Source organism: Stenella coeruleoalba (genome assembly GCF_951394435.1).
Source record: "Stenella coeruleoalba genome assembly, chromosome: 4".
NCBI classification, from domain to species: domain Eukaryota; kingdom Metazoa; phylum Chordata; class Mammalia; order Artiodactyla; family Delphinidae; genus Stenella; species Stenella coeruleoalba.
Window position 1 is genome coordinate 54,866,085 of NC_137149.1, and position 72,089 is coordinate 54,938,173.

The window sequence follows — 72,089 nt, forward strand, 5'->3', positions numbered from 1 at the left end:
ACCCTAATTAAACTTAAAAGCTTTTGCATATCAAAGGAAACCATAAACAAGATGAAAAGACAACACTCAGAATGGGAGAAAATGTTTGCAAATGAAGAAACGGACAAAGGATTCATCTCCAAAATATACAAACAGCTCATACAGCTCAATAAAAAAAAAAAGAAACACAATCCAATCAAAAAATAGGCAGAAGATCTAAATAGACATTCTCCAAAGAAGACATACAGAGGTCCAAGAGGCACATTAAAAGATGCTCAACATCACTAATTATTAGAGAAATGCAAATCAAAACTACAATGAGATACTACTTCACACCGTTCAGAATGGCCATCATCAAAAAAATCTACAAACAGTAAATGCTGGAGAGGGTGTGGAGAAAAGGCAATGCTCTTACTCTGTTGGTGAGACTGTAAATTGATACAGCCACTATGGAGAACAGTATGGAGGTTCATTAAAAAACTAAAAATAGAACTACCATATGGCCCAGCAATCCCACTCCTGGGCACATACCCAGAGAAAACCATAATTACAAAAGATACATGCACCCCAATATTCATTGAAGCTCTATTTACAATAGCCAGTACATGAAAGCAACCTATATGTCCATCAACAGAGGAATGCATGAGGAAGATGTGTTACGTATATACAATGGAATATTATTCAGCTATAAAAGGGAACAAAATTGTGCCATTTGCAGAGATGTGGATGGACCTTAGGGACTCTCATACAGAGTGAAGTAAGTTGGAAAGAGGAAAACAAATATCGTATATTAATGTATATATGTGGAATTTAGAAAAATGGTACAGATGAACCTATTTGCAAAGCAGAAATAGAGACACAGATGTAGAGAACAAACGTATGGACACCAAATGGGGAGGGGTGTGTGAGTGGTTTGAGAAATTGGGATTAACGTATGTACCCTTCTGTATATGAAGTAGATGGCTGGTGAGGCCCTACTGTATAGCACAGGGGAAAAAAATTAAAATAAAAAGAAGGTACAGTCTGTTTGCAGGACATATATAAAGTTAACCTTAAACATGCATTCTGATATACATTAGGAGCAGAAAAATACTGTTTGATTCCACTTATACAAGGTACTTAGAATAGTCAAATTCATGGAGTCAGAAAGTATATTGGCAGATACCAGGGGCTGGGGAATGGGGAGCTAGTGTTAATTGGGGGCAGAGTTTCAGTTTAGGAAGGTGAAATATTTGTGAGATGGATGATGGTGAGTGTTGTACAGCAATGTGAATGTATTTAGTGTCACTGAACTGTACAATTAAGTATGGTTAAAATTGTGTGTTTTATATTATGCAACTTTTACCACAATAAAAAAAAATTAAATCTGCAAAGTGGATAATAGATTTCTATTATTTGCTTGGCAACATTGTTTTATGTTCCACAGATGAATTTCATATTGATGATTTATTTTTAAACTTACCTGCATGAAGTTTTTGGAAACTTGAACAGGTATAGTTAAGATCACTGAAATTTCTATGCACCTGGAGTTTATTGTTTCAAAGAAAATGATTAATACAATTAGCATATGGTGTGCAATAAATCATTGCCAATTTGTTTCTTCCCAGTTATATTTTATATGCTCAACAATTTAAATTGTATTAACTTATTACTTTAAATTATAGTAGTGAAAATTTTATTCCAGTACTGAAATTAATTCTGTATTTAAAAATTTGGGTTCATCATACATATCTACATACACATATATAATATTAATATAAATATATATATAATCTTAAGATATATATATATACATTTACATACACACATGAATACATGTTTGTATGCATATATAAAAACAGAAACATTTATGTATGTAACAAGAGTAGTATTTTCTTTTACTGGTATAATTTTAGGGATTCTAAAAATGATCTCTTTCCCTATAAAATCTCTTGGTAACATGCCTGAATTTCTACTATCAAAGTCTCACTTCTTTCTATTTCAAATATTTCATGTTTTGAAGACAAGTGCTCTAAAGCAATAACAGCAACCTATAGAGATACCACTAATTGTTTAAACAGAATTCACCAGGTTACTTCTCTATAAAAAGAGACAAGAATCAAGAAGAAAGAGTGTAAGGATTGGGTTCATATTATGTTTGAAGTGTGGAGATATAGGCCTAATTAAGGTACCAGAATCAAGGGACTCAACATTTTGGCTATAATTTGATATAAACTGGGCTTCTTTGTAGGGAAATCCAAAACTTGGAAAAAAAAAATGAATTGATAAGGGAAGTGCAAAAGCTCTAAGGTTTTTGAGCTGTAATTTTCCTTTTCCATGTATTGGAATTAATATTTTACCACTTTCTGATTTAAGCCTATTCTTTGATTCTGTGTTTTCCTGTTAAGAATACTTTGGGTAATTTTTTAATATCAACAACCTAAAGTCCCATCTCTTTTCATGGCATTCAGTCCTATTCTTCCTCTGGTCCTTAATTAGCATACCAGTCTGTTGCTACCTGTGAGCGTTCAGCCAGAAGCCAAATGACATATATGCCCCAGGTATTTTCACAATAATATTTGGCTTTGATATTGCTGAGCATGACATCCTTTTAATTTTTTTTTTAAGAGGAAAGACTTTCTGCCATTTCCTCAACCTGAAATAACCATGTCTTTATTTTTTTCCCTTCTTAGCGGAATATTTAGAATATTTTCAGTCCTACATCACATTTCATATCTTTCCAAAGCATTAGTGTTTCCTTTTTCTTATTATACTATTTCCCATTATTACGCCATTTCTCACTGTATGGCAGTAAAATGTTTATATATCTACTTCTGCTACTCATTATATATGCCACTATGGCAGGGATGTTGTCTTAGTTTTAGTGACCTTAATACAAAAAAGAGAATAAATACATACTACTTTTAAATTTAAGAATCATATTTAGGCCACCATGATTTCTTAAAATGCACTTTCTTCCTAAGACACATTTATTCTTTATCTATGTAAGCTGTCAATCTTTGCCAAAACATGAATTGTCACTCATCTGTATTAATGTAATTGGATCCTTGACAACTTTGTTCAAACTTTCTTTTTTCCTATATGCAGGGAAGTTCAAGTAATTATTGCTGTGCTACAAGAATGTTCTAAATTTACATTTAAAAAAATTAAGCATGTAATCAGTAGTGATTATATGCTACATATCACAGAAAACAAAATAAATAAATTGCAAAACAATTATTTTTGAAAATATTACTGTCCTGATTAGATCCAGCCCGAGGACAGGATATGCTTTCTTGTTGCTGTCTAGTGTCTTTTTGTTTCACCTTGAAAGACTCCCATTAGATTTCTTATAAGGCAAGTCTAGTGTCAAGGAAATCCCTCAGCTTTTGTTTATCCGAGAAAGTCCTTATTTTTCCTTCAATTCTCAAGAACCCTTTTTTCTGGATGTAGTATTCTTTGTTAACAGGTGTTTGTTTTGTTTTGTTTTAATTTTCAGCACTTTTGAATATTTCATCCCACTTCCTTCTGGCCTGTATGTTTTACCTGGAATAACCACTGATAACCTTATGAGAGCTCCCTTACATATGATGAGTCATTATTCTCTTGCTGCTTTCACGATTCTCTCTTTGTTGTTGAATTTAGCAGTTCTGTGATAATGTGTCTTAGTGTGGGCCTTCTTGAATTTGTTCTAATTGGGATCTTTCCAGCTTATTTTGAATTCTTTGTCAGGTAATTTGTAGACCTCTATTTCCTTAAAGTCAGTTTATGGAGATTGTTTTCCTTCGATTGGGTCACATTTTCTTATTTCTTTGTGTGCCTTACAATATTTTGTTGTGATCTGACCATTTGAAAAAAAAACAGTCATTCTCTCAGTCTTTTCTGACAGGCTTCATACAAAGAAAGACCACCAATCAGCCTGGCTAGAGGTTCTTGGGGCCTCTCAAACTTTTCCTGTGATTACATTTTCTCTCGGCTTCTGTATATAATTTCTCATTTAGAGAGGTTTGTCAGTAGCTTTATTAAAAGCTTGTAGTCTCTTTCTCTCTCTGATGTCTGTCTGCATTGCTGCAGGTTTTTTGGTACTTCTTTAAACCACTGCGCTCTCCTTTGTTCTCACCCACCCCCGGTAGCCAAAGAATGTTGTCACCCATCAACATTAGGAGTCAAGTGAAACACAAACCAATCCTCAAGGAGGCCTCTGAAGAGCCAGAATGTTGCATGATTGTTCCACTCTTCCTTTACCCTCCCATGGGAGAAGCCACACGTTGGGTTTCTCAGCCTAACTGTGAGCTGTGCCAGCTTGGTAGAAAAACTGACATAGTTGAAATAAAACAGGTTTCTTACTCATTCTCATGCAGATGTTCTTGGCTTTGAGCTTGTCTGGGTCACTGCAATTTCCTAACTGCATCTAGACTTCTCATAAAGGTTTTGTAGACCTTATATTGTTAAATCAGTGTTTCCAAGGAGGAACAAAGTCTGGGGCTTCCTATTTAATGGTCTTGCAAATACCTGGACTGATTTGGATTTTTGTTCTAAGTGAACATGTTTGGGATAGAAGGAAAATAATAAAGGTTGCTTTTAGTTGCTAAGTTTGTGATGATTTGTTATACAGCAAAAGAAAGCTATTATGAAGTGTTTTAGCTAAATAGATTCTATTTTCTGTGTATAACCAGATAAAATACTTTGCTTATATTTGATTAAGATTTTATCTTTTACAGGCATTCCGTATATATTTGCAACATTAATATTTTGCCTGTTATATATGATGTAAATTACTTCTCCACTTGTCTTATTTTAATAATGGTAATTTTACACATATTTTCATTCATTCATGTTGATATAATTGAGCAATTGATTTTATATCATTTCTTTTCCTTGATTTATCTTAAGAAACCACAAGGCCAAAATATAATCTCTATGAAAGAATCTCACAAACGTAATGTTTATCAACAAAACAAAATACAAAGCATCATGTACTGATTGACTCAGCATACATAAAGTTCAAAGAGAGGGTGCACTATTCTGTGTTAGAAATAAAAATAGTGGTGTCCTTTGGAGGGATAGTGCCTGGGATAGGATATAAGGGAAAAATACCTTTTATGCCATTATACACTAAGGCTTGATCCAATGTTTGTTTCCCAGGTGTGTTCACATGGCAAAACTTCAGCAAGCTGTACTCCAACAATCTGTGCACTTTTCTGCATGTTTGTTTCTAACAGTAATAATGTATACCTTCCTATTGACATGCAGTATACAATTGTATGACTATAACACAAAATATTTCCGTATTTAAGTTGTTTTATTAAAAGTAGTGCTGCTATTAACATTTTTGTATGTTTTAAGTCAAGCTATGAACGCTTTTCTCTTTTTTATGTGTCTAGTAGTTTAACTTCTGGGTCACAGGGTTTGCATTTGTTCATCTTTGAGTGATACTGGTAAAGAATTATCCAAAATGGAAATGTACACCCCAAGCAGCAGTACATGAACACTTCAGATATTCGACATTTAACAAATAGTGTCAATCATTTTCAGTTTAGCTATTGGGAAAAGGTGTACATAGTAACATCCCATTGTGTTTTAATTTACATTTCCCTGATGAAATGTGAAGTTGAGTACATTTTAATTTTTGTGAAGTGCCTGTTCTTATCCACTGTCATAATCTGTTGGATATTGTTGTCATTGTCATTGTTGTTGATTTGTGGAAGCTCTTTATTATAAATATGAGTCTTTGTAAGATACATTCATTGTAAACAACTTCTGTCACCCTGGAAATTCCCTTTTTCACTCTCTTCATGGTGACTTTTGATGAATAGTAGTTCTTACTTAAGTACAATGAAAAATTATTTTTCCTTTTGTGTCTTATGTAATACATTTATTTCACTTTGAATAGTGCTATATTTTTACTGTTTAATAAGGTCTTTGAAAACAAGCATAATAATATTGTTTCTGAGACCAAGGGCTCAGGGTTTTTGACCATCTAGATTTGAATCCTACTTTTACTACTTGTTAGCTGTATTACTTTGGGGAAATTGTTTAACCTTTCAACATTTGAGTTTTTTTTAATCTTAATAAAGACCCTGAAATATCTCAAAGAATAGTTTTGAGAATTAAATGAAATAATCTATGTGAAAAACATAAAACAATGCTTGGCACATAGGAAAACTGCACAATAAGTTTAAACTGTTATGTATAACTTTAATTTCATATCTACAAAGTAATACAAAAACATATGAAAATTAGTATTAGTTGTCAAAAGAAGTAAATCTGACTTTCTGACTTAGTTTTCAACAGTCATATTATGTTAAAACTCTTGTTTATTGGAGAAAGAATAGATGATGACTGAGGAAAATAAATATATTCATCAGAGCACTTAGCTGCCATCAACAGAGCCTGACTCTGGATAATTTAAGCAGACATGGAATTCATTAAATGGATTTTAGTGAGTTTGTGTCATTGTTGGTATAGCTAAAAAAAAACTGGTAAAGAACTACAGTGTCAGAAACAACAGCCAACATCATCCTGCAGAATGTTCTGGTGAGGGCTCTACCAACCACAGTCCTACCTCCAAACATAAGATGTGCATCTTGCTCCCTGTCAGTGTCTTGGAAAACTGATTCTTTCTGCACCTGCTGCTATTTTTGGAGAAAAAATCTTCTTCCACAGGACCTGCTTCTTTGGATTACTTACTTCTAACTACCTGTTACTCTCTCTCTCTCTTCTCTCTTTCTCTCTCTCTCTCTCTCTCTGGCTGTTCTCACTTTGGTGTGATAAAGCCAGCTGATGTATTGTAAGCTACCCCATGGAGAGTCCCATGTGGCAAAGAACTAAGGACAGCTTCTGCCCAGAGGGTTTAGAGTCCTCAGTCCAACAACCAGTGAGGAACTGAATCCTGCCAAAGCCACATAAGCCCATGAGAAGTGGATTGTTCTCCAGTTGAGCCTTGATATGACTGTAGTCCCAGCTTACCATTTGACTTCAATCTCATAAAAGATAATAAGCCAGAGGAACCAAGTCTTCAATGACAAGATTCTCAATCTACAGAAACTTTGAAACCATTATTTTTTTAAGCCTCTAAGCTTTGTGTTAATATTTATGCAGTGACAGATTACCAATACAACACCTATGGATCTTTGGCATATATTTTCTGCCCATTAGTATTAAAGTTATTAAAAATAATAAAACCCAATTTTAATCAGAGTCCAATTAGCCAGAATACTCAGATAAGTAAATTTTTTTCCAGAACTTTATAATGTCCTATAATGAAACTATACTGAAAAAAAAATCAAGATAAACATTCTTGTATTAGTGCTAAGGCTTCTGTATTTATGTATATAAACATAATTTGATATAAGAAAAATGAACTTTGGATCTTAAGAGTCTCAAACCAAGTAAAGAGTAAATTTATGGTAACAGAGTCACACATTTCTTGGGTAATAAATGTTAATAAATGCATACTAAATTAATGGAAGACTCATTTCCCTCAGAGTAATAATTTTTAAGACAAAAAGAGATATAAAATAATGATCAAAATTTGGGATCAAGTAAAGTAGTTTTTGTTTTTAAATGAAATGTATTCTTCCCTCAACTATTCTAATAAATCCCATCAAAATTCACATATGTAATCCAGACAAAATAATTTGGTTACTGAAATTAATCCATAAAGTCTTCTGTTATGGAATTCTAAATTTTTGTGTTATTTTTTGAATTAGTACATTTTCATATTAGCATTTGGAAGAACTAAACTTAACCAAACGGGATAAAAGCATTCACCAAAATGACTACAGTGTTTTTTTTTTTTTTTTTTTTTTTTTTTTTGCGATACGCGGGCCTCTCAGTGCTGTGGCCTCTCCCGTTGCGGAGCACAGGCCCTGGACGCGCAGGCTCAGCGGCCATGGCTCACGGGCCCAGCCACTCCGCGGCATGTGGGATCTTCCCAGACCAGGGCACGAACCCGTGTCCCCTGCATCGGCAGGCGGACTCTCAACCACTGCGCCACCAGGGAATCCCCTACAGTGTTTTATGTTTTAAAAAACTTCAACAGTCAGTGAGTTCTTTTTTTCTTTTGTGATTTTCTTTCAATATAAAAATATCACTTTAGACAAGAGATTGAGAGAATAAAGGCAATTACTGTTCAAAAGTAACATTCTCTACCTCTAATACTAAAAAAATGACATTTATGAAATTTTAGAGTTAAACTCTCAAAAATAATAAAATCCCAATAACAGCACCAGAACAATGCTAACTGTATATACTGATATGCAGGATAAGCTGGTATAAAGTCTACAGTATTAAGACATGGCTTTCTAAGTGAAAAGCTATTGATTAGTATTAAAGTACTTTTAACCTTACCTCTGCAAATCAGAAAATATTTCTCCAGTGTTTTTATTCTGTAGAAAAGTTTAGCTATTTCAAGTTGATGGTCTTTTGTATCTTTCAGATAGAAGGTCATTGATAACTAAACAATATCTCAAAAAACTAACAGACATCATAATAAATCAATGCATTTTAGGCTGGGATAGCCAAAAATCCAGTACCTTTTACAAAATAACCATTTAAAATGCATCCTATTTAACATGATACTTATGTTTGATATTGAGATAGTTAATTTTGTTATTAACTTATAGAATGAAGAGGTGTAGAGGGATATACATTGGTATAATAACTGAGAGTAATTTATTTACTATGAGCTCCTCATTTATATGATGTTATTTGGTGATACATGCTGAGGTAGAGAAAGAAAGAATGCATGGCTTCCAGACTTAAAGATCTCACTATAAGTACATACAGTTCAGCATTGTGGAGTCAGCCTCCAAGCTGGCCTACAGTGATTCCCAACTGCTGGTATTCATGCTTCTATACAATCCCCTCCTGCACTGAATAGGTCTGTCAATAAGCTACTGTGAATATGGCAATGCTAGGTCATAACAGATAGTACAACTTTCTCCTTGCTCTTTGGGATTGCTTGCTCTAGAAGAAACTAGCTGCCATGGTGGAGGCCACTAAAGCTAGATCTATGTGGCAAAGTTCTGAGACCTTTTGACAACTTCCAGTAAGAAACAGAAGCCCCCTACTAACAATCATGTGAATGAGCCACCTTAGAAGATCATCCAGCCAAGGTTAATCCTTCAGATAATTATCACCCCAGCAGGCATCTTAGTTTGAACCTCATGAGAGATCCCCCAGCCAGGACTAATCAGTTATGCTGTTCTTGAATTTCTGACCTACAGAAAATGTGTGACATAATACAAAGTATAGTTGGGTTAAGCCTCTACATTTTGAGAGTAATTTGTTATGCAGCAATAAATAACTAATATGCACAGAACAGCCTGTATAAAAAAAAAAAAGAGAGAGAGAGAGAGACCCTAGTATTCCAGTACTAACTTAAATGAGTTTATATGTATGCCTGTGGATACATGGGAAAGAATATATACATATTCAAAACAATTCCAAGAGAGCATACATAAGAAAAATGTGTGAAGTGAGCACATCTTATTTCCAAAAAAGAAAGCAATGTGTGTTATGAATTTTCAAAGAAATAATGGACACAATAAATTCCTCTCACACACACCATCATGCCAAAGACTGTTAAACATGGATTCTTGCCCACTGATGCACAGCAGGATAAAAATTAGAGGATGTTTAACCAGGTGTCTCCAGGGCTGTCCACCACTGCTGTCAACCAAAACAGTTCAAACGGCTCCTCTCAGACTGTTTGCATTAATGAATAGATGATGTCTAAAACCATATGGGATTCTGTACTCTCCTTAATTAAAATTAATTGCCCCATGAATGATTAATGTTTAGTCTGAATTTTTCATAATTTCTATATTACTGAGATACCAAACAATGCAACTCATCTACATCTTATGTTACTCTTTCAATCTCCATTAAAAAAGTAATTAATTAATACATCTGTTTTCTTTTACTAAATATGACTAATTGCTCATTTTTAAGCATTAAGTATTTACTGCAGAAATTTACTGGAAGAAATTTCTGGCATTTCTAGTAATTTAAACTTTGCTTGGAACCATAAGTAATAACTATCTGATACTAGAGACAGTTCTAGAATAGATTGGCTTGCTTTAACTGTCAATAAGAAGGCATATGCAATTCTTCAATCAATTTTGGAAATTAAAAAATAAAAGATATAAAGTACACTTAATATTTTTGCAAAACAATGCTTTTCAAAAATATTTAAATTTTTCTTCTGCTACATAACCTTGGAAGACTATCATTTATATGTTTTCCTTATAAAATAATCATTTTCAAAAAATGTTTACTTCCATACTCAAGAGATAATGCCTTCCAAATTAGTAAATTTATTTTTAAAAAAAATCTCATTCTGGGAAAGCTACCATAACAATCATCTACTCTTACAAAACAATGTTCAGGACTACAAAGGAGTTTTCTGATAGAGCCTGGACTGGGTTTTATGTTCCTTGAGAGACATGGCCTCCTTATCATGGAGCTGTAGTGGCTATTAACACTTACAAAATAGTAATTGGTTCTAGGACTTAAATTTTGGGTCAATTAGTGGTAAATGTCTTTTCAAACATATTTTAAGCAAATTGTATTATTTAAGTAAACTAGTCAAATATATCACTTTGGCTCATTATTTCGGTACTCTCAGTCAACCAGTTTCGATTATAGCTCATTTATAAGAAAGCTAATGAGACCAAGATTTAAGTCTTTATTTGAGCTTGTTTATTTTGTACCCATACAAACTCAGCCCCCATCACCCAGTTTTGCTAATGTGTACCAATTTTTATGAGCAAAATGGATATCTGAGAAGAGATAAAACATGGCCCATAATCTTTAAAGAGAAACCCACATATCATGCTTTAAAAGGATGGGTCAGTAACTTAAAAAAGAATTGATACAATTTCTAATGTATCTTTCTGTTTTTTATTTTAATTTTTGTTAAATAATAACAATTTATGAAATGAAATAATTTACAAAACTAAAATAGTCTTGTATAGTTTATAATTATAAAAAGTAGCCTCCTGTCCCCTAACCTTCACCATTACTGTCCAACTCTTAAGAATCATACACTTTTAACTCATTTAGCTAATTTGTCTTAGTATTTACCTCCATTTTTCTAAATGATTTGCTTCTTTTCAAAATGTTCTTAAATTTAGTTATTTCTTATATGAGAGTACTTTGTTTCCTACACTTCCCCCACCCCCCAAATTACAAATCTACACAAAAATATGCCTCCTTCTCATCCTTTCAAGACTTTTACATATGAACTTCAGTCAAATCAATAGCCAGTGTTTACATTATTATGATGATTCAACAACTATTCACTGTGGCAAGCAGAATCAATTCTAAATATGTTCCCCCAAGTTTCCTTTCCTTTGGTTTTTCAATCAAACACTAATCTAGCTACTGCTGTGAAGTGATTTAGCAGACAAAATCTAAAGTTGCTCATCAGTTGACATTAAAGCAGGGAGATTATACTGCATTATTTGAATAGCCACAAATAATTACAAGATTTTAAAACCAGAAGAAGAAGGCATAAAACTGACTCAAACAGATGTAGCAGAAAGGAAGACAGAAAACATGAGGCAGAAGTAGAAGACAGAGAAATTTGAAGTATGAGAAGGATTCAATACACCTTTATTGGCTTGACCCCAAAGAGGATCAGGAACCAAGGAATGAAGGTGGCCTCAAGAAGATGAGAATGTAATCTATCAAAAGGAAAAAAAGCACCTCAGTCCTACAAACAGCATAGAACTAAATTCTACCAACAACCTGAGAACCTGGAAGCTGATTCTCCCTCAAGTCCTCCAGACTGAGAATTTAGACAAGCCAGCCACCTAGATTTAGCCCAGGGAGATATTAAACAGATTCTTAGGACCCTATCCTAGTCCAAGCATTTCTATCTACAGAACTGTGGGATAATAAATGGGTGTTGTTTTGAGTTGGTAAGATTGTGGTGATTTGCTACAGCAGCAATAGAAATCTGATACATTCACCATGGAAACACATAATACAATATGATTACTTTTCACCTCTAAACCATCTAAACTCAGATCACTCTTTACACCTGCCATAGAATAATTACCATGGCCATTTCCTTTATATGTTCCCATGCTGGATATATTGTTTCCCTGGATCTCAGAACTTCCTCCTTTTCTTTCATTTTTGTGGAGAGCACCCTTCAATAGCTTTCTGAAAGGGAAACTTAAAATAACTTTGTTTTCAAAACTTTGTATGAAAATAATTTTGATCAACCCATGAACATAAGCTGGTTGAAAATTGTCTGGATATAGAATTCTAGCGTGGAAATAATTTCTCTTCAGGATTTTGAAAGGCAGTGTCTCTAGCCTTGTTGAAAAGTTCAGTGACATTCTGATGCTGCCACCTTTATAAAAAAACTTTTTTTTTTCTCTATCTCTCTACAGAAGCTTTCCTTTCTTCAGTAAGCCATTATATTCATCCCTAGTGCTTGGAAATTTCCTAAACTGTTCTTACTATGTTTACATTTTCCATCTAGTATGAATACTATTTTGTTAGCCCTTTCAATATGGATATTTATATTCATCCACTTGGGAAAATTTTTTTGAATTATTTTATACTTCTCTCATTTTCTCTGTTCTCTCTAAATTAATGAATAATTGGATAGTTTGGTTTAATACATTAAATATGTAAAATATTTCTCTTCTATTATGTATATAAATATTTTTGTTCTGTTTTCTTGAATATTTTTCTCAAACGTATCTAAAAACCCTCCTTTGCCATTTCTATTTCTGCTTTCATGTTTAAGATCTCCAGAAGTTCCTACTCCATGCATATTTCTAAGATTTCTTTTTTTCCTAATGCTTCCTTTCTATAAAATCTGATTCTTGTTTGATTGTGGAAATATGTTCTCCTATATCTCTAAGGAGATGTTATAATTTACCATATTGGTTTTTTCTTTTGTTATCTTTGATTTTCCCTTCTTATGGCAATAATTGCAATTTTCTATAGAAATAATGGAAAGTATTTCAGTCTTATTTTGCTTTAATTGTTGATAGAAATGTATTTTTTGTGTATTCATAGTTGCAATGCATAAAACATGTGCCCTTAGTCATTTTTGAAGTTTATAGAAAAAACATAGGAAGTTTGATTAATTTATTTGCACAGTTTATATTTTAAAACAGAAAATACATGATGTAATTATAATTGACTTTTCCTCATTATCAGGTATTTTACTGACATGAGAAAACTTCAATTCTGAATAGACAGTGATAAGAGGAGAATCTTCCTTGTCTAATAATTGGATTGTCAACACTGGTTATGTGTTCTATATATCTGAATCTGTTACTCCTTTATTACCTACATGCTTCTGGTACTGATATCATTGGAAGCATCTGAATTATATTACCTCTGTCTCTGTACTTTGTTACCATGCCTGGTGAGTCAGCTCCATGGGCAGTACCAGCAATCCTGGAAGTCACTTCTATACCAGGGCAGCTAGCAGTAATTTAACACTACATAAACATTACCATAAACCGTATACCTGTAATCTCTCTAAACTTATGGTAAATGTATTCAAAAATTGTCTTCTTTGTACTTAGATCCAAGAAATACCTGCAGATCATTAAATACTACCTAACAGGAGGGAACCTAGGATGAAAGTAAGTCAAAGTGAAAAGAGACAATGGTCTTACCTGATTTTAGGCTACATATTTAATGTTGAAAATCTTGCCAAAATATGTCTATGTGAATACATTGCTGGGTTCCTCCCAAGGCCTTGAAAGGAGGCCATGCAAGTGAAGGGCCCTTAAGATTAAGCTTTATAAGCTTCATGACAAATCTACTTCTGCAACAAATTTGCTTTGGGTACCCATCCAGGAAACTGATTGGAAGTATAGATTTTGCCCTTGAAAGCCTATGAAATAGATCAGAATTGTATCTTAAATAAATCAACTTCAAATCAACCCTGTACCTAAATCTGAAAATTCACTCTGCTGTGCAGACCAGATTGAATCCAACTGCATGATCCAATACAGCCTATTAGAAGTTAAGCAATGAGATAAATCTTCAGCATTACAGAGATTCTTTAAACTTGAATGCTAACCTATTCCCATTGTAGAATATCTGGAAAAATTTAAATTGTAAAAAATAAATCCTCTTACAAATTAAAGTCCAAATAAGTAAATTCCCCTGAAATTAAATCCTAAATTATATTACCTCGAGTTTAAGAACTGAACATCAATAAATAAATAAATAAATAAGGCTAAGTGCTATCATTCCCAACTTCTATTTCTACTGAATCTCATTTAAAATGGATTCAAATCCTCAGGTAGAAATTGGCTGCCTCTGGGACGTGTAACCTGGACCATGTTTCAACAAAAAGGGCAGTTAATTCAAGGAACCCAATGTTGTGTTAAATCAAGGCATAGTCTTTTACAAATTTTACTTATAAGTAGAAACAGTTAATAGTTCACATGATGTTATTAAGCACTGACCTTATATACAACCCATTTAGAAAAATTAATTCCTTGTTCTTGGAGCAGTCATTCAGGTAAAATTATGTTCTCTGAACACAATATTTACAGTTGCCAAAATGCAAAACAATGATTCTGTCATATTGGAGTGTAAAAAGACGGATGAAAAGATGTAGTTTTCAGCTTCAGCAGATATCAATCAATGTGTGCCAGTTGCTGAGAGCCCATGACTTTAGATTTAACTCAGTGTGGAACATACTCATTGAGAGATTATTAAAGGTATTTTGTATTTACTCTATCATTCTGGGGAAGTGTGGAATGGAGTGAGGAATCTACAAGTAAAAACCAGCTTCAGAGTTAGAGGGTGATATTCTACTTGTTGGTACATCTTTGCAAAGTTTAGAATGCATTATAGACTGCAACCCCAGATCCCAGATCTTACTACAGCCGCCTTTTTTTTCCCATAGGGCCTATTTAAAACTCATAATGCATTTTCCCTATGAGGTCCATCGTTTTGGCACTCCAGTGCTGCTTTTCCATTGTTGTTGTTGTTAGAAGGGTCTAGTAACATAGCATCTACACTCTACGCTGAGAAGACATTTTCAATAGTGTGTCACAGTGGCTATTTCGACCACCTTTTGCCATAGAATGACTTGGGCTGAAGAAAACTGCCTGTTGGAAGATGTAATTAATTTTCAGAAGCTGTTATAGGGCTGATTATGAGGCTTAACACTAATAACCCATACTGTTTCATAGCACACATGAAAATCAGCAGCTTTGCAAATTAAAAACTAGCAAATACAATTCTGTACATTGAAATTTTAAAGTAATCTTGTTTCAACCCAGGCTAAAATTCCAGAGAATAATACAAGTTTTCTTTCCCAAGAAATGAGGAGAAAAAAATATTTTCATTGACAATTTCTTTCCAACTCATCACTTATGAAAGCCACCTCTCCTATCCTGGAGAGAAGTGAGAATAAGGGTGCAGAAATACAAAGTGTTTTTCTAGTGAAACTCTCCACCGAGAAGGAAGTATAAGGAATGGTGAAGAAACAAAAGTTCTCCTATTAGTTGCTGTCTAATCCCTGGTAATTTATTCATATTTAAGAAGGCATCCAAAAGTTAAATGGTTGCTCTATGACAATGTTGTTTCTTTTATACAGGGTCTCAGTCATTTTATTGTAGTATGCACAAATTACCTGATTGGGGGTGGGGACATTTTTTTAGGTCAATCCATTGTTTCAGAATGTATACTACTAGTTTCCTACCTTGGGTATAATTCTGTATGTCAGTGTTCCGGTATATGAGAAGGATAACTAAAATGGGGATTATTATTATTCAGAAAAGAATATTAAGGTCTAGTCTCATGCATTAATGCCATCCTTGGTGATGATATGTGTCTTTAAGTCTGAAATTTCTCTAGTTTTAATTAACCAAAGAGCAAATTTTTCCCCACCTTGTCAGAAGAGTGGTAGGAGTTTGACGTCATGGAGAAAGAATACTGTTTTGAACATTTAATTATATACTTTCTTGTATAGTGAACCTTACTCTTTTCAACCTCCCTACATCCATAATTTCCACCTTCAGAAATACTGGTGCCTCCAAATCCGGAGGCTTTGAGGCTTCTATAGCAAATTTCCTTGTGTCCTATTGCCTCCTGACTTAACAGGCAGTTGAAGTTGATCATTTTATGCTCTATTAAGTCTATTATTATACATCTGTTCACTTTCCAACTTTTATAGTTTTGCTGACACTGCTCATTCACTACACCTCCATATTCTTCTGTTCTTTTTGGATGTATACATTTGCTTTTATTATATTACCATTCTTTTTAAAGTTTTTTTTTTTTTCTTTTTGGAGGGGCTGGAGACAAGTTAAACACTTTCATTCAAACTACTATGGGCCTTATGGAATAAATTATGTCTTCCCAAAATGTGTAGGTCAGATCCCTAACCCCAATGTGACTGTATTTTGAGATAAGACTGTTAAGGTGGAAATTAAGTTTAAATGAAATCCTAAGGTGAGATGCTAATCCAATAGGACTGGTGTTCTCATAAAAAAGAGGAAAATATAGAAAAGAGGTCATGTGGGGATACAGGGAAGAGGTGGCTGTCTGCAAGGAGCAGACATTATCAAAAGGCTTTATTAAAAATCAACGCTGCTGGCACCTTGGTCTTGGATATGTGGCCTATAGAACTCTGGGAAGATAAATATCTCTTGTGTAAGTCACCCGGTCTGTGGTATTTTGTTAAGGCAACCCTAGCAAAGTAATACAATTGCTCATTAGATAGCATACAATTTTTTAACAAAACAAGTAACTCACAATTCTTCTCAATCATAATTGGAGAATTCCTCCATCTCATTCAGAATATCATAATGAATTTGAGACACTAGACAATTTATAAAGGACGTTCTCGAATTTTGTCAACATTCATCATTTCTTTACGCTTATTTATCATATCTGCATCCTCCCTTGAAAGCATGCTGTCCTGTGACTTTATAACTTATGGATCTTTGACAGAGCAGCCTTAAAACTTATGGCTCAATTTTCCAAAGTTTGTCATGCAGGCATCCCCCTCAGATGTCCTACTCCATTCCAGAAATCCAGTAAAGTCATGGGTTAGAGCTTTCTTCTTGAGATCAGATTCCTCATCTCACATTCAGTAACGGGGTTCTAAACCTTCTCATTTAACATTTTACCTCTTTTGCTCCCCTCCCTCAAAGTTATTCACCACCTCTTTATATCAACTTGTGTCAGGTAGAACAATATCAGAAAAATGATTGGGTCAGAGGTTTCAAACTCAAAGTGTATATTTTGAATTTCTTCTGTAGATTTTATTTTATAGGTATTTTATTTTGACCAACACAGTATTTTATTAATTGTATTTATACAATGTATTTAATTAATTTATTAATTAATTATTAATCTTTAAAAAGATAGATTTTTGTACTCCCTTGAGAAATGTGTAGCTCTAGCAACATGGACTAGTAATATATCTATTGGAGATAAGTAGTACTGCCAAATTTTATGTAAACTACAAGTATTTCCTTCATATAATAATTGTGAGTATACTTACAGTTAGTCTGCTTCAATCACATAGTTTTCTGTGTCATCCTTATATACCTCTTGGTTTATAAAATAAAATTTTTATCAAAAAAAAAAATTAAGAGGTAGCAGGGCTACCACAGAGTTGCACAGATCAGGCACCAAACAACCCTAGATGATGTAACACACTGAGATTATTAAGTGGATTACATTGCCTAGGTTAGTGCACTGACAACTAGTACAACTATACGTTGTCACCCTTGGGCCTATTTTTCCTCTGTCAAAACCTGCTTTTGCCCTTGAAACACAAATATTCTTAAGGCAAAGGGACACAAAGTCCTCTTTACTTCCTTGGAAATGAAGAGGGAAAGAGTACAAGAAAACAAAACATAAATTAATATCTCAATAAATATTCTGTCACAGTTATATAAAAGGAAGAACATAATATATTATCCACGAGAGTAAAATATTTAAACTTTACAAAAAAATGAAAATACTTGTTAAATTACATGAAGCAATTATAGAATTATCTAGACAGAGAAGTAGTCTAAAACATTGAAAAATTAGGATAGTCAATACAGTGAAGTGTACAGGGTTGAGAGCTGGGAGCTCATATTCCTACCCTTAATCCTCCTAGGTTGCATCACTCTTATCTGTTAAAAAGAGATTATACTAAATGATTTTAAGAACTCATTTTATGTTTAGATTCTTTGACTATAATAAGTAGTACAAACTCTTTCAATTCCTAACTCCCAAAGAATGTAGCATTGACCAGTGAATGTTCTCTTATGGTTGTTTTAAAAGAAGCTTTCAACGGAATGATGTTTGTGCTCAGAGCAATCTTATACTGACTTATTTCACTTGTATTCTCATTTGTGATAGAAGAGTCTTGGTTTGCTTTCTTTTCTGGAAGCCACTGCAGATTTAATTTCCCTTAAGCAGTAGAGTAATAACACATTCTCCTTCACCCCACAGCTTGAACAGATTGAGAATTTTAATAGGGAAAACATCAGTGCAGGTAGGGAAAGCCCAGGAGGCTCCAGGAAAGGAGCCTTGAATTTAGTAAGAGAGATATAACAATAGTATGAGTTCTACTGTTTGGTTTCCAGGAAAAACCCATTCTTTCTAACATTCTCACTTCTCTCTCCAACCTTTTATTTTCAATCTTGTTTTCATTTCCCTGAATCCTTATCCATTCAACACTCAGGGGACAATGAACAGACTGCCACTTGCTGCCTCTAAGCCTCTCTTTTACAGATTCATTATCTTTCTTAAAAACAGATTCTAAATACATTGTTCGAGAGAACTTTGCATTTATAGGAGTTTTTACAAGTAAATTATAATTGTCCAACATCTTAAAAGGGGCAATTAAAACACATTTTGATGCTCTGTATTTGACAATCACCATTAAATTCTTCAATGCTTTAGTGAGTACTCACTGTAAAATTTACAGCAACAGGAAAAGAGGAAAAAAATCACTATAAAGCCTAAGGTCAACCAAGATAAAATGTTGTCAGGAAAAGACATTCTTTTGATGAGATGCCAATAATATCTCTGTGTTTGGACAGTGTGTTCTAGTGGAACTAAAAAGAGAAATGAAACCAGATATGGCAGAGATTCTATTCAAGAACCATGAGTTCAGGGAAGCATTGAACTGGATGAGAACAGAATGCACACCACCCCAAAATATGTCTCTTTGACATAAGAATTATTTTAGGGGGATTATTTTTAAGAAACAGCAGGCAAAGAAGAAGATCTGAAGCCAAGTAGATGTTACCTTTTTGTAACAGACATTTATGTATAGAAGGGAAATCTCCATTTGTAAGGCTGTCTACCTCTCTGTACAAGGAAGAGGAGGATGTCTAAGTCTCTAGAAATTCTTATCAATGGAGAAAGGCATAGGCTTAAATCTACATAACAACCATGTCTTTGATTACTGTGTTTTGCCTAGTAACTTCCCATAACTGGCCTCCTCCTTCCCCCAGCATCTTCTTTTGTCTTTAGCTAGAGTTGGTATTTAAGGTGGTGGCTTGGACCATTTCTAGAAGTTGCTCAGAACTCACAGTTTATCTTACTAGAATCCAAATGAAAGTACAGTTGACAATATTTTTTCTACTACAAATGCTAAAGTTCTCATGAATGAAAAGGACTGTGTAATTTAAAGATTAATGGAACCACTCAAGTTGATATTTCAATTTTTTTTTCTTTAACTTCAATTCTTAATTTTAAATACAGCATAATTACGTGGCATTCTTTGGAATGCCAATTGGTTACATCTACTGAAATAAAAAATGCACAACATGAGAACTCTGAGTTTCAGTTTTATTTGGGGACCTTACTGAGGACTATAGCCCAGGAGACAGCCTCTCAGATAGCTCTGAGGAATTGCTCCAAAGAGGTAGGGTAGGACCCAATAAATATAAATTTTGGGGCTAGGAAATACATGTAATCAAGCATACATCTTGGTAAAAGATTACTGCTAATCAGACACACACACACACACATACACACAAAAATCAAGAAACATATCTCAAGTTAATGATTTTAGTGGTTATCTATGTATGGGAAAATTCTAGAATCTCTAGTCATTGAAATTCTTCCTTAGCTATGCATCTTAACTATCTAGGGGGCCATATATCCAAAACACAAAATGGTTCATTCTGTTTTTCATCCTCAGCTCCTTTCAAGGTGTACTGTATGTAAGTGACTGCAGTGGCTAATGACTTGATCCTATGGAACTGGGTAGCAGGCAACATTCTTTGTTTTACAGTTATCAATTTAATAGAAAAGGAAAAAAAAATCCTACATTTTAGTAGCCATAATAAGACCTTAATTTCTGTGAAAAAAAATAATAGGACACAGTGCACTCTATACTTAGTAATGATGAAATAAAATTCATATTTTATGGAAAGACAAGAAAAAGTAAAACATAAAATTTTTCTCTGCTCATTTGCACATCCTCCTTCACCCTTAGTGTGTGTTGTGCAACTGCATTAACCAGACCTCCTTAGGAGATAACATTCCTTTTTAATCTCATAAATGGTCACAGCACCTTAGGTGATAACTTTTCTTAATCTTCTAAGGGGTCACAATGACCCCTGACCCACTACTCTTTGTACATGTATATCTGGATTGTGTAAACTGTCAATAATATGTCATTTGGTGTATAACTCTTTGTCTCAAATACTTATATAACTGCACTTTGACCTCTAATGGTTAGAACAGTACTCAGAGGTCTATGAAAGTCTGTCTCCTAGGTTATAATACTCAGGCTGGCTCAAATAAAATTTTCTATTTCTTTCTTAGACTATTGATTACTTTTCTATTGATGGTGGTTAATCAATTTTGTTTTATTTTCTGTAGATTAAATGCTGCTGCTTTTAAATCTTTTTCATCCTATTTCTCCAACCTAAAGCTTTCCCTCTTCCCCATTCTTTTTTTCTCCTTCTATGTAATTTCTATCTGTTTTCCTGATGCCTGATTTATGATTCCTTCTTCTTCCAAGAAGCTTTCCATGAATACCAGTGCCCACTGTAGTAAGTAGCTCTTTACTATCATACCATCTATGTTCTCTACTGCTTGGCAAAGGCACTCTATTGTATAAAGTTCCAGAAGAGATGTCTTGGTATGTGGGTTCAAATTTCTACACAACCATCAAAATTTCTGGTTTTCTACACTACCATCAAAATTTCTGGTTTTCAGTCTCTAAAATTAATTGAAAAATTCTTCAATTTTCAAGTATGTTGAAAGTTGAATGAGAAAAATATATTAACGTACAACATGTTAGGTGTGTGTGACTTGCATTAAAATAGAATGTGAGGATAGGGACTAAATTCCATGAATCCTTACTATTGTTGGGCCTAAATTTTTGACAAATATAAGTGCTCAATAATTATATGTTGTTGGGTTTAGTCCAAAAACAACTCTCAATCTGTTAATACTTAATATATTTTGTTTTTAATACATGTAATAAATAGTAGATGTGCATAGCCATTATATGAAGCCGTATATTATGCTACTATCTTACCTTCCAGACTTCCTTTAGTAAGAACTTACCTCTGTAAAAATAGGGAGAAATATTTATGAAATGTTATTTGTTGTACTTTCTATAAACTAACAATTTTCTATATGAAAGGAAAATCAAAATTAACTTGGTATTGCAAAGAAACCTCTCTAAAATAGAGCAAGGAGGCCATTTAGGAAGTGGAAACCATGCATGTCTCCTTCTGGATGGAATCTGAACTTTGACCACTTATTTTCTCAATGAAGGACTCCAGAACATCCACATGATGTTCTAAAACCTCAAGATACTTATCAAACACTTACCTTAAATAACTCATGACAACTTATGCCTTAAAGACAAATTTTTCCTTTTTGGGTCAGAGCCAATCAGCATTGTTGAAAGACAACTTTAATTAACAACATTGTGGTTTTTATTTTTATAGGCCCCTGACACTTTCTTTTCCCAGGAACATTCTTTCAGTTTTACTTGAATCTGTGTCTCCTGAATTGCAATTCCCAAGACCCCAAATAAAGCACTTCATTCTTTGCAGCTTCGAAACTGATTATTGTTCTACATCTTTTTGATCATTATTTTGGAAAGGTAACTTGAGGGAAAAAAAATCTTTCTTAAGGCCATAGTGTTGCAGGAAGGGGGACCCCTTCCAGGGCCTGAGAGTGGGCTCTTGCCTAACACTTAGAAATGAATTGTCCGAGGATACACACATGCTGACAAAGCAAGAGACTTTATTGGGAAGGGGCGCCCGGGCGGAGAGCAGCAAAGTAAGGGAACCCAGGAGAACTGCTCTGCCTCGTGGCTCCAGTCTCAGGTTTTATGGTGATGGGATTACTTTTGGGGTTTTCTCTGGCCAATCATTCTGACTCAGGGTCCTTCCCAGGGTTGTGCGCAACCGCTCAGCCAAGATGGATTCCAGCGAGGAGGATTCTCGGAGGTTGGTAGGACATGTGGATTGGCATCTCCTCTCTCCTTTTGACGTTTCCCTTATTCCTGGTTGGTGGTGGCTTGTTACTTCCATGTTCCTTACCAGGAACTCCTATCATAAAATAACTCATTAATATTGTTACTGGCTTTGCCTGGCCACGGTGGGTGGCTTCAGTCCGTCTTTCCCCTAACAGTAGGAAATACTTAACTGAAATATTTTTTCACGCATTTAGATGAAATTCCTAGATGATATTGCAAATACCACCTCTACAAATACTAACCTTAATAATCATATAAAATATAGTTATTTTTTTAAATTGGATTGTGGTAAACTACACATAACAAAATATAACATCTTAAGTATTTTTAAGTGTACAATGCATGGTATTACATACATTTACAATGTCTGCAACCATCACTACCATCCATCTCCATAACTCTTTTCATTTTGTAAAAACTGAAACTTTATACCCATTAAACAATAGCTCCCCTTTCTCCCACTTCCCCCATCCCCTAGCAATCACCATTCTACTACTGTCTCTATAATTTTCATTCCTCCACATCCCTCATGTAATTGGAATCACATAGCATTTGTCATTTTGTGACTGGATTATTTCCTTTAGCATAATACCCTCGAAGTTGATCTATTTTGTAGCATATTGCAGAATTCTTTTCTTTTTAAAATCTGAATAGTGTTCCATTGTATGTATGCACCAAATTTTATTCATCCATTGATGGACTCTTGGGTTGCTTTCATGGCTTATCTATTGGGAATAATGCTACTATGAGTATGGGTGTACAAATATCTCTTCAAGAGTTTGCTTTCATTTTTTTGTATATATTCAAAAATGAATTGATAGATCATATAGTAATTTTATTTTTAATTTTCTAAGGGCCCTTCATAATGTTTTCCACAGTGACTGTACCATTTTATATTCCCACCAATACTGCCTAAGGATTCCAATTTCTCCACATATTTGCCAACACTTGTTTGTCTTTCTTTCTTTTTTCCTTCTTTCTTTCTCCTTCCTTCCTTCCTTCTTTCCTCTCTTCCTTCCTTTCTCCCTCCCTCCCTTCCTTCCCCCACTTTTTTTTTTCTGATAGTGGCATCCTAACAATTCTAAGGTGGTATTTCACTGCAGTCTTGATTTACATTTCCCTAATGATTAATGATTTTGAGCATCTTTTCATATACTTATTGGCTATTTATATGTCTTCTTTGGAGAAATGTCTATATGTGGGTGTTTGTTTTTTTGGTTGCTGAATTCTAGTTGTTCTCTGTGTTTTCTGATTATGAATCCCTTATCAGATATATGATTTGAAAACATTTTCTCTGAATCTGTGGGTTGCTTTTTTAGTCCATTGAGAGTATATTTTGATCCACAAATAAATTTTTTATGATGCCTATTGGGTTTTTTGTTTGTTTTGATTTTTGTTACCCATGCCTTTGGTATTATAGCCAAAAAATCATTTCAAAATACAATGTGATAAACTTTCTGTCCAAAATTTTCTTCTAAGAGTTTTATTGTTTTAGATCTTGCATTTAGATATTTGAACCATTTTTATTTTTGTATATGGTATTAATTAAGGGTCTAACTTCATTCTTTGCATGTGGATAACCTGTTTTCCCAACATATGCTGAAAGAAACATTTCCTTCTCCTATTGGATGGTCTTGGCACCTTTGTCAAAAAATATTTGCACATATATGAAAGTGGTTACTTCTGGGCTGTTTATTCTTTCCATTGGACTATGTCTGTCTTTACGCCAATATCACACTTTTTTGATAATGGTAACTTTTTGATAAGTTTGGAAATCCAAGTATGAGTCCTATAATTTTGTTGTTTTTCAAGATTTTTTGGCTATTCCAGGACTCTTGAGATTCCATATAAATTTTAGAATGATTTTTTTCTATTTCTGCAAAATATGTTATTACAATTTTCATAGGGACTTTAATGAATCTGTATATCACTTTGGGTAGTATTGACATTGTAAAATTGTTTACACTTCCAGTCCATGAACATGAGATATGTTCCATTTATCTGCATTTTTAATTTCTTTCAACAATGTTTTGTAGTTTTTATTATACAGCCTTTTAATTCCTTGGTTAATTCCTAAGTATTTCATTATTGTTGATGACATTGTAAATTGAATTATTTTCTAAATTTCCTTTTTAGACTGTTCATTTTTCATGAAGAAACATGAAAATGATTTTTTAATGTCTTTATTGGAGTATAATTGCTTTACATAGCTGTATGAGTTGCTGCTGTATAAAAAAGTGAATTAGCTATAAGTATACATATATCCCCATATACCCACCTTCTTGTGTCTCCCTCTCACCCTCCATATCCCACGCCTCTAGGTGGTCACAAAGCACTGAGCTGATCTGCTATGCTATGCAGCTGCTTCTCCCTGGCTTTCTATTTTACATTTGAAAATGTATATATGTGGAAGCCACTCTCTCACTTAGTCTCAGTTTACCCTTCCCCTTCCCTGTTTGCTCACGTCCATTCTCTATGTCTGCCTTTTAATTCCTGTCCTGCCACTAGGTTATTCAGAAACGATTTTTTTGTTTGTTTTTGGTTCCAAATATATGTGTTAGCATACAATATTGGTTTTTCTCTTTCTGACTCATTTCACATGTATTACAGGCTCTAGGTCCATCCAACTCACTAAAAATAATTCAATTTCATTTCTCTTAATGGCTGAGTAATATTCCATTGTATATAAGTGCTACATCTTCTTTATCCATTCATCTGTTGATGGCCACTCAGGTTGATTCCATATCATGACTATGGCAAATAGTGCTGCAATGAACATTGTGTTACATGTGTCTTTTTGAATTATGGTTTTCTCAAGGTATATGCCCAGTAGTGGGATTGCTGGGTCATATGGTAGTTCTATTTTTAGATTTGTAAGGAACCTCCAAACTGTCCTCCATAGTGGCTGTATCAGTTTACATTCCCACCAACAGGGCAAGAGGGTTCCCTTTTCTCCACACCCACTCCAGCAGTTATGGTTTGTAGATTTTTGATAATGGCCCTTCTGACCAGTGTGAGGTGGATACCTCATTGTAGTTTTGATTTGCATTTCTCTAATGATTAATGATGTTGAGCATTCTTTCATGCATTTGTTGGCAATCTGTATATCTTCTTTGGAGAAATGTCTATTTATGTTTTCTGAACATTTTTGGATTGGGTTGTCTGATTTTTGCTATTGACCTGCATGAGCTGCTGGTATTTTGGAGATTAACCCTTTGTTGGTTGTTTTCTTTGCAAATATTGTCTCCCATTCTTAGGGTTCTCTTTTCATCTTGTTTATGGTTTCCTTTGCTATGCAAAAGCTTTTAAGTTTCATTAGGTCTCATTTGTTTATTTCTGTTTTTCTTTCCATTTCTCTAGGAGGTGGATTAAAAAGGATCTTCCTATGATTTATGTCATACAGTGTTCTAAGTTTTCCTCTAAGAGTTTTATAGTGTCTGGCCTTACATTTAGGTCTTTAATCCATTTTGAGTTTATTTTTGTGTATGATGTTAGGGAGTGTTTTAATTTCATTCTTTTACATGTAGCTGTCCAGTTTTCTCAGCACCACTTATTGAAGAGGCTGCCTTTTCTCCATTGTGCGTTCTTGCCTATTTTATCAAAGATAAGGTGACCATATGTGTATGGGTTTATCTTTGGGCTTTCTATCCTGTTCCATTGATCTATATTTCTGTTTTTGTGCCAGTACCATACTGTCTTGATGACTGTAGCTTGGAAGTATAGTCTGAAGTCAAGGAGCCTGATTCCTCCAGCTCCGTTTTTCTTTCTCAAGATTGCTTTGGCTATTTGGGCGTTTTGTGTTTCCATAACAACTGTGCATTTTTTTTTCTAGTTCTGTGAAAAATGCCATTGGTAGTTTGATAGGGATTGCATGGAATCTGTAGATTGCTTTGGGTTGTATAATGATTTTCACAATGTTGATTCTTCCAATCCAAGAACATGGTATATCTCTCTATCTGTTTGTATCATCTTTAATTTCTTTCATCAGTGTCTTATAGTTTTCTGCATACAGGTCTTTTGTCTCCTTAGGTAGGATTATTTCTAAATATTTTATTCTTTTTGTTGCAGTGGTAAATGGGAGTGTTTCCTTAATTTCTCTTTCAGATTACACATCATTAGTATTTAGGAATGCAAGTGATTTCTGTGCATTAATTTTGTATCCCGCTACTTTACAAAATTCATTGTTTAGCACTAGTAGTATTCTGGTAGCATCTTTAGGATTCTCTATGTATAGCATCATGTATTCTGCAAAGAGTGATAGTTTTACTTCTTTTCTGATTTGGATTCCTTTTATTTCTTTTTCTTCTTTGATTTCTGTGGCTAAAACTTCCAAAACTCTTTTGAATAATAGTGGTGAGAGTGGGCAACCTTGTCTTGTTCCTGATCTTAGTGGAAATGGTTTCAGTTTTTCACCATTGACAATAATGTTGACTGTGGCTTTGTCATATTTGGCCTTTATTTTGTTGAGGTAAGTTCCCTATATGCCTACTTTCTGGAGAGTTTTTATCATAAATTTGTGTTGAATTTTGTCAAAAGCTTTTTCTGCATCTATTGAGATTATAATATGGTTTTTATCGTGAATTTGTTAATATGGTGTATCAAATTGATTAACTTGCCTATATTGAAGAATCTTTGCATTCCTGGGATAAACCCCACTTGATCATGGTGTATGATCCTTTTAATGTGCTGCTGGATTCTGTTTGGTAGTATTTTGTTGACGATTTTTGCATCAATGTTCATCAGTGGTACTGGCCTCTAGTTTTCTTTTTTTGTAACATCATTTTCTGGTTTTGGTATTAGGGTGATGATGGCCTTGTAGAATAAGTTTGGGAGTGTTCCTCCCTCTGCTCTATTTTGGAAGAGTTTGAGAAGGATAGGTGTTAGCTCTTCTCTAAATGTTTGATAGAATTCACCTTTGAACCCATCTGGTCCTGGGCTTTTGTTTGTTGGAAGTTTTTTTTTTCTTTTTTTTTTTTTTTTTTGCAGTACGTGTGCCTCTCACTGTTGTCACCTCTCCCTTGTGGAGCACAGACTCCAGATGCACAGGCTCAGTGACCATGGCTCACAGGCCCAGCCGCTCCGCGGCATCTGGGATCTTCCCTGACCGGGGCACAAACATGTGTCCCCTGCATTGACAGGTGGACTCTCAACCACTGCGCCACCAGGGAAGCCCTGTTGGAAGATTTTTAATCACAGTTTTAATTTCAGTGTTTGTGATTGGTCTCTTTATATTCTCTATTTATTCCTGGTTCAGTCTCAGAAGGTTGTGCTTTTGTAAGAGTTTGTCCATTTCTTCCAGGTTGTCCATTTTATTGTCATATAGTTGCTTGTAGAAGTCTCTCATGATCCTTTGTATTTCTGCAGTGTCAGTTGTTATTTCTCCTTTTTCATTTCTAATTCTGTTGATTCAAGTCTTCTCCCCTTTTTTCTTGATGAGTCTGGCTAGTGGTTTATCAATTTTGTTTATCTCCTCAAAGAAGCAGTTTTTACTTTTAGTTATCTTTGCTATCATTTCCTTCATTTCTTTTTTCATTTATTTCTGATCTGATCTTTATGATTTCTTTCCTTCTGCTAACTTTGAGGGTTTTTTGTTCTTCTTTCTCTGATTGCTTTAGGTGTAAGGTTAGGTTGTTTATTTGAGATTTTTCCTTTTCCTTGAGGAAGGATTGTATTGCACTAACTTCCCTCTTAGAACTGCTTTTGCTGCATCCCATAGGTTTTGGTTTGTCATGTTTTTACTGCCATTTGTTTCTAGGTTTTTTTTTTTTTTTTTTGATTTTCTCTTTGATTTCTTCAGTGATCTCTTGGTCATTTAGTAGTGTATGGTTTAGCTTCCATTTGTATTTTTTACAGATTTTTTTCCTGTAATTAATAACTAGTCTCATAGCGTTGTCATCAGAAAAGATATTTGATATTATTTCATTTTTTTAAAATATTCCATGGCTTGATTTGTGACCCAGTACATGGCTTATCCTGGAGAATGTTCCATGAGCACTTGAGAAGAAAGTGTATTCTTTTGTGTTTGGATGGAATGTCCTATAAATATCAATTAAGTATACCTTTTTTAGTGTATCATTTAAAGCTTGTGTTTCCTTATTTTTTTTCATTTCAGATGAAATGTCCATTTGTGAAAGTAGAGTGTTGAAATCCCCCATGTTACTATGTTTCTGTCAATTTCCCCTTTTATGGCTGTTAGCATTGCCTTATGTATTGAGGTCCTCCTATATTGGGTGCATAAATATTTACAATTCTTACACATTTTTGTTGGATTGATCCCTTGATCATTAGGTAGTGTCCTTCTTTGTCTCTTGTAATAGTCTTTATCTTAAAGTCTACTTTGTCTGTTATGAGAATTGCTACTCCAGCTCTGTTTTGATTTCCACTTGCATCGAACATCTTTTTCCATCCCCTCACTTTCAGTCTGTATGTTTCCCTTGGTGTGAAATGGGTTTTTTGTAGACAGCATATATACAGGTCTTGTTTTTGTAACCATTAATCCAGTCTATGTCTTTTGGTTGGAACATTTAATCCATTTACATTTAAGGTAATTATTTATATGTATGTTCCTATTATCATTTTCTTAATTGTTTTTGGTTTGTTATTGTAGGTCTTTCCCTTCTCTTGTGTCTCCTGCTGAGAGAAGTTCCTTTAGCATTTGTTGTAAAGCTGGATGGTGATGCTGAATTCTCTTAACTTTTGCTTGTTTGTAAAGTTTTTAATTTCTCTGTCAAATCTGAATGAGATCCTTGCTCGATAGATTAATCCTGGTTGTAGGTTTTTCTCTTTCATCACTTTAATTATGTCCTGCCCCTCCCTTCTGGCCTGCAGAGTTTTGGCTGGAAGACCAGCTGTTAACCTTATGGGGATTCCCTTGTATGTTATTTGTTGTCTTTCCCTTGCTGTTTTTAATATTGTTTCTTTGTAATTAATTTATGTTAGTTTTATCAATTTGTGTCTTGGTGTGTTTCTCTTTGGATTTATCCTGTATGGGACTCTCGGTGCTTCCTGGACTTGATTGACTATTTCCTTTCTCATATTAGGGAATTTTTCAACTTTAATCTCCTCAAGTATTTCTCAGTCCCTTTCATTTTCTCTTCTTATTCTGGGACCCCTATAATTCAAATGTTGGTGCCTTTAATGTTGTCCCAGAAGTCTCTGAGACTGTCCCAATTCTTTTCATTCTTTTTTCTTTATTTTGTTCTATGGTAATTATTTACACTATTTTATCTTCCTGGTCACTTATCTGTTCTTCTTACTCAGTTATTCTGCTACTTATTCCTTCTATAGAATTTTTAATTTCATTTATTGTGTTGTTTATCATTTTTTGTTTGCTCTTTAGTTATTCTATGTCCTTGTTAAACATTTCTTGTATTTTCTCCATTCTGTTTCCAAGATTTTGGACCATCTTTACTCTGAATTCTTTTTCAGATAGACTGCCTATTTCCTCTTCATTTGTTGGGTCTGGTGGGGTTTTACCTTGAACCTTCATCTGCTGTATATTTCTCTGTCTTCTCATTTTGCTTAACTTACTGTGTCTGGGGTCTCCTTTTCTCTGGCTGAAGGTTTGTTGTTTCTATTGTTTTTGGTGTCTGCTCCCAGTGGATAAGGTTGGTTCAGTTGGATGTGTAGGCTTCCTCATTGTGGTGACTGGTGCCTCTGTTCTGGTGGATGATGCTAGATCTTGTCTTTCTGTTGGGCAAGACCGTGTCTAATGGTGTGTTTTGGGGTGTCTGTTTACTTATTATGATTTTAGGCAGCCTCTCTGCTAATGGGTGGGACTGTATTCCTGTCTTGCTAGTTGTTTGTCATGGAGGGTCCACAACTGGAACTTGCTGGTCATTGGGTGAAGCTGGGTTTTAGCTGTGAGATGGAGATCTCTGGGAGATCTCTTGCTGATTGAGATTACATGGGACCAGGATGTCTCTGGTGGTACAATGTCCTGAACTCAGCTTTCCCTCCTCAGAGGCTGAGGCCTGATACCCGGTGAGAGCTCTAAGACACTATCAGGCACACAGCTCAGAAGAAAAGGGAGACAAAAAAGAAACATAGAAAAAGAAAAAAAATAAAGTAAAATAAATTTATTCAAGTAGAAAAAAATTTAAATATTAGTAAAATAAAAAAAATTAAAAAGTAATTTGAAAAAATAGGAGAGCAACCAAACCAATACAAATTCACCAATGATAACAAATGTTAAAACCTAAACTAAGATAACCATGTAAATGAGAACCTAGTCAGTCGCCTACAGCAAACCCCAAGTCTGCAGTTGCTCCCAAAGTCCATCTCCTCAATTTTGGGATGATTCATTGTCTATTCAGGTATTCCACAGATGCAGGGTACATCAAGTTGATTGTGGGGATTTAATCTGCTGCTTCTGAGGCTGCACGGAGAAATTTCCCTCTCTCTACTCTGTTTCACAGCTCCTGGGTTTCAGCTTGGATTTGGTCTCACCTCTCCATGTAGGTTGCCCTCTGGCATCTCCTCTTTGCCCAAACAGGAGGGGGTTAAAGGAGTGTCTGATTAGGGGGTTCTGGCTCACTTAGGCTGGTAGTAGGGAGGGGTACAGAGTCTGTGATGGCAGAGGCCGGCATGATGTTGCAGCAGGCTGAGGTATGTCATGTTTTCTTCTGGGGAAGTGGTCCCTGAATCACAGGACCCAGGCATTGGCAGGCTGCACAGGCTCCCGGGAGCAGAAGTGTGGATAGTGACCCGTGCTTGCACACAGGATTCTTGGTGGCTGCAGCACTAGTGTTAGCATTTCACGTCTGTCTCTGGTGTCCATGCAGATAGCTGTGGCTCGTGCCTGTCTCTGAAGCTTGTTTAGGTGGTGCTCTGAATTCCTTCTCCACGTGCACCCTGAAACAATGATCTCTTGACACTTAGGCAGTTCCAGACTTTCTCCCGGCTTCCCTCCCAGTTATCTGTGATGTACTAGCTCCCTTCAGGCTGTGTTCATGCAGCCAATCCCAGTATTCTCCCTGGGATCTGGCCTCCAACACCTGCACTTCAGCTTCCAGCCCCCACCCATGCCAGTGGTTGAGCAGAAAACCTATCAGGCTGGTAAGTGCTGGTTGCCCCCAATCTTCTGTGCAGCAATCTCTCTACTTTGGCCTCTGTATTCCTGTTGCTGCGCTCTCCTCTGTGGCTCCAAAGCTTCTCCCCACCCCCCTCCCTGTCTCCACCAGTGAAGGGGCTTCCTAGTGTGTGGAAACTTTTCCTCCTTCACAGCTCCCTTCCAGAGGTGCAGTTCCCATCCCTATTCTTTTGTATCTGTTTTTCCTCTTTCTTTTGCCCTACCCAGGTACATGGGGAGTTTCTTGCCTTTCGGGAAGTCTGAAGTCTTCTGCCAGCATTCAATAGGTGTTCTTTAGGAGCCGTTTCACATGTAGATGTATTTTTGATGTATTTATGGGGAGGAGGGTGATGTCCACGTTTTACTCCTCTTCCATCTTGAAGGTCCTCCTGAAAATAATTTTTGAAGTTTGATTTTGCATATTGCTACTTTGCTGGATTAAAAATTGTAATTTTTTCGGGGTCCGTGGTGGTGCAGTGGTTGAGAGTCTGCCTGCAGATGCAGGGGACACAGGTTCGTGTCCCGGTCTGGGAGGATCCCACATGCCACAGAGCGGCTGGGCCCATGGGTCATGGATGCTGAGCCTGTGCATCTGGAACCTGTGTTCCATGGCAGGAGAGGCCATAAAAGTGAGAGGCCTGTGTACCGCAAAAAAAAAAAAAAAAAAAAAAATTGTAATTTTTTTTTGGTGAATTCAGTAGGGTTTTCTACATATAAGAGAATATCAAATGCACAGAGAGATAATTTTCTTCTTCCTTTCCAGCTTGGATGCCTTTTATTTGTTTTTGTTGCCTAATTGCTGTGGCTAGAACATCCAGTACCATGTTGAATAAAGGTAGTGAAAGCAGGCATCCTTACCTTTCTCTTGATCTTAGAGGAAAGGCTTTTGGTCTTTCACCACTTAAATGTTCATCATTGTTATCTTTGTTATTATTATTATTATTTTTAAATTTATGGCTCTTATTATGTTACATAGTTTTCTTTTACTTGTAGTTTTAAAAATATTTTTATTATAAAAATATGTGGAGAGACTTCCGTGGTGGCACAGTTGTTAAGAGTCCACCTGATAATTCAGGGGACACAAGTTCGATCCCTGGTCCAGGAAGATCCCACATGCTGTAGAGCAACTAAGCCCATGTGCCACAACTACTGAGCCTGTGCTCTACAGCCCATAAGCCACAGCTACTGAGTCCATGTCCCACAACTACTGAAGCCCATGCTCCTAAAGCCCATGCTCCGCAACAAGAGAAGCCACTGCAATTGGAAGGTCACTCACCTCAACGAAGAGTAGTCCCCACTAGCCACAACTAGAGAAATCCCACGTGAAGCAAAGAAGACCCAACACAGCCAAAAAAAAATAAATAAATTTATTTTTTAAAAGTGTGGAATGCTATTAATTTTTTTTACCTCAGTTAAGATGATCATATATATTTCACTTCTTTCTGTTAATGTAATGTAATATATTAACTAATTTTATATGTAACCATCCTTGCATACCAGGAATAAATTCCATTAGATCATAGTGTATAAAATTTTTAAATTGCTGCTGAATTGGGCTTACCAAAATTTTGTTGAAAATTTTTGCATCAATCTTCATAAGATATACTGTTCTGTACTTTTCTTTTCTTGTTGATTCTTTGTCTTGCTTTGATACCAGTCTCTAATTTTCTTTTCTTGTAGATTCTTAGTCTTGTTTTGATATCAGAATAGTGATAGCCTCATAGAATGAGTTAGAAAGTATTCTTTCCTCTTCAGTTGTTTGCAAAAGTTTGAGAAGAATTTGTATTAGTTCTTCTTTAAAAGTTTGATAGAATTAACCAGTGAAATCATTGGGTCCAAGGCTTGTCTTTGTTGGGGGATTTTTTATTACTGATTCAATATCTTTACTAGTTTTAGGTCTATTCAGATTTTCCATTATTTCATAATTTAGTCTTGGTAGGTTTTATGTTTCTGGGAACTTTTTCATTTCATCTATTTTATCCAATTTGTTGGCATACAGTTCTTCCTACCACTATCCTAAAATCTTTTATATTTCTATAGAATCAGTAATAATGTGTCCATTTTTATTTCTGATTTTAGCAATTTGAGTCTTTCCTCTTTTTTTTTTTTGGATAAACATCTTTATTGGAGTATAATTGCTATACAATGGTGTGTTAGTTTCTGCTTTATAACAAAGTGAATCACTTATACATATGTTCCCATATCTCTTCCCTCTTGCATTTCCCTCCTTCCCACCCTCCTTATCCCACCCCTCTAGGTGGTCACAAACCACCGAGCTGATCTCCCTATGCTATGTGGCTTCTTCCCACTAGCTATCTATTTCACGTTTGGTAGAGAATGGACTTGAGGATATGGGGAGGGGGGAGGGTAAGATATGATAAAGTGAGAGAGTGGCATGAACATATATACACTACCTCTTTTTTTTTTGTCAATGTAAAGTTTGTTAATTTTTGTTGATCTTTTGACTTCATTGATTTTTCTGTATTATTTTTCTAGTTCCTGTTTTATTTTTCTCTGCTCTAATTTTTATTATTTCTTTCTGTCTGCTAGCTTTGTGTTTAGTTTTTCTTCTTTATTTAGTTCCTTGAGATGTAAAGTCAGTTAATTAATTTGAGATCTTCCTTGTTGTTCTCAATGTAAGATTTTATAGGTATGAATTTTACCTTTAGCAATGCTCTCACTGCATCCCATATGTTTTGCTATGTTGTGTATTAATTTTCATTTGTCTCTAAGAATTTTCTAATTTTCCTTGTGATTTCTTCTTTGGTCTATTGTTTAAGAATATGCTGTTCATAATTTTATGAATTTTCCAGTTTTACATATGTTATTGATTTCTAATATCATTCCATTGTCATCAGAGAAGATATTTTGTATTATATTAATCTTCTTAAATTTATTAAGAGTTAATTTGTGTCCTAAAGCCATGTCTATCCTGGAAAATGTCCAGTGTGCACTTCAGAAGAATGTGTATTCTGTTGCTGAGTAAATTGTGCTGAATATGTCTAATAGATCTAGTTGATTATTATGTTATTTAAGTCCTCTATTTCCTTATTTAACTTCTATCTGGTTTAACTATCCATTATTGTGAGTGAGATAGTGAATTCTCCAACTATTATTGTAGAACTGTTTATTTCTCTCTTCAATTCTCTCAGATTTTGTTTCATATATTTTGATGGTCTCTCAGTAAGTGTTTAAATATTTACAATTTTTATTTTTTCTTGGTTTATTGAAACTTTTATTAATATGTCATGTTCTTTGTTGTCACTTATAAACTTTTTTGATTTAAAGTCTATCTTGTCAGATATTATTTTAGCCACTTCAATCTCTTTTGGTTACTATTTGCAGAGAATATCTTTTTCCATTCTTTCATTTCCAAACTATTTGTGTCTTAGGATCAAAAGTGGGTCTCTTGAAGACTGTATGTAGTTGGATCATGTGTTTTCATCCATTTTGCCAATCTCTGTCTTTTGATTGGAGAATTTGGTCTATTTAAAGTGCAGAGACTTTCCTCATTTTTCTATATTTTTTCTATATGCCTTATAATATTTTTGTACTCATTTCCTATTTTACTCTCTTCTTTTGTGTTTAGTTTTTCTGTAGTGAAATATTGAAATTCCCTTCTTATTTCCATTTTTGTATGTTTTATAGCTACTTTCTTTGTGGTTGCCTTGGAGGTTATATTTAACATCCTAAAGTTAAAACACTCTAATTTGAATTTATACCAGCTTAACTTCAATAACATAGAAAAACTCCGCTCTTTTACAGCTCTGTACCCAACTCTGCTTGTTGTTGATATCACAACATTTCATCTTTATATATTGTGTGTCCCAAAACATAAACTAATAATTCTTTTAAATGCAGTTGTCTCTCAAATTATGTAGAAACCAAGATTTGGAGAACAAGTAATGAGATACAGTGATACTAGCTTTTAGACTAATAATAGTTGATCTTTAAATATGCTAGTCTTATATCATGTAGAGAACAAAAATTGCAGTTATGAACTATTGTTACAAAAATACTAGCTTTTATAATCTTTCATGTATTTAACAAGATTTTAATTTTTCCACAAGCATCAAGTTACCATCTAGTGTCCTTTTATTTCACCCTGTAGAATTCCTTTGAGCATTTCTTGCAAACAGATCTAGTGTTAACAAAATCCCTAAGTTTTTGTTTATCTGAATTGTCTTAATTTCTCCCTCACTTCTCAAGGACAGTTTTGTTGCATATAAGATTCTTGATGGACAGTTTTTTCTTTGAGCACTTGAATATTTTAGCACACTTCCTCTGGCCTCCAAAGTTTCTGATGAGAAATCTTCTGATAATCTTATTGAAGAATACTTGTATGTGATAATTCACTTCTATCCTGCTGCTTTTGAGATTCTTTGTCTTTTGAAAGTTTGATTATGATGTCTTAGAATGAGACTTTTTGAATTAATCTTCAAGTTCACCTTAAATATTTATATTTATGTCTTTCAACAAATTTGGAAAGTTTTCAGCCGTTATTTTTTCAAATTTTCTCTCTGCTCTTTATATTCTCATTCTCTCTGACATCTCATTCTGGGACTGCCACAATGCATATTTTCTTTCTTTTAATTGTTCCCAGAGGTCACATAGGCTCTGTTCACTTTTTTCTTAAACTTTTTCTTTCTGTTTTTGATATTTGATCATTTCTAGTTATCTTTAAGGTATTTGATTCTTTCTTCTGCCTGCTCAAGTCTTCCTATGAATTCCTCTAGTAAATTTTTATTTTGGCTATAATTTTCACCTCCAGAATTTTTTCTTTTGGTTTTTTGCTAGGTTTTTCTTCTCTCTATTAAAATTTCCTTTTTGTTCATACTTTTAAAAAAATTTTGTTCATATCTTTCTTTTTTTTAAAGCATCTTTAAGATTGTTTTTTAAAGTTTTATTTATTATATCTGCTATTAGACCCTTTTCAGGGCTGTTTCTATTGGTTTATGGTTCCCTTTGAAGGACATTATTTTCCTGTTTTTTTTGTATGCTTTGGAAATTTTCACAGAAAAACTAGACATTTGAATCTAATACTGTAACTCTGGAAATCAGGTTATCCCACTTTCCCAGAGTTTGCTGTATTTATTTACTTCTTTGTTTGTTTGTTGTAGGCTGTCTTGGTGCTGAGGATCATCTTGAGTATAAATTTATTAATTTAAAAATATATATTTCTTTCTTTCTTTAGCTCAGGTCTTAGTTGTGGCATGTGGGGTCTTCAGCATATGGGAATCTTTTACTTGAGCCATGCAGGATCTCTAGTTGTGGCATGTGGGATATTTAGTTGGTGCATGCAAACTCTTAGTTGCAGCATGTGGAATCTATTTCCCTGACCAGGGATCAAACCCAGGCCCCCTGCATTGGCAGCATGGAGTTAGCTACTGGACCATCAGGGAAGTCCCCTGAGTATAAATTTAAGGTCTTCTCGGGTCTTTCTGAGCTTTTTCCTGGGTATGTGTGGTTAGTTTATAATTGTCTCCCATATTTGCAGTTGTTTTGAATAATCTGGTCTTTAATATCTGACTCCTAAAGAGAAAAAGAGAAAACTGAAATGGAGAGGGTAAGATGCTGGCCCTTTCAATCCTCTGCAATTCACTTTAGTCAGAGGTGGAGGAGCTTGAAACAACGGAGGAAGGTGTAACAATGACTACCCATCTTTGTTTGCACCTCTGTTATCAGAAGGAGCAATCAGTGATCATAACACAGTTTCCCATTATTTGGAAAACAAGGCTCTTTTCATCCACCCTGGCTCTCATAATCTGTGTGCAAGCAGCTCCAGGGACATATGGATAGATGGCTGCTATGTGGATGAAGATGGAGGATGGATAGCTGCTACTCTGCTAAAAGCTAAAATTCATGGAAATTAATCATAATTTATGACCCAAGTATTCCCCTGGAAACTGTAAGCCTTCAGTAGACTCCAGAGTTCTAAAATGATTACATCAGATTGATCTTGCCAGTGTCATTGCTGCCAACATGGGGATATAGATTCTGCTTACCTCCTACTATGCCATCTCTTGAGAACCCTCTAATGTAGTTTCTTATAAAAAATATTTTTCTTTTGCTTTTTTGATGTTGAACTAGCTCCAAAAATCCAATTAAATATGGTCCTTATATCTATGAATTTCTATGTAACTAACTTATTTTGCCTAACATGAATGGCATTTGACACTATCTGCCATGAATTAATTTCATTTTTGTCTCAGTTCTTCTTATAAGCTCCATATGAGCAGAGAAAATATAATTTTCTCCTTAGTAGATGTGGTAGGCTAAGTAATGCCTCCTTCCAAATTAATTTACATCCTAAACCCAGAACTTGTGAATGCTACCTGATATGAAAACAAAGACTTTGCAGATGTGATTAAGTTAAGGATCATAACATAGGAACACCATCCTGGATTATCTGAGTGGACCTTAAATACAATCACATATATCCTTTATAAAAAGGAAGCAGAGAAATATTTGACCACATAGAAGAGAAGAGTAATGTGACCAGGGAGATTGTAGTGATGTAGTTGTAATTCAAGAAATGCTGAAAGTCATAAGAAGATGAAAGTGACAAGGAAGAGAATCTACCCCAGAGCCTCTAAAGAGTGTTCAACCCTGCCAAAACATTGATGGTGGCCCAGTGATACTGATTTCAGATTTGGGCCTTGATAAGTGTAAGAGAATATATTTCTGTTTTTGTCACCAAGTTTGTGGTCATTTTTTTTTCATAGCAAAAATAGGAAACCATATAGTAAACAAAAATTGTGTTGTTTTGTTTTAGTGGGTAAATACCTGGTGTTCTTTCGAATTCCATCTAACAGACATTTCTCTGCTCTCCTTTTCTTAGTTAGACCACACATCTTCCCTGGACAATATGATCTAATTTTTTAATTTCAAAATACATCCATACCAGATGGCTCATAAATGAATCCTTAGCCCTGATCTCTCTTCTGGGCTCTGGATCTTTACATTCAACAAGTTCAGAAAATCTACATTTTGAAATCACCTAAATATCATAAATTTTACATGCTGAAAAGAGGATGAGTTATGCTCAGCAAACTTCTCCTGAGTTCCATATCTTAGTGATTAACACCAATATTCAACCATAACCCAAACAGGAAACTCAGAGTCAGCCTTAATTCTTCATTTTTCTTCACTTCCTATGTCTATTCAGGCTCTAAAGTCTTTGGATGCTTGAACCTAAAATTTTCTCCAATATATTTACGTCTATAATCTCCTGCCTCTAGCCTTGTTCAGAACACTATTATGTCTAACAAGGGTAATTTAAAAAGCCTACTAACTTTACCTCCATCATTGTGTACTATAATCCTGCTCTCTTATAGGCAGAGGACAAATTTGCTTATGCCATTCCCTTGATTAAAACAATTAGATGATGTCCCATTGTCTTTAAAATGAAGTCCAAATTCTTTTAAGAACTCTACAGTTTCCTAGTGTATCTGAGTGTGTATATATCATATCTCCAGATATATTTTCACATCTTCCCTTCAAAATCCTGCTCTCCAGCCATATTAAATTTCCATTAGAAACAGCAATGTTCTTTTCTACCTTTAGAATATTGCTTGTGCTATTCTATCTGTTGGGAATGCTCATCATCTTCCCCATTCACCTGGCAACTCAATCTTCAGATTTAATTATACATCGTGACCCAGCACATGACCCACCATATGACCCAGCAATCCCACTACTGGGCATATAACCAGAGAAAACCATAATTCAAAAAGACACATACACCCCAATGTTCACTGAAGCACTATGTACAATAATCAGGTCCTGGAAGCAACCTAAATGCCCATCAACAGAAGAATGGATAAAGAAGATGTGGTACATATATACAATGGAATATTACTCAGCCATAAAAAGGAACGAAATGGGGTCATTTGTAGAGACGTGGATGGATCTAGAGACTATCATACAAAGTGAAGTAAGTCAGAAATAGAAAAACAAATATCATATATTAACGCATATATGCGGAACCTAGAAAAATGGTACAGATGAACCAGTTTTCAGGGCAGAAACTGAGACACAGATGTAGAGAACAAATGTATGGACACCAAGGGGGAAAGGGGGTGGGAGGTGGGTGTGATGAATTGGGAAATTGGGATTGACATGTATACACTGATGTGTATAAAATGGATGACTAATAAGAACCTGCAGTATAAAAAAATAAATAAAATAAAATTAAAAATTAAAAAAATTAAAACAAATACAATATTAAGCCTACTTTATATCTTATATGTAAGTATACAACATAATTTTAAAGTATCAGTTTGTTGAAGTTTGCCTTGGGTTATATGCCTTGTGTATTATATTTGTTTTAAAATTGCAAAATCATTAATTTTTAGCTTAAAAACTTTTAATAATTGAAGAATTTGTAAAATACATAAAACAATGGTTCTTATTCCTGACAGCTTATTAAAATAATTTTAGAAGCTTGTAAAAAAAAAAAGTCTGTCTTCAAAAAAAAAAATTATACATCGTGTTTCCTCTGTGAAACCTTCTCTGATGCACTGTAGACCAGATGGGTGGCTTCCACCATGTATTTACAGCACACTCTGTATTTCCTATGGTAACACTCACCATAATTTATTCTATTCAAATGATATCCTTGTCTGTCTCTTCTAATAGACTGCAAGGATTGTAAGAGCAAGGATTACGTCTGTAGTCCCATTCTGTGTCTCACCCATAATGATCAATTAGTATATATTTGTTTGTTTAATAAATATCTATGGACAAAGAGCAAACTGAAAGGTTGTAGGGACAGCTGCAGAATTTATATACTCCCAAGAGAATCCCAGAACTTCAGTATTCTATTTACTCATAGAAATTTGCTTCAGATGTTAAAAACAGCATGGGTTGATATTTGACTCAATATTTTTTTTAATTTTAAAAACATATTTTAATAAAATAACAGAAAACTTCAGCATAAGTAGCAATATGATAGATTTTTCTTTTACGATTGTATTTTATACAATGCATAATTTTTAACTCACTACGATAAATTAAATTTAAACGTGTGGATCAGCTATACAAACTTTTAAGCTAACATGAAATGAGACTTTTTGCCAGCCGAAGTTTCAGTTTCACAGGCTTACCTTCTTGGTCCATGTTTATTTATTCAATTACTTGGATTTTGACCATATTTTCATTTTATTACCTCATAAAATTTTCATTGAAAAATGAACTTGATAATGCCAGCAATCCTAGTTCTAAGTATTATCATAGACTCACTCACTTTTTTCAGAACTGAAAACTCTTTCAGGAGAAGTGAGGCATGCAACCAAGTGTGAATGTTGTTTGATAGAAGCCAGTAGTGTAGTTCTCATTCTCCACGTCAAACAGTAGTTTACACATATGACCCAAATAAATTCACAGAGGTGATAAAAAATATTTCTGAAGGACTTATGGGAAAATGGACATGAGGTACAGGTATTCCTTTTTTCTGACTTGGGGGATTTTTATTATTATTATTATATTCTGAAATGATATGTTGATTGGAAACAGCTGCAGCCGTCATGTGGCCCTGAGGAAAGTGCCAAGAAAATCGTACATGGGCTCATAAGGAATGTACTGATTTTTCTGGGCTGCTGAAAAACAAACTTAGGTGTACCCTACTTCAAGATTTCTTAAATAAGTAGATACAATTTTTCCTCTTTCTTTGTATTTCTGATGACAGATTGAAATTACAATGGAGTAATCACAGTCCAGACATACAAAAATGGAGTCAGACGAACATCAGAATCTGGTCTCAGACACTTCTTTGCACCACTGAGAACTTGAATTTTCTCTGAACTGTATCAAACCCAAGGACACCACCAGCTGTATTTAGAACAACATCCACCAGCTGCAATTTAATATTCTTAAGATTCCCCCTTGTATCTATGCAACAATTTCTGACCCCAACTAATCCTTGCTTTATAAGCACCCTGACTTCTTGCCAGCTCCAACTATAATTCTTGACAGGCAAGAATTATGTAACTTATGTAACCAACAGTGGCCTTGAGGTTTTTGCTTTTATAAGCTTCCTCCATTTGTAGTTTGGTGGAACACAACTCAAATGTTTCTTGAATCTGTGGTTCCAGGACCGTAGTCCTAACAAAGCCCAAAATAACACCTTCAAGGTCTCTGCTTCTAAAATTTTGTTTAACACTTCTTTTTATCAGTGTTTCTCTTGTTTTAGTGTTCATAAATGCACCTTAATTGAGACAAAGACAAAAATTAATAGGCATCGTAAAAACTGTAAAACTGTAATCCCTAAAATTAAGATCTTAACTAAAATTAGTCTATCAACTCTGTGTTCAAATGTGAAGAAAAAGAATTAGATTTAAGACCGTATGTAAAATATTAAAATAACTTTAGTATTTGCATTTAATATTGAAAATATATTACATTTATTATATCTTCTTCTTGGATTGATCCCTCAATCATTATACAGTGTCATTCCTTGTCTCGTCTTTATTTTAAAGTCTGTTTTGTCTGTTATAAGCATTGCTACTCCAGCTTTCTTTTGATTTCCATTTGCATGGAATATCTTTTTCATCCCCTCACTTTCAGTCTGTATGTGCCCCTAGGTCTGAAGTGAGTCTCTTGTAGACACCATATATATGGGTCTTGTTTTTGTATACATTCAGCCAGTCTGTGTTTTTGGTTGGGGCATTTAACCCATTTACATTTAAGGTAATTATTTGTATGTATGTTCCTATTACCATTTTCTTAATTGTTTTGGGTTTGTGGGACCTAATGAAATTTAAAAGCTTTTGCACAGCAAAGGAAACCATAAACAAGGAAGCAACCTAAGTGTCAATCGACAGATGAATGGATAAAGAAGAGGTGGCACATATACACAATGGAATATTAGCCATAAAAATGAATGAAATTGAGTTATTTGTAATGAGGTGGATGGACGTAGAGTCTGTCATACAGAGTGAAGTAAGTCAGAAAGATGAAAACAAATACTGTATGCTAACACATATATGTGGAATCTAAAAAAAAAAATTGTACTGATGAACCTAGTGGCAAGGCAGGAATCAAGATACAGACATAGAGAATGGACTTGTGGACACAGTGGGGGAAGGGTAAGCTGGGGTGAAGTGAGAGAGTAGCATTGACATATATACACTACCAAATGTAAAATGGATGGCTAGTGAGGAGCCGCATAACAGGGAGATCAGCTCAATGCTTTATGATGACCTAGAGGGGTGGGATAGGGAAGGTGGGAGGGAGGCTCAAGTGGGAGGGGATATGGGGATATATACATACATATAGCTGATTCACTTCGTTTGTTGTACAGCAGAAACTAACACAACATTGTAAAGCAATTATACTCCAATAAAGATATTAAAAATATATATATTACAAATTTTATATTATTTTTAACTTCATTGTGAATAGAAACTATTTTCTAGTAAGTAAACCTTTTTTTGACCTCTACTCTGTCCACTTTCACATATACATTTAGAAATGCATAATTATGTAAAAGTAGAAGCCCATAATAAATTATCTTTATTTTAATTATCTAAGTTTTTATTTTGTGAAGCTGATTATACAAATATGTATTTTTTGAGTGTGAATGCAATTGTTATTATCCTTTCTACTTTCCATCTTCTATCATCATTTCTCCAATGTTTATAAAATTTTGTAAGTAGTAAGTTTGTTCTTCAGATAATCTGATATCAGATTGTTAAACAGAATAAAAATCTTCTGCAGTCATTGTATTGTACACATTGTAGATAATTTTGATTATCTAGACAAAGTGATACATTTTTCTCTATGTATTCAAGTATATAGGTTCTTAAGATCAAATGAAAAGGTAAAAAGAACCACTACTTTTTCCATGAAGTCTATTTATTCAGAATGTTAAAAACTATAATCAGGAAAAGTTTCTTTAACCATTTATTAAATCAGTGACTTTCAAATTCCTATCCAATATTTTGAAAAGTACTTCTAACCAATGAGATTTATTACAGATTTTTGGTTTGGGCTTTGGTTTATGTTTTCCCCCAGTATTATAATTATTATCCTTTTGTTTCTTAACCTTTGGAGAGAAAAATTTATATGTTTCTCTTTCTAACTGGGTTCTATGTCTATTGTTTAATAAAACCCAAAGTGAAGAAGCCTCATTCATGTTATTCCGCTTGGGTGCTCCAATTCACAGTATTGAAAGTCAGCTTGTCTGAATTTTCTTTAAGGATGTTACTGCACTAATGAACACTCAGGTGTAATTCACTGGAAGAAGTTTTCTGGTGGAAATTTTTTGTTACTTATGGTTAAAATGAGCATTCTACACCAACACAAAATGATTTATTACAATTTTTTGCAACACCAGCAAAATTATTCATACTTGCCAATTTTTGCTTTATGTACAAAACTTTTTTAACAGAAGTCACTGTATTCTTGATATTAATTATGGTAGAATTTACAAACAATATAAATTTTATATTAATTGAAAAAAGTTAGGGTGCTTCTTAAGGCAGCTTTTCTTGGGCAACATGACAGTGGTATAAATCTTTTCATAAAGGTTTGTTTTACTTTACTTATAATCATATTTTAAAATGTCCCCCAATCCAATCTACTAGAGAAGTTGGTTCTATTTCAAAATATGAATAAATATACATGGACTTTCTATTAATGAAAGTTAAACTGACTTTACCTACACAGAAATGTGTTGATATGATATGACACGACACTGTAAAGCATTGTTTTACACGGACTTTTTTTTTTTTTTTTTTTTTTTTGCGGTACACGGGCCTCTCACTGCTGTGGCCTCTCCCGCCACGGAGCACAGGCTCCGGATGCACAGGCCCAGCAGCCATGGCTCACGGGCCCAACCGCTCCATGGCATGCGGGATCCTCCCGGATCGGGGCACGAACCCACGTCCCCTGCATCGGCAGGCGGACTCCCAACCACTGCACCACCAGGGAAGCCCCTACAAGGACATATTTTTAACTGAATATTTCTAGATTTCACAGGCTTCCAGTTTCATTTCCTTAGATTTTGGATTGGTCTTTGTACATCTTGTGTTAAAAATGTTTTTCTTGACACTTGCATTAGACTCGTATATATAATAGCATACCTCATTTCATTGTTTTTGTAATACATATAATAAATATATCAGTGGTAGAAAGAACTCAGTTTGCCATTTTAAAGAAAGCTGGATGTCACTTTTGTCCTTGATAGCTCATCAGGCAATATTAAAAAGAAGCCTCTAAAGAAACATTAGTAACATTCTGTTTGCTGCATTAGGCAAAATTCTATCAACTGAATGATAGTTTCCTCTGTATTTTATTACCCCAAACACATGAAACTTGTAGTTTAACGAAGAAGAATCTCTTCAAAATAAATTTATTTTCTGGCATGAACTTTTCAGGGTTCTGTACTTTACTCACAATAACTCTGGAGCTTCTTGTGGAAAAGGTTAACGTGGATCTACAGACTTAAATGAATTAGAATCACAGTTTTATATCCCCCTCTCTAGGATGATATAAACACCCTGCTTAGCATCAATCCAGGGACCTACATTTGACTACTCTAGTCTAAGAGAACACACTAGTTACTGGAGTGGCTGGCTCACCACCATCAATAAGTGGTGATGTGGTTGCTCATCTCGGAGACCAGAGTCTTAACTGGGCATCAGTAATGTCTAGTGTTAGGTACAGTTTTGACTTTGATTAGCTTTGAGAGAAGAGCACTTTGCTTCATTTCTCTGGGCTTCAGCTCTGGCCGGTGTAATTAGGGAATTGAACTAGATGATTTCCTGTCAAAATCCTTTGACATGAAACGTGATCAGTTTTCAATATGTTTTACTCTCCTAGAAAATATCATTTTATTAAAGCTATTGGATCTATTTATATGCTGTGAGGAACAATGTATTTTGTCCCCACTAGGTTTTGAATCACGGGAAAGCTAACATCATTGACACAATGCTTAGAGTAGGGGACTATAATCTTTATGACGTTAAATATATTTATCTGTTTCATTCACTGATTTATTTCCAGTCTAGAAAATGTTAAACATGTAGCTAGAAATTCAGTAAATATGTTGAATAAATGAATTAATGAATGAGCCATCACACAAAGCTTCCTGCTCATTAACGATAAAGCCAGCCTGCTCTTTCTCAAAGAGTCATTCTTTATTTGTCCATGGATTGGAAAGAAATACAGATCTTCCTGGACTTATGATCAGGTTATGTCCAAATAAACCCATTGTAAATTGAAACTATGATAGGTTGAAAGTGCATTTAATACACCTAACTTGCCAAACATCATAGCTTCACCTAGCCTACCTTAAACATTCTCAGAACTTTTACATTAGACTACTCTTGGGCAAAATTATCTAACACAAAGCCTATTTTATAATGCCACGTTGAATATTTCAGTTTATTTAGTTTTGTACTGAATGTGAAAATGGAATTGTTTTGTGGATACATATGGTTGTAAGTGTATCAGCTGTTTACCTACCCTCATGATCATGTGGCAGACTGGGAGCTGCAGCTTGCTGCCCCTGCCTGGCATCACTAGAGAGTATTAAAATGCATATTGCTAGCCTGAGAAAAGATCAAAATTTAAAATTCACAGTATGTTTTCTATTGAATGAGTTTTGCTTTAACACCATTATAAAGCTGAAAAATCATAAATTGAACCATCCTAAGTTGAAGACCATCTGTACTGATTTCCTTCCAACCCACATAGACAAATCCCCAATGTGATCTCAGCAAATTTTGGTCACAGGATGGGAAGGTCTTTGCATTATACAATCCATTAAATGGTGGTGATGATGATGGTGGTGGTGATGACACTTAATCATAAAGATGCGTCTGAAGCACTTAATATCCTTACAACAATCCTATGAAATATATGTTCTTTTCTTACTACCACTTTTAACAGAAGATGAAACTGAAGCACAAACAGCTTAACTTGCTCAAGGTCATAAAACTTTGCAGATCAAATACTTGCCAGTCTTCTCTACTTATAAGACTCCTTCCATTACACACACACACATACACACACACACACAAACACACACCTCCAAATATCATTCCAGGTAACTCTGTGTTTAAGGAGACTTTGCCATGTAGCCATATGCATTACCCATAGCACCACCTTAAATTTCAAATATAAGAAAAGGAGTCAGAACTCAGAATCTTTGCTCTAATTCAAGGAACAATTAGTCATTTTGTAGCTGTCAATGTACCAAACAGAGTCAATCAACATGTTCTGTGATTCATTGAAAACAGAAGCAAAATTTCACAACTTAACATAGTTTTCTTTTGCCTTTTGCAATAAATATATTTTTATCCATAATATTTTTTTGAAATTTGTAAGGTACCTTAATCACTTAAAAGATTGTCTTAGAATAAAAAAAAAATTAGTCATATCAGACTCAGTGATTAATGTTAGTTCTTTGTATTCATTTCCTAGGGCTTCTTTTACAAAGTATCTCAAACTAGGAGGCTTAAATGATGAAAGTTATTTTTTCACAGTTCTGGAAGCTAGAAGTTGTTGAAACTTAAAGTTTTGGCACTGTTGGTTCTTTCTGAGGGCTCTGAAGGGGCATCTGTTTTATGCCTCTCCCGTAGCTTCTGGTGGCAACCAGCAATCACTGGTATTCCTTGTTTTGTAGATGCATTACTTTAATCTCTACCTCTGTTCTTACTTGATACTTTTGCTGTGTGTTCTGGTGTCCAAATTTCCCTTTTCTTATAAAGGCAACAGTCATTTTGTGTAAGGGCTCAGTGCTAATGACCTCACCTTATCTTAATTAAATATGCAAAGATCTTACTTCTAAATAAGGTCACATTCAGAGAAACTGGCGTTTAGGAATTTAACGTATCTTTTTGGAGAACACAACTCAACCCATAATGCTATTTTTATGAAATAAACATTTTCCCCACAATAATACTAAACACTAAATTGACCTCATTTTCAAAACATTATTTTTAAAATTAATTTTTATATAATGGTTAATATATGTCATGCATTTTGCTATACAATTTACCTATACCAGCTCATAAAATTGATACCCCAAGTTCAGATAGTAGGGATTTGGACCAAGGAAGTATGGCTCCAGAACCTACTCCATTGATCTCATACCACATTCCTCCTTCAGGCTGACACACTCCTGCATCTTTATTTTTCTTTCTTCCTTTCCTCTCACTCTACCATCTCAGGATTCTTCCAATCTGTCCTACAGGTCATCCTCTATGTTGCTGCCATATGCATTCTAGACATTCTTCCCATTCTTCCTCATTGCTCAAAACTGACAAAGTGATATTATTTTCTGATTGCCAAGATTTCAAGAAATGAAACTTAAACTAGCCTGCTGAAATACATATGAATAGTAATGAGTATATAGGTTATCCTTTCTAGGTTTCAATTTTTAAAGCTTTATATATATATATATATATATATATATATATATATATATATATATATATCCTAACCAAAAGGACTAGTAATTATTTTAGTAGAAATTCAGAAGTTTGGATTCAAAAAGGTTTCATACTGAATTTTTGATCTGCTGCAAAGTAAGTGACACACTGAGTTACATTTAATTTGTATAAAATAGGGATATATAAAAAGCAATTTAAACTTATTATTCTCTTTTAACAGACTAGAAACCTGGGGTAAATGAAGGTTGGGTAACTTGCTCCATCTAATTAATAGAAGACATCTCAATTCTGCATTGAACTATCCCATACTACTTTTGTAAGATTATTTATAAGAATTAAATGAGATAATACATTTATAAATCATCTCTCTGTGAATTTCTTCATCATATGTTTTCCTGTTTTTTTTTTCCTTAAATTATGTCTGTTTGGCATAAAACAGCACATTCCATTACTTAGTCACACTATAATTTTCCTAAAGACCTCCCTGCCATTGCAAATCATATATCAACAGTATATACTTTTATTTTTAAGTAGTCCTCATATCCCCATGTCAGAACTAAACCCAAATTGAGAACAGATGAATGAATGAATGAATAAAAAAAAAGTTTACTATTGTAAAACATATTTTAAAACATGCTTGATTTGTGGATATAGAAAAATCCTTGCATCCCTGGGATAAATCCCACTTGATCATGGTGTATGATCTTTTTAACGTATTGCTGGATTTGGAATGCTAGTATTTTGTTGAGGATTTTTGCATCTATGTTCATCAGTTATATTGGCTTGTAAATTTCTTTTTTTGTGTGGTATCTCTGTCTGGTTTTGGTATCTGAGTGATGGTGGCCACATAGAATGAGTTTGGGAGTTTTCTTCCTCTGCAATTTTTTGGAACAGTTTCAGAAGGAGAGGTGTTAACTCTACTCTAAATGTGTGATAACATTCAACTGTAAAGCCATCTGACCCTGGACTTTTATTGGGAATTTTTAACTCACAGTTTTAATTTCAGTATTTGTGATTGGTCTGTTCATATTTTGTATTTCTTCCTGGTTCAGTTTTGGGAGACTGGACATTTTTAAGAATTTGTCCCTTTCTTCCACTTTGTTCAATTTATTGGCATATAGTTGCTTTTAGTAGTCTCTTATGATCCTTTGTATTTCTGTGGTGTAAGTTGTAACTTCTCCTTTTTCATTTCTAATTTTATTGATTTGAGTCCTCTCCCTTTTTTTCTTGATGAATCTGGCTAAAGGTTTATCAATTTTGTTTATTTTTTAAGAGCTTTTAGTTTCATTGATCTTTTCTATTATTTTCTTCATCTCTACTTCATTTATTTCTGCTCTGACCTTTATGATTTCTTTCCTTCTACTAACTTTAAGTTTGGTTTGTTCTTTCTCTAGGCACTTTAGGTGTAAGGTTAGGTTGTTTATTTGAGATTTTTCTTATTTCCTGAGGTAAGATTGTATTGCTATAAACTTCTCTCTTAGAACTGCTTTTGCAGTATCCCATAAGTTTTGAATCATTGTGCTTTCATTTTCATTTGTCTCTAGATATGTTTTGATTTCCTCTTTGATTTCTTCAGTGATCCACTGGTTGTTTAGTAACATATTGTTTGCTTCCACATATTCCTGCATTTTAGTTTTTTTTCTTGTAGTTTAGGTCTAATCTCGTACCAAAACCAGACAAAGATAACACACACAAAAAAGAAAATTACAGGCCAATATCACTGATGAACATAGACACAAAAATCCTGAACAAAATGCTAACAAACCAAATCCAACAACACATTAAAAGGATCATACACCATGATCAAGTGGGATTTATTCCAGAGATACAAGGATTCTTCAATATATGCAAATCAATGTGATACACCATATTAACAAATTGAAGAATAAAAACCACATAATCATCTCAATAGACACAGAAGAAGCTTTTGACAAAATTCAACACCCATTTATGATAAAAAATCTCCAGAAAGTGGGCATAGAGGGAAACTACCCCTACATAATAAAGGCCATATAAAACAGACCTATAGCTAACATCAGCCTCAATGGTGAAAAGCTGAATGCATTTCTGCTAAGATCGGGAAAAAGACAAGGATACCTATTGTCACCACTTTTACTCAACATAGTTTTGGAAGTCCTAGCTGTGGCAATCAGAGAAGAAAAAGAAAACTGGTAAAGAAGTAAAACTGCCACTGTTTGCAGATGACATAATACTATACATAGAAAATACTAAAGACACTACGAGAACACTACTGGAGCTAATCAATGAATTTGGTAAATTTGCAGGTTACAAAATTAATACACAGAAATCTGTTGCATTTCTATACACTGATAACAAAAGATCAGAAAGAAAAATTAAGGAAACAGTCCCATTTACCACTGCATCAAAAAGAATAAAATATGTAGTAATAAACCTACCTAAGGAGACAAAAGACCTATACTCTGAAAACTATACAATGCTGATGAAAGAAATCAAAGACAACACAACAAACAGATGGAAAGATATACCATGTTCTTGGATTGGAAGAATCAATATTGTCAAAATAAGTGTATTACCTCAGGCAATCTACAGATTCAATGCAATCCATATCAAACTACCAATGGAATTTTTCACAGAACTAGAAAAAAGAAAAATCTTAAAATTTATATGAAGATACAAAAGACCTTGAATAGCCAAAGCAAGCTTGAGAAAGAAAAACAGAGCTAGAGGAATCAGACTCCCTGATTTCAGACTATACTACAAAGCTATAGTCATAAAAACAGTATGGCACTGGCACAAAAATAGAAATAGAGATCAATGGAACAGTTTAGAAAGCCCAGAAATAAACCCACATACCTATGGTCAATTAATCTACAACAAAGGAGGCAAGACTATACAATGGAGGCAAGACAGTCTCTTCAGTAAATGATGCTGGGAAACCTGGACAGCTACATGTAAAGAAATGAAATTAGAACACTCTTTGACACCATACAATAAAACTAAACTCAAAATGAATTAAAGACCTAAAAGTAAGACTGGACACTATAACACTCTTAGAGGAAAACACAGGCAGAACATTCTCTGACATAAATCACAGAAATATGTTTTTCAGTCTGCTTCCCAGAGTAATAGAAATAAAAACAAAAATAAACAAATGGGACCTAATTAAACTCAAAAGCTTTTGCACAGCAAAGGAAGCCATAAACAAGATGAAAAGGCAACCCACATAATGGGAGAAAATATTTGCAAATGATGTAACTGTTAAGGGATTAGTCTCCAAAATTTACAATCAGCTTATGTGGCTTAATATCATAAAAACAAACAACCCCATCAAAAAACAGTCAGGTTACCTCAATAGACATTTGTCCAAAGAAGACAAAAAGATGGCCAAGAGTCACATGAAAAGATGTTCAACATCCCTAATTGTTAGATAAATGAAAATCAAAACTACTGTGAGATCTCACCTTGCACCAGTCAGAATGGCCATCATCAAAAAATCTACAAACAATATATGCTGGAGAGGGTGTGGAGAGAAGGGAACCCTCCTACACTGTTGGTGGGAATGTAAATTGGTACAGCCACTGTGGAGAATAATATGGAGGTTAGTTAAAAAACTAAAAATAGAGCTACTGTATGATCCTGCAATCCCACTCCTGGACATAAATCTGGAGAAAAACATGGTCTGAAAGGATACATGCACCCTAATGTTCATTGCAGCACTGTTTATAATAGCCAGGACATGGAAGCAACCTAAATGTCCACTGAGAGAGGAATGGATAAAGAAGAGGTTGTACATACATACAATGGAATATTACTCAGCCATTAAAACGGATGGAATAATGCCATTTGCAACAACATGGTTAGACCTAGAGATTGTCATATTGAGTGAAGTAGGTCAAACAGAGAAAGGCAAATATTGTATGATGTTGCTTATATGCAGAATCTTAAAAAAATGATACAAATTAACTTATTTACAAAACAGAAAGAGACTCACGGACTTAGAGAAAGAACTTATGGTCACCAGAGGGGAAGCGGGGCTGGATAGTTAAGGAGTTTGGGATTGACATATACACACTACTGTATTTAAAATGGATAACCAAGAAGGACCTACTGTATAACACTGGAAACTCTGCTCAACATTGTGTAACAACCTAAATGAGAAAAGAGTTTGAAAAAGAATAGATACATGTATATGTATAACTGAATTACTTTGCTGTACACCTGAAACTAACACAACATTGTTAAACAACTATACTATAATATAAAATAAAAAGTTAAAAAAAATAACTGTAATGTAGCCATTTAAAAAAATAAAATATGCTTATGTTTCCTATTTAAATGAGAAACTAAATAATAAACATTTTATGTTAAATGTGAATAATATTATGTGTTATATACGTTCGGAAATGTTTATGACTGTCTTAATCAGCTTGGGTTGCCATAATAAAATACCATAGATGAGGTGGCTTAAGAATCAGAAGTTTATTTGTCAAAGTTCTGGAGACTGAGAAGTCCAAGATCAAAGTGCCAGCCAATTTGGTTACTGATGAGAACCCTCTTCCTGTCCTGCAGACAGCTGCCCTCTTGCTATTTACCTACATGACCTTTCCTTGGTGCATCCAGAGGGGAGAGAGACAGAGAGGAAGAAACAAAGAAAGAAAGAGATCTCTCTTCTTCTTCTACAAGGTCTTCAATCCTATGAGATTGGGACCCTACATTTATGACCTCATCTAAATGTTATTTGCCTCCTAAAAGCCCTGTCTCCAAATACAACCATCCTGGTGGTTGGAATTTCAAAGCATGAATTTGTGGGGGAGTACAATTCAGCTCATAGATTAATTCTTACCAATTTTTACTTAAGATAATCTATATTTAGATAATATGAGATCTTGAAAGCAAGGAAAATGTGAAGCAGAATTTAAAATGTATCATAATAAATTAATTCTAATTTTATAATCTATAGTAAGTCTTAAGTCTTTTATAATGATTTAAACATCAGATTTTCTTAGCTTTTCTTTGGATATCTGTACTTAGATTTGAATTTTCTCATAACATTAGGTAGAGATTGTTTTTGCTATAGTCATAAAAACTACAAAAGTTGTTGTCATAATCTTGTTGTAATTAAATTCCCATTTATAGATATTCTAGTGTTTGAACTGAAAGTGTTCTATTTCCATGAAACCTCAGTATGCAGAATCTTATAATCCGTGTTACTACACAAATGTTAAAAACTCAGAGTGTGAAAACATAGTTATATAGTCAATTTCCATTTAAGCAAAGAGCTTTAATAGAAGCATCAAATGTGCTATTTACTGCATTAGTACTTTTCCAAGTCTTCTTGAAAGAAAGCTTTTACCTTCCTATTTTACAACTATATTAAGGGCAATTATAGAAGAGCTCACTCAATCTTTAGATCAAAACTCTTTGCCAGTGAGTCAATTATCCTGGTTAAATAGTGCTCTGAAAGGAAAGCACTGTGCTTTGCGGGTATTAAGAAAAAACTTTATAGGAATTTTAGAAGATTCAGGGCCTCCCCTACAGTCTGAGCTGGCCATGTGGTCCAGGCATCATTAGAACACCAGATGCATGTACTTTCTCTTCCATTTTCCATACCTGTACCTCCTTTCATCAGCATTGTCAGTAAAATGGGAAATATCAATTGAAATGTCCAAAATAAAGAAATAAGTCATTATTTGAATGCTATAATTTATAATTGCTTATTAACAAGGCTTACTTTTTAAGGATTTTATTTTATTCATCTATGTGGGAGTGGTAAAATTGCTTTGAACAACTATATTCTTCCATGTGCGCGCGCGCGTGTGTGTATGTGTGTGTGTGTGTACAGAGAAAGAACAAGAAGGAAAAAGAGAGATAAAGAAGTTACTTTATGTGCCAAGTACCATTTAGGTTTTGAGAACATCCGGATCAACCAGTTCTTTCTCTCTAGGAACGCACCATCTGGCAGGGGAGACAGAGACATGAGCCAGCAACTATTAAACTGTTGGTTTGTATAAGTTTGTTTATAATACGAGAATAATATACTATGCCTTAGTAGCACAGATAAGGACACAATAAATTCTCCTAAGGGATCAGAAAAGAAAGTCAGGAAGGGCTTCACAGAAAAGGTGGTTCTGTAGCAAAGAATGAACTTTACCCAAAGAGAGTTCTGCCCTGTATCCTAGATAATTGGAGATAACCTCTAAACCCTTGGTATTTCCCAAATTATAGGAGTGTCTTTTTTATTCATGGTGGGCTCCTGGATCATACCTGGTAGTTTATGCTAACCAGATGACTCTCATTGGGAACTGGCTATACCAGAAAAAACAACCATGTGATTGGAGGGTTGGGGTTTTGTCAACTCCATGGAAAATGACTCCATCAATTGTGCGTATGTAATGAAGCTCCAGTCAAAACTAAGGAGATCAATGTTCAAGTGAGCAAATGCGTTGGCAGTACTTCTTGCATCTTCTCACACATAGATGGCAGAAGGGTAACAAATGTCTCATTCCTGAGGACATGGGACCTTTTTATTTGAACCCTACTAGACTTCACCCTATGTGTCTTTTCTTTCGCCAGTTCAAACTGTAATCATAAGTATAGCACTTTTCTGAGTTCCTTGATTTGTTCTAGTGAATTATTGTACATGAGGGTGACTATAGAAACCTTTGAATTTATAGCTAGCTGGTATGAATTAGGGTGGTCTTGGATAACACCAAACTTGCAGATGGTTTCTTAAGTGAGGACAGTCTTGTGGTGACTAATCCCCCATGGTGTTTTTTGCCTATCTCATAACTGTGACATTTAAACTTGAACGGATAGACTTGTGAATCTGAAAACCTCAATGGATATTCCTATGGAGTATGAGTAATCCTCCTGTGAAATAATTCACTCTGAGCTTGACTTAACAAACTTTTAGGTTGTTGGAAGGAAGGGATGTACTCAGAGTAAAGCATCCTGTTTTATACTTAATTATATTTTTTCATACTCAGACCCATATTCAATTCTCATTTGAGTCATATTGAAACTAGAGGGAGAAATTAGCATCATAGTAAGTAAAAATTGTAAGATATTTTTCAACTAAAACTATTTAAGTTCTTGGGACAAAAGTAGTACTCCCTTGGGGCTATTTTGAACAGACGAGTTGTATTAACTCACATTCATTTTGACCTCCTCCTACAACGCCTTTTTGTACTGTAGAGCTTGTAAAACTAAAAGCCAAATTTTATGTTTCCCTTATAACTAGAAGTCTAAATGTAACTTTGATATAACTGTAAATCTTGATTTGGAAATTAATCAAATGGGTGAGAAACAGGGAACGGGCAGTTGATTATTCAGGTGTTTAGCTTAGCAGTGTTGCCAGAAGCTGTGATTATGGCTTCTCCCTTTACAGGTCATGATTCTGGAGCCAACCACTGTACTGGTATTTTCATTTTCCACAGGTAATATCCTGACCTTATCAGTACAATAAGCTCCCTTGGGGTACACTTCTGAGGTGACCTTCTAGAAATTATTCCTAAGGGTTCTATATAGAGTTTGTCTGTTTAGACTAAATGAATCTGTAAGTTGATTTTAACCCAACGCTTAACCTAGTTATGTTCCGCAAATAAACCCTAACTAATAAACTATGACAACCTTCTAAGAAAAGGATACAAAAACACCAAAATGGGAGTCATGAAATCCTTAGATAAATATGCTTCAACTGGGAGCTTGTTAGAAAGGCAGAATCTAAAAACCAACCCAAGACCTACTAAATCAGAATCTGCATTTTAACAAGTTTCCTACTGATTCTCAATTATTTTTTTTCCATCAGAGAAAGAGATAAAATGTAGAAGTAAAACAAACAAATTATATGACAATTGCAAGGTGATGATGTTATCACAGAATGATGGAGGCAGGGTGGTCTGACTTTAAATATGTTTTGTCAGTATAGAGCTCTCAGGGGCTCTAACATTTGAACTGAGACTGGTAGGATCTTAAGAGTCCAGGCATGAGAAAATCTGGAGAATATCTCGGATAGATCTGTCAGATGCAAAGATTTTGAAATAAGAATAGTTTGACATGTTCAGAAAATAGGAAGGTTATTGTGACTTGAATATGGTAAATAAAGAGAAAATGAAAGGTCAGAAAAGTAAGCATGAACCTGTCATTAAAAGGGAATATTGGTTTATATTAGCTTCAATTGGAAGAACAATTAGTGGACTTTAATCAAACAAATAATATGATATAATTTAGCTTTAAAAAGGACAAACTGTGGAGAATAGCTTATAGGCCTCAATAACTGGAAGCAGGGAGTCTACTTTAGTCCACAGGCAAAAGATGAAAGTAGCTTGGGCACTAGCAGTGACAGTAGGAATGGGGAAGAACTGGAAAATTTCAACATTTTGTACATTATTTCAATAAGACTTTGTAATTGAATGGATGTGAGACATGAGGGAAAGAGACAAATCAAGCATAACTCTGAGGTTGGGGGTTTAGCCAACTGGTAGGATGATTCTGACATTCTTGAGATGAAGAAGGCAGCAATAAGAAAAGTTTAGTTGTGGGGTTATTAAGAAATCCATTTTTATGGATGGAGCTAGAGATTATCACACTAAAAGAGGTAAGTCAGACAAAGACAAATATTAAATGGTATAACTTATATGTGAAATCTTAAAAATAATAAAAATGAATTTATTTACAAAACAGAAACAGATTCACATACACAGAAAAAAAAAAAAAAAAAAAAACTTATGGTGACCAAAAAGGGAAGGGGTTGGGACGGGATAAGTTAAGAGTATGGGATTAAAAGATATACACAACTATATATAAAATAGGTAAACAACAAGGATTTACTGTGTAGCACAAGAAACTATATCCAATATCTTATAATAACCTATAATGGAAAAAATCTGAATAAAATATGTATAACTGAATCACTTTGCTGTATACATGAAACTAATGCAATATTGTAAATAAACTATACTTCAATTTAAAAAGAAAAAAAGAAGTCTGTTTTTTAATATGTAAAATTTAAGATGTTAGAACTACAAATGAAGATGGTAAATGGAAAGCTTGGAATTATGCTAAAGTTCAGGAGAGAAGTCAGAGCTACAGCTGAAATTTGATGATCAGTCTGCATGGGCATTGTTTTCAAAGCCAGAAGCATGGATGAAACTCCCTAGTAATAAAAAAAAATGTATAGAGATAATTAAGAATATTCAGAACAAGTCATTGGGGTTTCCCTTGCATCCACAGAATAAGTAAATGAGGAAGAGACAGAAACAATGGCAACTAAGCAGATAAATTAGTGAAATTAGAGGAAAAGCAGACATATCTGATATTTTACTCAAGAGATAAGGAGCTGGATCAACACTGTCAAAGACTGCTAGAATATCAGAAGAGAAGAACAGTTACTTTCACTTTTGACATAATGGGGATCAATAACTATGTTACCAAGAACAGTCTGATGGACTGATAGGAATGGAAGCCACAGTAAAGTGGAAAAAAGGAAACACAAGCAGCCAGTCCAGGCAAATATGTTGCAAGGTTTTACTAAGAACAGGGCCAGAGGATTGGGGCAGTAATAGGAGCAGAATATAGACTTGAAGTTAAGGTTTCATTTGGTTTTATCTAATGGAAGATAGTAAAGGATGTTTGCATGTTGACAGGATAATATTATTGTAATAAAGAGAATATATGCATTAATTATAAAACAAAGTCCCTGACAAGTTATAAGTGATGGGATCTGGAAACTAAGAAGAAGATTTTTGGGGGGATAGAAAAAGTACTTTTTATGCTTCTTTTGTAATACAAAGGAACATAGAGAATTCAAGTACAGATAGAGGTAGGTCTTTAGACATGATGGTAGGAAGATGAGGGATTTCTTATTTTTTCAACTGACTTATGAGGAGAGGTAAATGTCAGGAGTTGTTGGATGACCATGTAGTCTTGCTGTTACTGTGGTAACTGAGGCAAACCAAAAAGTAAAGCATGATGGAATTAGTTCTGTTAGTCTTTTGAAGGAAGATGACCAAGTAGCTCAAGCTAGAATTCAGAATATTTAGCTTAACATTACAGGACATGTGGGCAATGTTCTAAGGCTAAAGATGGTATGGAGGACATGAGTTTAAAAGTCTTATTTAAATCTAGATGTAGCCAAATTTTTAGGGGAAGTACTGACTGAATCCACACACCCTAGCCAGGCCCTATAGTAACCACTTGCATGAGTTATCTTACAACAGGAGGTCCTGGTAAGGGATGCAGAACTAACAAGCTACAACCAACTGGAAGAATTTGGGAAAGGTCAAAATGAGAGAGAAGACATCAGTCCATATGTCCTACAAACCTCCCAGAATCCTTCTCGCGGGAATCTATCTTGGCTGAGTGAAGAGTGCACCACCAGGAAAGACCCTGAGTGAGAATGATTGGCCAGAGACAACCCCCAAACTAACCCCATTACCATAAAACCCGAGACTAAGAGCCATGTGGCAGAGCAGTTCTGCTGGGCTCTCTCACCCTGCTACTCTCCACCCGGGTGCCCCTTCCCAATAAAGTCTCTTGCTTTGTCAGCATGTGTGTCTCCCCAGACAATTCATTTCCAAGTGTTAGACAAGAGCCCACTCTCAGGCCCTGGAAGTGTCCCCCTTCCTGCAGCAAAATGATTAACTTCTGGCAAATGAGATTGCAATGATTTCTGAGACTAAATACATGGACCCGGGCCAAACTACACAGGTTAAGGGCATAGTCCTCCACAAGCCTGTTCACCTTATTTCAGATGCCGGCCACAATCCCAAGGGTCCCCACTCTGATCATGGGCTACAAATCTAAGAGTTCTTACTATCCACTCAGGTTTAATACTTTGCTAGAATGACTCACAGAACTCAGGAGAGCACTATACTTATGATTAGATTTATTATAACAATACAAAACAGAACGAGACTAAGGGAGAAATGCATAGGAGATAGTCTGGGAAGGTCCAAAATATGCAACTTCCTTGTCCTCAGGATGTATTAGCCTTTGGACACATCAACATATGACAGTATGCAGAGTATTGCCAGCCAAGGAAGATGACTCAAACATCAGTGTTCTGAGTTTTCCTTAGGGTTTCATTATATAGGTATGATTGATTGAATCATTGTCTATATGGTTGAATTCAGTCTTCAGGCTTCTCTTCTTCCTGGAGGTCAGGATGATATCACATGGCTCAAAGCCCCAAATCTCTAACCACATGTTTGTTCTTTCTATTATGGATAGTCCACATTCTAAGTCATCTCGTTAGCATAAACAGGTTTGGTCTCAGGGGCCCACCATGAGTTAAAAAAACACTTGTATCACTAGGGAAATTCCAAGGAATAAATGTTACTTCCCAGGAACTGGGGACAAAGGCCAACAAAATTCTAGATTCTAAGAATTTAGTTATCATTTTAGGAACAAAGAATAGAGATCTGTCAGATTGTTTATTAAGCAGAGATGTAAATAAAAGTGTTGTTCAGGTCTTCATTGAAAATAAATTTAAAGGGAGCTGATTCTACTGTGAAGCAAACCCATTTGGTACTTTAGTGTTTGTAATTCTTCGGGATTTCACCTAGAATATTACACCTAGACCTCTAACAGCCATCTTGGGTCATGACTTGACCTTGCAGATGAATGCCACATTCCAGTAAAGAACTTGGTATAATTATCACCTAAGAGCTAAATCCAGCCCACCACTCCTTTTTGTCTGTACAGTTTTATTGGAATGCAGTCATACCTATTTTAGTAGTTATTGTCTAAAACTACTTTCATGCTACAATGGCAAAGTTACTTTTTGTGACAGAATCAGAGTTGATAAGTTTTGATAGAGACTGTGTGGCCTGCAAACCTTAAAACATTTCCTGCCTGGCCCCTTAAGAAAAAATTTTCTACCTGTGATCTAGAATAACAGGAGAGAAAAGAAAATGAGTATGTGTCCCTGGTAATAGTGGAACTTCTGTGCTGGCCCTGGACTACTTACTTCTGGTCTTCTCTCAGGTGAAAAAGGAACATACTTCCAACTTGCTTAAGCCACTGTTATATTTATTTTTTATTGTATTCATGTCTTTATTGATAAATGCAGCCAAATCTAATCCTTAACGATAAATCTGGTATTTAGCACAGACTTGATACCTTTTAAAAAGCTCTTTATGTTAAAAACTAATACATTTAAATGTTTACCATGTCAACATTTCGCCATATGTCATTTATTTTACTTTGAGAGGTTTTAAGGACTTTTTTGGTAATTTATGTCAAAGTATCGTTTTGTTAGCACTCATTAGAAAAGTGCTAATTAGAAGAAAAATTAGTTAGAGCAAGAATTTTAAGACAACTATTAATATCTTTCCTCTTCCGCTAACATAATTTTCTTGATTTTCTGTGAGCCAATATTTGCTGTGATCCAAAAGTATTCTGAGAATGTAGTCATTACTGTAAATACCCCACAGCAAGATATAAATTCTACTAATTACCATATGTCAAGTTTTCGATCTCCCCACTTAGTAACAAGTTACCAATTTATTTTTCTGTGCTTAATGCCAGAGATAATATTTCTCATAAAAATACTATGACTTCATTTAATACAATTATCAGAATGTTGACTAAGTTTTCTAACATTTTATCTAAAATATTAACATCTAGAGGAATCTTCTTTGATATCGAACAAATGCTACATTAATTTTTAGTGTTATTAAATCTTACAGTAGATCAAATAACATCCCAACCTACAACAGGCAAATGCCATGGTTACAAGAATTTACAGTAGTATCTCAGTATAGTTACATAATTACACATTTATTTAACCAATTAAGCATGAAAGTGGCATTATTGTCAGAGATATGATATATGACCTGAACATAATTTAGTTAAAGAGGAACAAGAAATGCCTGCTAAGTAGGGCAGGTGTTCTGTTAGCAGAAGACTGCTAATTACCCCTGACATATGTCAGATTTAATGGCCTTATGTAAAAAGAAATTATTGCTGAGTGGAGAAATCATGTTGAAAATAGTTTCTTTATTTATAAAATATTTTTAAACATTTAGCTTTAGAAAGTTGCAAAAAAAAAGTTTTCTGTAGACAGTAGTGCAGATATTGTGCAAATTCTCCTGTGTACTCAGTCAATGATAAATAACCGCTGCCATTTCATGTTTTTGTCTGTTATGAACTTCTAGAGGAAAAAATCTTTACTTCCAATTTCTAATTATCTAGACTCCCAAATGTATCCACCTGCAGAATCCCCTGGCTTAAGTTGAATCCAATTCTTAACTCCTAAAATAATTTTAACTCCCTCAACTCTTTCTCCTTTCTTATAAATAATAAAGACAATCAACATTTTGCATGAGGATGGGAAAAATGACGAAGACAACAAGATTTTTGAACTCCTGTTGTAAGATTTCAATGAAGTTCCTTATTGACGATTGACAAAGAATTAATGGAAACATGGAATTCAGGGTCGGGGTTTCAAAGGGAATTACTGCTAAAAAATGTAAAATACCAGATAAACATGGCAATTATGAATTATGGAATAGTCATCTTTATTGATAAAAAATAGAAAACTTCTGATGACTCACTTTGCAGTCCCTGAGATAATTCAGTATAATTTGTAGCCTTAAATTTGTGGCTCTAAGCAACCTGCATTAAAACATATGAAAATGGCCCATATAAAAATTTAATTATAAACTCTTACCTTTTGCTTTAATTATTTTTTCATGTGTAATTAGTCAATATAGCTGTTTTTAAAATGCTATCTTAAGGATGGAGTGTAAAATAGATTAGAGGTTATAGTGTCATACAGTTCTTATACCTACTAAATTTATCGTATTGGTCAGTTTAAATAGCTTCTCTGAAACTCACTTCATTGTAATGAAATTCTCTATATTAATATTAATCCCATAAATTTATCACACAAAAATGGTACTTAACATTTACATATAATAGTCCTCTGCTTGTCCGTACTGCATACCTCCTTCCCATCAACGCTCAAAAAGACAGTGTTTTCTCTTAAAAATATAGTATATTCAATTTATGGAAAACATGCAGTGGGCTACATAGGAATTAACAGAATATGCCAGCCTCACAATTTGGCTAGAATTTAGTTAAAAGCAGTAAAATTATTTTGACAAAACAATATATTCTTTTCATTTTTTCCAGGTTTACACATTCAATTTTGGTTAGATTGGTTAGTATATAGAAATAATTCTGAAGTATTTGAAAAGTGTTAACCATAATTCAAATTTTAAAATGATTTAAATATTACAATTTTCAAATACCTTGTTTTATCTTTGGTCCTTTATAATTAATATTCTCCTCACTGGTAAAAATCATTAGACATAATCCAATAATTTTCTTTCATATTTCTTTAAAATAAGGGCAGGTAAATATGACCAAAGAAATTCAAAACTATTTTTTGCCACTAGTTTTCTTATCTTACATAAGTTGGAAATATCAAAGACTTAATACTTTTTTATATAACACATAATGCAATTCCACATTGGTGTGTACAGTTACTATTGTGTATTAAAACTTCAAATCATTTATAATTAAGTTATAGTTTATGAAAAATGTAGTGTGCTTATCTGGTGAGTAATAAAGGCATCAAACTCTGATTTCTTAAATTAAAAAAAGTCTTCCTAGTGTTCCTTTTCTTGTGATAAATTAAGAAAATTGTGTTCTGAACCCTTTCCATTTATTAGTTCCCAGCCATAGTTTATTGAAAATCTGACTCATATCTTGGCACTATATCTGAGATAAGTTAGTTCTAGCTTGGTCTGAAAACAAGTTCACAAGTCTCAAGTTTTTTCTGACTTTCACGAAGAGTAAACGTTATGTGAATTTTTAACTACCTGTACAGTCTGGCCCCACCCAAACTATTCATATTTATCTTATACCACTTTTCAGCCAGATTCTGAGTTCTAGGAACTCTGACAGTCAGCACAAATATTCTGGATTCTGATCGTTCTAGCTTCCATTCTCATGCTCACATTTTATATTTGCCTAGAACTCCCTCCATACTAATTTTAAATCACACTAATTTTTGAAGATCTTTTGTCTCATTCTTGTTGGAAGCATTTCTGGCTACTCTGCTGGATATTTTCATTCCTCAGTACTCTATAGAAATTAAAATTTGCCTTCATGAAATTCAGCAATGAATTGTTTAATTTCATATCTGCTTCAGTATTTGTTCCATAATGAATACAGGTTTATCTCCCAAATAGTTTATGGTTTCTGGGAGGGGAGAAACAGCCTATTATTCTCTTCTATCTCCCACAGTTATAGTTGGAAAAAAGTGTGGCCAATCATTATGAATTAAATGATTAACTTCCAAGTGCTTCTTGTGTGATGGTTTGCTAAGCATTCAACATGTTGCCTGCTGGACACCCTGACTATGAGGGCTTAATGATTGACAGCCATTATTATTGTCATTATTATCCCCTCTTTTTTTTTTTTTAAATCTGCATTTCTCAGTTCCCTGTTAAAATAGTATCAATTTTATACAAGGTGGATATTCTTCTTTTCTACATTTTTACATGTTGATATGTCCTGGGGTTAATACTCTTCTCATCTCTCTCTATACTTCCTCATTTATTTTCAAAAAATTCTTGATGGAAAGAGAGATTGATATGATTACACACTGGATAGGATAGAGGGTACATGGAGAAGTCATTATTTTAATTTATATCCTATTTTTTAAGGTGGGAGAAATGTAGAGAGTTATTAAAGGAAAGGGTGTGAAAAATGTAAATGTAGGTGTTTACAAAAGGTAAAGGAAAATGTAACATTGAGGGAGATGATAAAGGATGGCCTCAATGTTCTTAATGATGCAAAAGCAAGGTAGTCATCACAGAAAGAGGGGAGAAAGTTTGTATAGGTGTCTTAAAAATTTTGAAGACTTTTGCATGGTCACTGAGCAGAAAGAAAGGTATCTGACTTTAGACAAAAATAAGAATTAACTGGAGGTACTGAAGTCTTTGTTGAAGTTTTGAACTTAAGCACTTTCAAATAAACCTCTCCTTACATAAATCTAGGTTGTTTTTTATTTCACACGTCTCTGTAAACTGACAAAGCTGATCTTTTCCTGATCTCTGTTCCCAGGAAAACAGCAAAATGGACAGGTAAGAAATACCCCACCTTTTTGAGTTCCAAAGAAGAATCCACGCCCTTAAAGAAAAATTGAACCAGATGGAGTTAATCAGGTAAGGAAAACTTTATTCAAAACTATTGCAATAAGAGAGAGAGATTTGCTGAAATGAAAAATAGGAGAGATTTTAGATGTTGGATGAGCTAGTGGAAAATCACTGGAGGATGTTAGAGAGAAGTTGGTCAATGTGATTAGGCCTTCTGTGTTTGCTAATTGGTCTTATCTAAGTCAGGCTTCTACCTTTACACAGAAGACTAGAGATACGAACCTTTTTGAATTTGATTACATTTCAAAGTGATGGTTTTCCAGTCCTTGAGAAAGAAATTCCTGGGAAGAGTCTTTTTTTGGCAAAAAACTGGCAAGAGTCTGAGAAAAGATTTACATCTCAAAGGGGCAAAGAAAGAATTTAAAATAGCAAGTTTTCTAAAGTAAATGCTCTAATGAAAAGAAGGTCAGGATCTATAACCACGGAGAAAGCGGTCTAAAGTGTAATTAAGCTAAGGAGAATAATAAGGCTGTAGTGGTAACCGTGTGTATTCTGTATATTTTGAGATAAACCCACCTCTATTTTCTTCAGTGACTCAGATAAGAAGCTTCTTCTTTCTTTCTCTTGTCTGCCATAAGAATCCACGATGACTTCCTACTGTATCTCTCTGTAAAACCCCAAGGCCCCCATTCTTGTATTTGGGCCTTTCTTGATTCATGAATGTTCTTCTTAAAATTTTTTAAAATTTTCTGGTGCATCTTGTCTTTCATATGGTAATATATGCTACATTAATTCATATTACAATAAAAAAATGAAATGAGTTGATGTAAACAAAGCACTTAGCATTCCTGCAAACGATTATTTTCATTTATTTATTTATTTTATTTTAACATCTTTATTGGAATATAATTGCTTTACACTGTTGTGTTAGTTTCTGCTGTATAACAAAGTGAATCAGCTATATGCATACATATATCCCCATATCCCCTCCCTCTTGCATCTCACACCCACACTCACTATCTTACCCCTCTAGGTGGTCACAAAGCACCAAGCTGATCTCCTGTGCTATGTGGCTGCTTCCTACTAGCTATCTATTTTACATTTGGTACTGTATATATGTCAATGCTACTTTCACTTCGTCCCAGCTTATCCGTGCCCCTTCCCGTGTCCTCAAGTTCATTCTTTACATCTGTGTCTTTATTCCTGTCCTGCCCCTAGGTTCACCAGAACATTTTTTTTTAAATTCCATATATCTGTGTTAGCATACAGTATTTGTTTTTCTCTTTCTGACTTACTTCACTCTATATGACAGTCTCAAGGTCCATCCACCTCGTGACAAATAACTCAATTTCTTTTTTTTTTATGGCTGAGTAATATTCTATTGTATATATGTGCCACATGTTCTTTATCCATTCATCTGTCGATGGACATTTAGGTTGCTTCCATGTCCTGGCTATTGTAAATAGTGCTGCAAGGAACATTGTGATACATGACTCTTTTTGAATTATGGTTTTCTCAGGGTATATGCCCAGTAGTGGGATTGCTGGGTCATATGGTAGTTTTATTTTTAGTTTTTTAAGGAACCTCCATACTGTTCTCCACAGTGGCTGTATCAATTTACATTCCCATTAACAGTGCAAGAGGGTTCCCTTTTCTCCACACCCTCTCCAGCATTTATTGTTTGTAGATTTTTTGATGATAGCCATTCTGACTGGTGTGACATGATACCTCATTTGTACTTTTGATTTGCATTTCTCTAATGATTAGTGATGTTGAGCATCCTTTCATGTGTTTGTTGGCAATCTGTATATCTTCTTTGTAGAAATGTCTATTTAGGCCTTCTGCCCATTTTTGGATTGGGTTTTTGTTTTTCTGATATTGAGCTGCATGAGCTGCTTGTATATTTTGAAGATTAATCCTGTGTCAGTTGCTTTGTTTGCAAAGATTTTCTCCCATTCTGAGGGTTGTCTTTTCATCTTGTTTATGGTTTTGTTTGTGGTCAAAAGGTTTTAAGTTTCATTAGGTCTCATTAGTTCATTTTTGTTTTTATTTCCATTTCTCTAGGAGGTGGGTCAAAAAGGATCTTGCTGTGATTTATATCATAGAGTGTTCTATGTTTTCCTCTAAGAGTTTTATACTGTCTGCCTTACATTTAGGTCTTTAATCGATTTTCGGTTTATTTTTGTATATAGTATTAGGAAGTGTTCTAATTTCATTCTTTTACATGTAGCTGTCCAGTTTTCCCAGCACCACTTATTGAAGAGACTGTCTTTTCTCCATTGTATATTCTTACCTCCTTTATCAATGATAAGGTTACCATAGGTACATGGGTTTATCTCTGGGCTTTCTATCCTGTTCCATTGATCTATATTTCTGTTTTAATGCCAGTACCATACTGTCTTGATGACTGTAGCTTGGAAGTATAGTCTGAAGTCAGGGAGCCTGATTCCTCCAGCTCCACTTTTCTTTCTCAAGATTGCTTTGGCTATTTGGGTCTTTTGTGTTTCCATAACAACTGTGCAATTTTCTTTTCTAGTTCTGTGAAAAATGCCATTGGTAGTTTGATAGGGATTGCATGAATCTGTAGATTGCTTTGGGTAGCATAGTCATTTTCACAATGTTGATTCTTCCAATCCAAGAACATAGTATACCACTCCATCTGTTTGTATCTTTTTTATTTTATTTTATTTTTTTTCATCAGTTTCTTACAGTATTCTGCATACAGGTCTTTTGTCTCCTTAGGTAGGTTTATTTGTAGGTATTTTATTCTTTTGTTGCAGTGGTAAATTGGAGTGTTTCCTTAATTTCTCTTTCAGATATTTCATCATTAGTGTATAGGAATGCAAGAGATTTCTGTGCATTAATTTCTTATCCTACTACTCTACTATATTCATTGATTAGCTCCAATAGTTTTCTGTTAGCCTCTTTAGTATCACGTCACCTGCAAACAGTGACAGCTTTACTTCTTTTCTGGTTTGGATTCCTTTTATTTCTTTTTCTTCTCTGATTGCTGTGGCTAAAACTTCCAAAACTATGTTGAATAATAGTGGTGAGAGTGGGCAACCTTGTCTTTTTCCTGATCTTAGAGGAAATGGTTTCAGTGTCTCACCATTGAGAATGGTGTTGGCTGTGGTTTTGTCATATATGCCCTTTATTATGTTGAGGAAGGTTCTCTCTATACCTACTTTCTGGAGAGTTTTAATATAAATTGTCATTAAATTTTGTCAAAAGATTTTCTGCATCTACTGATATTATCATGTGGTTTTTATCCTTCAATTTGTTGATACGTTGTATCACATTGATTAATTTCCATATATTGAAGAGTCCTTACATTCCTGGGATAAGCCCCATGTGATCACAGTGTATGATCCTTTTAATGTGCTGCTGGAATCTGTTTGCTAATATTTTGTTGAGGATTTTTGCATCTATCTTCATCAGAGATATTGGCCTGTAGTTCTCTTTTCTTGTGAAAATTTTTTCTGGTTTTGTTATCAGGGTTATGGTGGCCTTGCATAATGTTTTTAAGTGTGTTCCTTCCTCTGCTATTTTTTGGAAGAATTTGAGAAGGATAAGTATTAGCTCTTCTGTAAGTGTTTGATAGAATTTGCCCATGAAGCTGTCTGGTCCATGGATTTTGTTTGTTGGAAGATATTTAATAACAGTTTCAATTTCAGTGTTTGTGATTGGTCTGTTTATATTTTCTATCTCTTCCTGATTCAGTCTCAGAAAATTGTGTTTTGCTAAGAATTTGTCCATTTCTTCCAGGTTTTCAATTTTATTGGCATATAATTGCTGGTAGTAATCTCTCATGATCCTTTGTATTTCTGCAGTGTCATTTGTTACTTCTCCTTTTTCATTTCTAATTCTGTTGACTTGAGCCTTCTCCCTTTTTTCTTAATGAGTCTGGCTAGTGATTTATCATTTTTTTTTTATCTTCTCAAAGAACCAGCTTTTAGTTTTGTTGATCTTTGCTATCGTTTTCTCCATTTCTTTTTCATTTATTTCTGATCTTATTTTATGATTTCTTTACTTCTGTTAACTTAGGGTGTTTTTTTGTTTTTCTTTCTCTAATTGCTTTATGTGTGAGGTTCGGTTGTTTATTAGAGATGTTTCTTGTTTCTTATGGTAGGATTGTATTGCTATAAACCTCCCACTTAGAACTGCTTTTGCTGCATCCCATAGGTTTTAGGTCATCATGTTTTCACTGTCATCTGTTTCTAGGGTATTTTTAATTTCCTCTTTGGTTTCTTCAGTGATCGCTTGGTTATTTAGTAGCATATTGCTTAGCCTCCACGTGTTTGTATTTTTTACAGATTTTTTCCTGTAATTGATATCTAGTCTCATAGCTTTGTTGTTGGAAAAGACACGATATGATTTCAATTTTCTTAAATTACCAAAGCTTGATTTGTGACCCAAGATATGATCTACCTTGGAGAATGTTTCATAAGCACTTGAGAAGAAAGTCTATTCTGTTTTTTTTTTATAAAATGTCCTATAAATAAAAATTAAGTCCATCTTCTTTAATGTGTCATTTAAAGCTTGTGTTTCCTTATTTATTTTCATTTTGGATGATCTGTCCACTGGTGAAAGTGGGGTGTTGAGGTCCGCTACTATTACTGTGTTACTGTCGATTTCCCCTTTTATGGCTGTTAGCATTTGTCTTATGTATTGATGTGCTCCTATGTGGCAGCATAAATATTTACAATTGTTATATCTTCTTCTTGGATTGATCCCTTGATGAGTATGTACTGTCCTTTTTGTCTCTTGTAATAGTCTTTGTTTTATATTGTATTTTGTCTGATATGAGAATTGCTACCTCAGCTTTCTTTTGATTTCCATTTGTATGGAATATCTTTTTTTCATCCCCTCACTTTCAGTCTGTATGTGTCCCTAGGTCTGGAGTGGGTCTCTTGTAGACAGCATATGTACGGGTCTTGTTTTTGTATCCATTCAGCCAGTGTATGACTTTGGGTTAGAGCATTTAATCCATTTACATTTAAGGTAATTGATCATGTGTATGTTCCTATTATCATTTTCTTAATTGTTTTGCCTTTTCTTTTCTGTCTGTCTTTTCCTTCTCTTGTGCTTCCTGCCTAGAGAAGTTTCTTTAGCATTTGCTGTAAAGCTGATTTGGTGGTGCTGAATTCTCTTAGGTTTTGCTTATCTGTAAAGGTTTTAATTTCTCCTTTGAATCTGAATGAGATTCTTGTTGAGTAGAGTAATCTTGGTTGTCGGCTTTTCCCTTTCATCACTTTAAATATGTCCTGCCCTCCCTTCTGGCTTGCAGATTTTCTGCTGAAAAATCAGCTGTTAACCTTATGGGGATTTCCTTTTATGTTATTGTTTTTTCCCTTGCTGCTTTTAATATTTTTTCTTTGTATTTAATTTTTGATAGTTTGATTAATATGTGTGTCTTCATGTTTCTCTTTGGGTTTATCCTGTATGGTACTCTCTGTGCTTCTTGGACTTTCTGACTATTTCCTTTCCTATGTTAGGGAAGTTTTAATATATAATCTCTTCAAATATTTTCTCAGACACTTTCTTTTTCTCTTCTTCTTCTGCAACCCCTATAATTCAAATATTGACACATTTAATATTGTCCCAGATGTCTCTGAGACTGTTCTCAATTCTTTTCATTCTTTTTTCTTTGTTCTGCTCCCTGGCAGTTATTTCCATCATTTTATCTTCTAGCTCACTCATCTGTTCTTCTGCCTCAGTTATTCTGTTATTGATTCCTTCCAGAGTATTTTTAATTTCAGTAATTGTGTTTTTCATCACTGTTTATCTGCTCTTTAGTTCTTCTGTATCCTTGTTAAATGTTTCTTGTATTTTCTCCATTCTGTTTCTGAGATTTTGGATCATCCTTATTATCATTGCTCTGAATTCCTTTACAGGTAGGTTACCTATTTCATCTTAATTCATGTGGTCTTTTAGGTTTTTACCTTGTTCCTTCATCTGTAACATATTTTTCTGTCATTTCATTTTTTTTTTTTTTTTTTTTTTTTTTTTTTTTGATGAGTAGTGTGTATTCCTGTGTTACTTTGTTTGGCCTGAGACCTCCAGCACTGGAATTTGCAGGCAGTTGGATAGAGCTGGGTCTTGATGCTGAGATGAGGACCTCTGGGAGGCCTCACTCCAATTGATATTCCCTGGAGTCTGAGGTTTTCTGTTAGTCCAGTGGTTTGGACTCCAAGCTCCCACCACAGGAGCTCAGGCCCGACATCAGGCCTGGAAACCAAGATTCTGCAAGCTTTGTGGCCTGATAAAAAAATAAAATAAAATAAAGAAAAGGAAGAAAGAAAGAAAAAAGGAGCTGTAAATATCAAAGAATACAAAATAAAATAAAATTAGAAAGGTAAAAATATATTAGGAAAACTGAAACTATAATTGAAACAACTGCAACAAGGTAAAATAAAACCACAACAGAAAAAAAAAAAAAAAAGGAAGAGGGACTGAACAAGCCAAAAGGAGAGAACAATAACAAAGTATAAAAAATAAACTAAAATTAAAAAATAAAAGATTTATTAGGAAAAATAAAAATATAAAGGAATCAACAGCAATGAATCAACAAAGTAAAACAGAATCCCTATCTAAAAGATGAAAAAATAAAAAAAATAAAAACAAAGCCTTGACTATTTGGGAAGAGTTTAGGTAGGTATGGAACTTAGGCAGGGGTGGGGTTTAGTGTGGGGTGGGACCTAGGTGGGTGGGTGGATGACTTTTGAACCTGGGGCAGGGCCTCTGCTTAGGACTTTCATGGAAGGGGAGAGGCAGCATCTCCAAAGTAAGACCTCCGGAGTGTGGAGTTCTGGAGCTTCGAGGTAGGGTCCTGACTGAGGGTGTGTGCATGAGGTTTAGGCCCAGCTGTCTGGAGGGTTTCTCCAAGCATAGAGGTAAGGCCCTGAGTGGGGTTTAGGGGCAGGGCTTGGGCTCTATGCAGCAGGAGGGAGGCTCCAAGGGCAGAGGAATAGGTCCATGAGCCCTACAGGCTTCCCAGTGCCTAAGTGGACAGGGAGAGCACTGGCCCCATTCCCTTCTGTTCCTTCACGGCCCCCCACTATCTCCCCCAGGGTCTTCTCCATCACCGCTGGACCCCTAACCATGGGTGAGTTCCTCTGGGTATAGAAATTCCTCCTCTCCCCCTGCCACCCCTTAGGGGTGCTGATTCCTGAGTTCTGACCTTTACTTTTGCTCCCTCTTCCCTCCCTCCCACTCCCTTTGGACCTGCAGCTGGAGGGGGCTTAGTTGTGTAGAGGATCAGGCCCAGGATTTCAGCAGGTTCCTGGGGGCCCAAGAGGGCAGGGGAAACCTGGCCACACTCCCATTTGATCCTCTGCCCTCCCAATGGTCCCCCAATTTCCCCCTTTGGGTGTGGGATCCCTTCCCCTCCCCTTCCCCTCCTCCTATCTCGCCTCCACTTCTCCTCCCTCTTCACTCTCCCCATGCTCCACATCCTACCCGGTCACTGGGGTTCCTCCCGTCCCCTTAGGTGTCTGTGGTCCCTCACCGGTGCCTGGTAGGTGCCCTATTTGTGAGGAGACGCAAATTCTGTGTCCTCCTAGTATGCCATCTTGACTCTGCCCCCAACATGATTACTTTTAAATACTCAAATCTGCAAGTAAAATTATTGTGAGTACCTAAGAAATTTGTCCTTTAAACAGCATATAATTCTATAGGTAAATATCACTACTTCTCACAATTAGATTTATGTTCCAGCTCACTTTCTTCAAGCATTATGACAACTCTCTTGAAAGGGAAGGTCACTCTGAGTTTGAAAGAATCATATTCTGATGACAGTTCAGGCAAATATCTGGTGAAATCAGACAATTGAATCCTCCTTTAATAACTGGGGAGATGGTACACATAAGACCAACCAGAAATTTTGACCTAGATATTAGTTCCATATGTTCCAAGCTGCAGGGTCTGATGGATTCTTATACTCTTTTACATAAAAATATCAGGGTTCCTATGGAGTTCCTATGTAAACTATTTTTCTGAATTTATTTCACCACCCAAAAAGTATATCTAACATTACTCATGATAATTACTGAACCTTCTGTACAAAGCTGGATGGAATATTTAGGTCTTTTTTTTTTTATAACCTT